Source organism: Somniosus microcephalus, chromosome 28, assembly GCF_052327205.1.
Source record: "Somniosus microcephalus isolate GS21.2 chromosome 28, FLI_Smic_1.0, whole genome shotgun sequence".
NCBI classification, from domain to species: domain Eukaryota; kingdom Metazoa; phylum Chordata; class Chondrichthyes; order Squaliformes; family Somniosidae; genus Somniosus; species Somniosus microcephalus.
The window spans coordinates 41,013,887-41,085,355 of NC_141014.1; the positions used below are offsets into that span (position 1 = coordinate 41,013,887).

A 71,469-nucleotide genomic window follows, 5' to 3' on the forward strand; every position below is an offset into this window, starting at 1 on the left:
TGAGCACAAAATCTATGCATATAATCACAGTTCAGTACTGAGGGAGCGCTGCACTGTCGGAGGGGCAGTACTGTGGGAGTGCTGCACTGTCGGAGGGGCAGTACTGTGGGAGTGCTGCACTGTTGGAGGGGCAGTACTGAGCGAGTGCCGCACTGTCAGAGGGTCAGTACTGAGGGAGTGCGGCACTGTTGGAGGGTCAGTACTGAGGGAGCGCCGCACTGTCGGAGGGGCAGTACTGAGCGAGCGCCACACTGTCGGAGGGGCAGTACTGAGGGAGCGCCGCACTGTCGGAGGGGCAGTACTGAGGGAGCGCCGCACTGTCCGAGGGGCAGTACTGAGGGAGTGCTGCACTGTCAGAGGGGCAGTACTGAGGGAGCACCGCACTGTCGGAGGGGCAGTACTGAGGGAGCGCCGCACTGTCGGAGGTGCCGTCTTTCAGATGAGATTTTAATCTGAGGCCCTGTCTGCCCTCGCAGGTGGAGGTAAAAGATCCCATGGCACTATTTTGAAGAAGAGCAGGGGAGTTCTCCCCAGTGTCCTGGGCCAATATTTATCCCTCAATCAATATAACAAAAGGTTATCTTGTCATTATCACATTGCTGTTCCTGGGAGCTTGCTGTGTGCAAATTGGCTGCCGCGTTTCCTACATTACAGCAGTGACGACACATCAAAAAGTACTTCATTGGCTGAAAAGCGCTTTGGGACGTCCTGAGGTCATGAAAGGTGCTGTAGAAATGTGAGTCTTTCTGTCTTTAGAAAGAGCAACACAACTGATCTTTACGGACTGATTCTAACTCTGGGCGGGAATTGGAGGTAGTGGGGGGGGCGGTGGGGCGGTAACTGAAGTGGGAACCCTGTGGCAACGGTTCTCGGAATTAACTGGATGCGATGCCCTTCTCCCTGATGGGATTGATGAAGGGGGCGAGCAGTTCCCCCATTTAAATCCTGTCGGCAGTGCCACAGTCACACGGCCGAGGCTGTGGTGTGTTTCTACCCTTCATTGACTGAACAGCTGGAGTCACACACACAACTGGCTAAATATAATCTGATTTATGGACACACTACGTGAGCAAAGCACACAGAGGGGCTGCATCGCAGTGATGGCTTGAAGAATGCAAAGTTTCCGTCTCTCGTTTCAATAATCAAAGGGCCACTTAGCTGCAGACATCATTAGTTTGCCCACACAGGCCTCAGACTAGCGACTCCGCCTGCCTCACTTGGGACATTGAACATCTGCTGCAGCAGAAACTGTCTCCATTTTTCCTCATAGGAGATAGTAATTCATACTGCTGCTTGAATTACAACAGAGCGACCATTAATAATGATTCCTCCAAGTTTTTTGGGCCGTACTTTGTGCCGCCTATTGCTGTGTATTTTTTTTAGGCCATTTCCATTTCGTATCTTTGTCCTTTCAAACGTCGATAAAATGTGAGTGATGCTCTTCTGACAGTGAACGGTTGGCTATCACAGGATGGCTGTAAGTGGGTCCATCCTTGCTGAAGGCGTGTTCTCTGATCAGTTCCCGGAGCCTGCATTCCACGCTCAGTGAAGCACACTATCCATTGCTGCCAAATCCAAAGCTTCCCAGCACCATGCGCCCCATTCACGTAATGCATCATCCCACAGACCCGCACAGCTCCAACAGCACTCGAGAAGCTCGACACCATCCAGGACAAAGCAGCCCGCTTGATTGGCACCCCATCCACTCCCTTAAACATTCACTCCCTCCACCACCAGCGCACCGTGGCTGCAGTGTGTACCATCTACAAGATGCACTGCAGCAACTCGCGAAGGCTTCTTCGGCAGCACCTCCCAAACCCACGACCTCTACCACCTAGAAGGACAAGGGCAGCAGGCGCATGGGAACACCACCACCTCCAAGTTCCCCTCCAAGTCACACACCATCCTGACTTGGAAATATATCGGCCGTTCCTTCATCGTCACTGGGTCAAAATCCTGGAACTCCCTCCCTAACAGCACTGTGGGCGTACCTTCACCACACGGACTGCAGTGGTTCAAGAAGGCAGCTCACCACCACCTTCTCAAGGGGCAACTAGGGATGGGCAATAAATGCTGGGCCTTGCCAGCGACACCCACATCCCATGAACGAATAAAAAAAAGCTCCCCCGCCAATGCTTTTCACATACATGGGTTGTCTGACCTACTATCTTGATGTAATATTCCCTTTTATGTCCCTCAGTCAGCACTTGCAAAGATAATTGCATTGATGAACTCAGCATTCTCCCATGACCTTTGCTGGTGAATCTCATACACTCATGCCAACTCATGCTGCCCTCTTTATTTAATGAGTATCTGCACAGCAGAACTGGGTGAAAGAAAGGGATTTGTTATGAAGAGCTGAGTGAGGTGAGAGGCTGGAAAGGTTTCTCTGGAATACAGCTCTGCCCATAAGGCAGTCGTTGGATTTTATTACACCGAGTGACATCGAGTGTACGGCACAGAAACAGGCCATTCGGCCCAACTGGTCCATGCCGGTGTTTCTGCTCCACACCAGCCTCCTCCCTCCTGACTCCATCTCACCCTATCAGCACATCCTCCTACTCCGTTCTCCCTCACGTGTTTATCATCGAATCATAGAATGACAGAGCACAGAAGGAGGCCATTCGGCCCATCGTGCCTGTGCCGGCTCTTTAGTAGAGCTCTCCAATTAATCTCGCTCTCCTCTGCTCTTTCCCCACAGCCCTGCAATTTTTTTCCCTTCAAGTATTTATCCAATTCCCTTTTGAAAGTTACTATTGAATCTGCTTCCACTGCCCTTTCAGGCAGCGCGTTCCAGATCACAACAACTCGCTACGTAAAAAACATTCTCCTCATCTCCCCTCTGGTTCTTTTGCCAAATCTGTGTCCTCTGATTACCGAGCTTCCCCTTATCAAACTTCCCTTTAAATGCATCATTTATGATATTTAATCGCTTTAAAATTGGGGGGAAATTATTCCAGGTGAGGTAGTATTATGTTAGGAAGAGTGGTTTTGAGAGGCTTTCAGTTTGAGTGCTGTGCTTCTATTGACCCAGCTCCCCGCAGTGCGTAACTTCACCCGTTTTCAGCGCGGCCACGTATGTGGACCAGGAGTGGGTACACCCGCCTGGGGAGGAGGCTGGGGGACAGACCACCCCCATAAGAGCACATATCTTGTCAGTCAATCATGGGTCAGCCTTGAAGACATCAGTGGGGAGGTCCAAAGCATGGACAGGGCCCACCTTCCAGCTGAATGGGGCGAATATGGTGTCAACCGTGTGGGACGGTACAGAGAAACAGCCAATGAAGAAAACCTTTCAGAATGACCTCAAATTGATGACTTCATGTAATTAGTAGGATGAAGTGTTTTGGGATGTCCTGAGAACATGAGAACATAAGAAATAGGAGCAGGAGTCAGCCATTCGGCCCCTCGAGCCTGCTCCGCCATTCAGTAAGATCATGGCTGATCTTCTACCTCATCTCCATATCCCTTGATTCCCTTAATATCCAAAAATCTATCGATCTCTGTCTTTAATATACTCATCGACTGAGCCTCCACTGCCCTCGGGGGTAGAGAATTCCAAAGATTCACCACCCTCTGAGTGAAGAAATTTCTCCTCATCTCAGTCCTAAATGGCCGACCCCTTATCCTGAGACTGTGACCCCTCGTTCTAGACTCTCCAGCCAGGGGAAACATCCTCTCAGCATCTACCCTGTCAAGCCCTGTGAGAATTTTTAATGATCATTTTAACCGAACCCGCACAGAGAGAAACTGACGGGACCGGCCGCCTGTTCTATGCTCCGCCTGATTTTCCTGTCCGTGGACCTCAATGGCTTTTCCGGTCATTTTCCTGCTGGGAGGGTTAATTACCGACTCCCCCGCCAGAATATTAGAGAGGAAATTTCTTCACTGAGAGGGTGGTGAATCTTTGGAATTCTCTACCCCAGAGGGCTGTGGAGGCTCAGTCGTTGAGTATATTCAAGGCTGAGATCGATAGATTTTTGGACTCTAGGGGAATCGAGGGATCTGGGGATCAGGCGGGAAAGTGGAGTTGAGGTCGAAGATCAGCCATGATCTTATTGAATGGCGGAGCAGGCTCGAAGGGCCGAATGGCCTACTCCTGGTTCTATTTCTTATGAATCCTTGGAGAGTATCATGGTCGAGCCAAATGCTGGCCAGGCCCCACCCGGTGTCCACATACACACTTTAGAGCAGGGATCGATCCCGGAATCTCTGGTCTGTACAGCTCAGAACCTCACCAGACAACACATCAATCATCATAGGTCTCTGATTGCCCAAAGCATGGAGTCCCCAATAGAACATTGGCCCCATGAAACTATTGCAACTCACAAGCTTCAACAGAGGTGGTCGACACACCAGCCTGACACCGGTCCACTCGCGCAGCAGGTTCAAGGAGGCCTGATCCTAAATTCCATTCTCATTTGATTGGATGATGAAAATAAAAGGGATGATTGTGGATTTCACGGTGTGCGCGGGGAGCTGGTGAGAATGCAGCATGAAGACTGCACGGGGCAGGCACACAGTAGATACTGGCCGCTGACAGCTCACAGCAGGAGATTACACTGAAACCACGAGATCCTCAGCCGCTTGCCCCACCACCGACCTTTACACAATCTGCTGTCGATGCACGCCAGCAATCAGTGACTGGAATATTGCACATCTCCCCCTGTCTCTGATGAATGATGCACTGAATCTCCAAATAATCCATCATTCCCTCTATTCCTCCATCCCACATTCCCTCCATTCGACCCTGGCTGGTTGTATCCCATGATGCCATGCGTGGGGTCAGCAGTGCAGGATTCCTGTGTCCCAGGGAGTATTTGGCAATAATTCCCAGTCTCACTCACAGGTCACTGGGCAGCTGGGGCATTCTTTACTGATGGCAGCTGAGACACATTGTTGGGACAGAGCTTTACTCTGTATCTAACCCGTGCTGTACCTGCCCTGGGAGTGTTTGATGGGACAGTGTAGAGGGAGCTTTACTCTGTATCTAACCCGTGCTGTACCTGCCCTGGGAGTGTTTGATGGGACAGTGTAGAGGGAGCTTTACTCTGTATCTAACCCGTGCTGTACCTGCCCTGGGAGTGTTTGATGGGACAGTGTAGAGGGAGCTTTACTCTGTATCTAACCCGTGCTGTACCTGCCCTGGGAGTGTTTGATGGGACAGTGTAGAGGGAGCTTTACTCTGTATCTAACCCGTGCTGTACCTGCCCTGGGAGTGTTTGATGGGACAGTGTAGAGGGAGCTTTACTCTGTATCTAACCCGTGCTGTACCTGCTCTGGGAGTGTTTGATGGGACACTGCGCACCAGATTCAGCATGTTCCATTCTCCAGCACTTACTTCCCTCACATATATGAGCACAAAAGAAAATTCACAGCGGAAGAGGAATGAAGAGCCCTTTAATTATGATGTTGCAGCAACGTCAAGCCTGTTATAGTGCAAATGGATTCCAGCTAAGTACATTCGTAATTGATATTCACTGTTGCTTGGTTCTCACCTCCAACTTGCATCACTATTGAGTCATCAGAGAGATGCAGCATGCTTTAAAGCTTGCAGATGTAGAACCGACTCTCTAGGTCATGAACTGAAGCCCCACTCCAGGATCTGAGTGCACCATTTAGACTGAGAGCAGAGTACAGTCCTGAGGGAGTCCAGCATTGCTGGAGGTGCAGTTCTTCCATTAACCCAGGCCCCACTTGTCTGTTTTGTTTGTTCAGGTAGACGCCGAAAGGTCCCGTGAACGTATTTGAAGAATAGCAGGGAGACTTGCAGACATCGGCTGGTGATGTTACTGGCCGAGTAATCCAGAGATCTGGAGTTCAAATCCCACCATGCCCAGTTTATAAAATCTGGAAATAAAAATAATGGTGCCAGTAAGAGTGAGCACGAAGCTGTCGGATTGTTGTAGAAACCCAACTGGTTCTTCAAGGAAGGAAACCCACCGCCCTTACCCGATCTGGCCTATATCTAACTCCAATCCCAGCCTAGCAAGCCACACAGTCAGGGGAACTCGGGATGAGCCGTATCTGTCGGCCTTGCCAGCGCCACCCACATCCTGAGAATGAATAAAGAGAAAATCCTGGCTAGCATTTGTCCCTCAACCAACACCCATCAAAAGCAGATTTACTGGTCATTCATCGCTCGTGGGATCTCGCTGTGCACAAAATGGCTGCTGTGTTTGCCTAAATAAAGTCAAAGAAGTTCAGTGTCTGTGAAGCACCGTCTCATGTGCAGTAGTTCATTCTTTCTCCTTCAGGATCAGGCCGACTGTAGCTCGAGCTCAGACTGGGGATTGAAGCTGGGACCAGCTTATAGCCACTGTTGGCCGTGAGCCGAAACATCAGTGAACAGACACGTTCCAGCAAGGTGCGGAATGCTAACTGAGGCATCGCTGCACTCTGCTCACACTCCGCCAACACATCTATTGGGGATGGGCGCCTTGTCACCTTGGTTGAGTTTGAGCAGAGACTTCCTGTACAAATGGGCCACAATATATTTGTGCAGCCTGTGTCAGACATTTCCCAAGAAACACCGAAAGCTAGCATGCAGGTACAGCAAGCAATAAAGAAGGCAAATGGCATGTTGGCCTTTATTGCAAGGGGGTTGGAGTATAAGAGTAAGGAAGTCTTGCTCCAATTGTACAGGGCCTTGGTGAGACCACACCTGGAGTACTGGGCACAGTTCTGGTCTCCTTATCTGAGGAAGGATATACTTGCCTTGGAGGCGGTGCAACGAAGGTTCACTAGATTGATTCGTGGGATGAGAGGGCTGCCCTATGATGAGAGATTGAGTAGATTGGGCCTAACTCTCTGGAGTTTAGAAGAATGAGAGGTGATCTCATTGAAACATACAAGATTCTGAGGGGGATTGACAGGGTAGATGCTGAGAGGTTGTTTCCCCTGGCTGGAGTGTCTAGAACTAGGGGGCATAGTCTCAGGATAAGGGGTCGGCCATTTAAAACTGAGATGAGGAGGAATTTCTTCACTCAGAGGGTGGTGAATCTTTGGAATTCTCTACCCCAGAGGGCTGTGGATGCTCAGTCGTCGAGTATATTCAAGGCTGAGATCGATAGATTTATGGACTCCAGGGGAATCGAGGGATATGGGGATCGGGCGGGAAAGTGGAGTTGAGGTCGATGATCAGCCATGATCTGATTGAATGGCGGAGCAGGCTCGAGGGGCCGAATGGCCCACTCTGCTCTTGTTTCTTATGTTCTTATGTAAATGAACAATTATTAACAAATTATTTGATGGGAATGAAGGCAGACGCATCAATCCAGAACTCGTCCGTCACCTCTCAGACACATCTCCACACAGACAAAGAATTACTTTGAAGCGCTGCGATTGTCATTATGTAACACAGCAGCCATTTTGCACACAGCAAGATCCCACAGACAGCAATGAGATGAATTTCCAGTTTATGTGTTTCTGGTGCTGCTGGTTGGGGAAGGAAGGCTGGCCAGGACACTGCTCTCTTTCTAATTGCGCCGTGACACCTTTAATGTGTAGTCCGAAGGGACCTCACTTCAACTCCACCTTTAAAGGCTGGCACCTCTAACAATGCAGCACTCCCCTGCACCAAGCCCCGTTCACCCTTCACCCCTGTGCTCGCTGACCTACATTGGCTCTAGTCCGGCAATGCATCGATTTTTAAATTCTCATTCTTGTTTTCAAATCCCTCCGTGGCTTCGCTGCTCCCTATCTCTGTAATCTCCTCCAGCCCTACAACCCTCTGAGATCTCTGCCTCCTCCAATTCTGACCTCTTGCGCATCCATAAAGAACATAAAAACATAAGAAATAGGAGCAGGAGTCGGCCATTCGGCCCCTCGAGCCTGCTCCGCCATTCAATAAAATCATGGCTTATCTTCTACCTCATCTCCACTTTCCTGCACTATCCCCATATCCCTTGATTTCCTTAATATTCAAAATTCTATCGATCTCTGTCTTGAATATACTCAAAGACTGAGCCTCCACAGCCCTCTGGGGTAGAGAATTCCAAAGATTCACCACCCTCTGAGTGAAGAAATCTCTCCTCATCTCAGTTCTAAATGGCCGACTCCTTATTCGGAGACTGTGCCCCCTGGTTCTAGACGCCCCAGCCAGGGGAAACAACCTCTCTGCATCTACCCTGTCAAGCCCTGTAAGAATTTTGTATGTTTCAATGAGATCACCTCTCATTCTTCTAAACTCTAGAGAATACAGGCCTAATCTACTCAATCTCTCCTCCTAGGACAATACCCCCATCCCAGGAACCAGCCTGGTGAAACCCCGATTTTCATCGCTCCACCATTGGCGGCCGTGCCTTCAGCTGCCTGGGCCCTAAGCTCTGGAATTCCCTCCCTAAACCTCTCCGTCTCGCTCCTCCTTTAAGACGCTCTTTAAAAACTAGGGACTAGCACAGGAATGGGCGGTATCATTTGAAAAGTTGGAGAATTAGCGCCAGGCACTAATGCTTTAGAATGCACGCAAAATTCATTCTCAATGCTCAAAGAAATGATTAGGGCGCTAATTCAAGTCTTAAAAGCCTAACTCAGTGGCGTTACACTCAGCGGGTGAACCAATACTGGGTGCAGTCTAATCGCAACTCTTCATTGCCACAGGCTTTTCCCAGTACTTAAAGGGGAGGTTCATTGATGCTGCAGCACCTCATTCTCAGCATTGCTGGCTGTGCAGCTGCCTCAGCAAGGAGAAACACAACAAGGAGAAGGAGCCGGAGGACTGAAGCAGGTGTGCTCACGGCAGATCCACCTCAGTCGGGTGGGCAGGGTGATTGAATGATTCAACAAATGCTACAGACCACCATCTGTACCACAAGCTTCACACACTGTCCAAAGCACCACACCCCCTGCACTCACCCACCAACAATCTCTACCTACCAACACTCACACCCACACCTTACACCTTGCACACAATGACAGCTATTCAACTATGGCAGGCACAAGGGTCATTAGTTATTAGAATGAATGTGATATATGCGATATGATTATGCATAAATTTATTAATGGAGTTTGCAATATTTTGTGCTCTCTCTCATTTCACCTTTGCGCCCAGGAGGGCGCGGTGATATGGCATGACACAGGGAATAGTATGATGCGGATGTGGTGAGCAAAAGGGATCTGGGGTTTAAGTCACCTGGTGTGAGAGTGGAGGTCTGTTTGGAGGAGGTGGCAGAGTTCTGTGACCATAACCTTGGTGATGCGGAGTCGTTTAATACACTGCTCCTCGCTTAATTGAAGTGTTGTCGGAATACCCTCGGAGGGGAAGGCCTCCTGGTGAGAGCCCTGAGGTCCCTCCTCATCCCCCTGTGCACTTCTTCCCATATTTCTGGCTGCCTAGGCTCCCTCCGCCATAGATCCTGGAGGGCGCGGTGCCAGTGCAGCCCCCATTAATGTTGCCAAGTGTAGCAGTTTGAACCTTTGAACAATAAGTGTAGCCACTTTGTTGTTGCCAGAAGGAAGCTTGAAATTACTCACAGGAACTGTTCAGTAGCTGAAACTGACGAGAAACTGCTGAAACTAACCCGCCCTGACAGCTGGGAGTGATTAATGCTGATGCATTTAAATAACATCGCTGGAGCCGGCTAAAGTGGGGAAAGAGTTAAAAGGACATCGCTGGCAGTTTCACTGAAGGTGTAAGAAAGACAGGGGCTAACATGAAAGGCCACATCCATAATGAGGCGGTCAAGATAGCTGACCTTTGAAGACTAAAAAGCAATTAAGTGGAGACAGGGGGGGGGGAGAAATTTGGTACCGCCCCGTTTGGGGCGCCATTATCGGCCGTGCGCAAAGTTTAGCGCCTGGCGCTAATTATCGCCTCCGACGGCAAACTTGGCTTTTATCGCCCCTGGAGGTGATTGGAGCGCTAAATCAGGCGCTTCACACCTCTCTTAAGGCGCAAAGGCCGAGGAGCGAGGCGCTACCTCAGAGCGCTGGCGAAGCGAGGAAGGGCAAATCAAAATGAACCTGCAAAGTGCTGCTCAGTACTCAAAACTCCTTCACACAGCGTTGAATCTCTCCAGAAGTCTCTCTCTCTCTCTCTCAGAATGCGTGGTGCAAAAATGTCACCAACAAAAAAAGGCAGGAAGCGGTCGCCTTTAAATAGCGCTCCCCCAGTCTCTTTCTGACAGCATAACGCTCCCCTCAACCTGTTGTTGCTAGCGGCAGGCAGTAAGGCAGGGGGCGCCACTCAATATCCGGTCCGGGCGCTACCGGGGCGTTGCGCACTCGACTGACGTCATGATCTGCCGGCGCAGGAGATCGTGGCGGTAGTGTTTAGCGCCGCTGCAAAAGGTCTAGTTAATTTCATGAGCGGCGCAAACATCGCCGCGCCCGGGCGCTAGTTGCTTTGCGTCCCATTAGCGGCGCAAACAACTGAATTTTCCCCCCAATGAATTTTCCAGATCGGGTGACCAGTGAGCATTGCACACTCACTGATGTCATGATAAGCCTGGCGTTGAAGTCCCCAGCGGTACCTTGTACCAGCGGCGCAACGGGGGGCTGGATTTGTTGTGCGGCGCTGGGTTCACCTCGCCCCGGCGCTACTGCATCAGCACCCCTTTACCGCTATCTGCTGCTGCTAACGGGAGGCGCTAAGATACCAAATTTTCCCCCCTACATCTTTGACCCAGCTTTTGGTCACCTGTTCTAATATCTCCTTACGTGGCTCGGTGTCAAATTTTGTTTGATAATGCTCCTGTGAAGCGCCTTGGGATGTTTTACTACATTAAAGGCGCTATATAAATACAGTTGTTGTTGTTGCACTCGACTGTCAGACAAGATTATGTGCTCAAGTCCCGAAGTGGGGCTCGAATAACTTTCTGACTCACAGCTGAGGTGAGAATTCTACTGACTGAGCCAAGTCGGATAATCCTGAAATGTCAACATTTCCAATCTGTCTGCCTCAACCAAATGTCCTGATTCAGTGGCATCTCATCAAAGACGCACGTATGAGGTTTCATTGGTGTATAAGGGGGTGGGGGCTTTATCCCAGTGTGTTAGTCCCACAAGCTTTGAGTAAGAAACAGCTTGAGGAATGTATTTCATGCAATGTAGATGTTGAAGTAATTATGACTTCACAAGACAGTCATTCAATCTTCACTTGCAACCAGCGAGATACAAGACATTGCTAAATGTTGATGGAATAACAGCTCCTTTCCCAATACCAGTCCCTTAATGTGTGACTCAATCTTACACGTGTACAGGTTGTGTAAACATGTATTGGCCTTGGGTTCCCTTTTAGCGGGTAGTTATGTATAAACATTACACCCCGACTGACGTGCTCTTCTCTCCTCCTCTCTTCAGTCCTAGTTCTGTGGTCTTGGCTCTTTATCTGGGTTCGTTCACTCAATAATTTAAAAAACAAATCACAATTACCCAGGGCTCTCCAGGTCTATTTTATCACTCCTACCGCAGTCGTTGCTCTCCTGAACTCTCCTCACTTGCTCTGACAAAGGTACAAATACCTCACCCAACCCTCTCTTCTCCTCCTCGCACCCTTCCTCTATTAGCACTTCTGTCATTTAACCAACTCACTTTTCTCCACCTACCTACAGCTCATTCTTTTCCATTTCTTGTGTATGTGGTCATTTCACCGCACCCCCCCCCCCCCCGCTCCGTTCCTTCTTAGAATCAGTGAATCTTACAGCACCGAAGGAGGCCATTTGGCCCATCGTGCCTGTGCCGGCTCTTTGAACGAGCTCTTCAATCAGTCCCACTCCCCCCTGCTCTTTCCCCACAGCCTTGCAAATTTTTTCCTTTTTAAGTATTTATTCAATTCCCTTTGGAATGTTACTATTGAATCTGCTTCCACCGCCCTTTCAGGCAGCGCGTTCCAGATCACAACAACTCGCTGCGTAAAAAACAATTTCTCCTCATCTCCCCCTCTGGTCCTTTTGCGAATTATCTTCAATCTGTGTCCTCTGGTTACCGACCCTCCTGCCACTGGAAACAGTTTCTCCTTATTTACTCTATCAAAACCCCTCATGATTCTGAACATAAAGCTGCTCATCTGTAATATCTTCCAGTTCTGGCGAAGGGTTATCGCTCTCTCCCCAGGTGCTGTCTGACCTGCTGAGGGCTTCCAATATTTTCTGTTGCTGTTTTCAGGTTTCCAACATCCGCAGTATTTTGTTCCTTTGCTTCAAGGCAGATCTTTTAATATTCCTGTTGCAGTCTGTTTTAGTTAAAGCTAGATTATTGATGATATAATCAGGGGAACTCACTAGGCTCAGTGCAGCTGGAGTGTGAGAAGAACTGAATGTACTCACAGCTGAAGTGGCACACTTGGTCAGTGACACAGCTCGGGCTGATGGTGCTGCTGAGTCACTCCTTCAAGCCAATTCTCCAAACTCATAGAATTACATCGAATTTACAGCACAGAAACTGGCCATTCGGCCCAACTGGTCCATGCTCCACATGAGCATCCTCCCACCCCTCTTCATCTAAAGGAATAGAAGGATATGCTGATGGGGTTACATCAATGTAATGTAACCCCATCACCATAGCCTTCTATTCTTTCTCTTTCATGTGTTTATCCAGCTTCCCCTTATTCGCCTCGACCACTCCCTGTGGTGGCGAGTTCCACATTCTAACCTCTCTCTGGGTAAAGAAGTTTCTCCTGAATTCCCGATTGGATTTATTAGTGACTATCTTATATTGATGGCCCCTAGTTTTGGACTGGCACAAGTGGAAACATTTTCTCTACGTCTACCCTATCGAACCTCATCATAATTTTAAAGACCTCTATCAGGTCACCCCTCGGCCTTCTCTTTTCTGGCGAAAGGAGCCCCGGCCTGTTCAATCTTTGGATTGGGTCAGTTCTGGTATGGTCCATGTAAATCTTCTTTGCACCCTCTCCAGTGGCTCTAGATCCTTGTTGTAATATGGAGACCAGAGCTGAGCGCAGTTATATTCTTACTCCTGGTTTAAAAATATTCACTTAAGCAATAGAAATAAAATAAAAGGAGATTACAATGAAATTATTCCTCACACCGTTAGTAAAACTCTAAACTGGCCCACAGTGCGAATTTGGTTTTAACTTGTGGTTGACTTGACATATTATCCAATTTCATCTGGGAGCTGGAGTTTACAGCTGAGGCCCTGTGCAATTAAACCCCTCTCTCTCTCTTACGTGCACATACTCACCATTTCATTATTCAGCCATAATGATCAATATCTTCCCTGTTCTTGATGGAGAGGCAATTCACAAGCAGTAAAAAAAAAATCAAACGCTTAATGCTTCCTTTGCCGCTGCGCAGAGTAATCTACGAATCGATTTAGAGGCAAAACTGAGATCAGAGGAATTGCTCATTCTGATAAACACAATCTTCCAATCAGTGCCAGAAACTCCCAAAGGAAATGGCCAGGTTCCTGATTGAAGTGGTGACTCGGAGAGGGGGGTCAAGGTAGGAAGGTTGCAATGGGAATGAAACCGCGGAGTGGGTTGCATGGGTCTTTGCCTGCTCCTGTCTCTTGCTGTCTGTTGATCATCTGTGGGACAAGTGGCTCTTCCACATCACACTGACATAAAACTGAGACGGAATTTTTTTTTTGTTGGGTAAGGGTATTAAAGGCTTACGGAACCAAGGCAGGTGGACGGGAGTTAAGATACAGATCAGCCATGACCTAATTGAATGGCGGAACAGTCTCGAGGGGCTGAATGGCCTCCTCCTGTTGCTACTGCAGAATTCTAGGAAAACGTGAAGGGTTAATACTGGAATTGTGGAAAAGCTCAGGCAAAGAAAGTGTTCATTCGGTGGAATCAGATCTCCCTAAGAATTGGTACCAATGGAGCGCAGAGTGGTCAAGTTTGCAAACATTCCAAACTAGGTTATGAGCCACATTGGTTGAGGAGATAAGAATGACACATAAAGAGGGTCTTTAAAATGCTCCTGATATCAGACTGAGGAATCCATTCTGTTTTGATTAATGTACTGGGAAAAGCAAGAGATTTTGGAAATCTGACCACTACAGTGTCTGCCTCATCGCATGACACTTGAGAATGGATCACGTGAGAGAATCAATCACCTTGATTGATCATCAGTAATGAAGTCACCTAAAAGGGACTTGTTGAATAAGAACATAAGAAATAGGAGCAGGAGTCGGCCATACGGCCCCTCGAGCCTGCTCCGCCATTCAATAAGATCACGGCTGATCATCGACCTCAACTCCACTTTCCTGCCCGATCTCCATATCCCTCGATTCCCCGAGAGTCCAAAAATCTATCGATCTCAGCCTTGAATATACTCAAAGACTCAGCATCCACAGCCCACTGGGGCAGAGAATTCCAAAGATTCACAAACCTCTGAGTGAAGAAATTCCTCCCCATCTCGGTCTTAAATGGCCCACCCCTTATCCTGAGACCATGACCCCTGGTTCTAGACACTCCAGCCAGGGGAAGCAACCTCTCAGCATCTACCCTGTCAATTCACTTCAGAATCTTGTATGTTTCAATGAGATCACCTCTCATTCTTCTAAACTCCAGAGAGTATCGGCCCATTCTACACAATCTCTCTTCATAGGACAGCCCTCTCATCCCAGGAATCAATCTAGTGAACCTTCGTTGCACCGCCTCCAAGGCAAGTATATCCTTCCTTAGATAAGGAGACCAAAACTGTGCCCAGTACTCCAGGGGTGGTCTCACCAAGGCCCTGTACAATTGTAGCAAGACTTCCTTACTCTTATATGGATGAACGATCACACTTTGTACAAGCAAATCAGGAGGTGGTGGAACATTCCAGCAGGTTGTAAGGTGCTTAGGAAATGGATCCTTATGAACAGAGAAAGTCTTAACAGTGAAGTTGGAAGGTTAAGTGCTTAATCTGATAGAGGTTAACACATAACATGGATCACAGCTGTTTAAAGCTGAAGTCTTTGGGCACAGTGATTGTGTCAAATAACAATAGAGAGAGATAATGTCCGTGTACGGTTGGTTCAGCTGGAATGAGGTGGTGACCAAAGAGCCGTGGACGGTGCCTGGTCACGGAGATCCCTAAAGCTGAATCTGATTGTTTCCGAGGGAGCAGGAAGAGCCAAACTCAATCACAACCAACCCACACGGATAGGGTTGTACAGCTGTGCTCATATTCCAGGAGACAGCAGAAATGGTAGAACGCTAAAACAACAATTTGCATTTGTATAGCACCTTTAACGTAGTAAAACGTCCCAAGGCGCTTCACAGGAGGGTGAACAAACACTGACACTGAGCTAAAGAAGGAGATATTAGGGCAGGTGACCAAAAGCTTGGTCAAAGAGGCAGGTTTTAAGGAGCGTCTTAAAGGAGAAAAGAGAGGTATAGAGGCGGAGAGGTTTAGTGAGGGAGTTCCAGAGCTTAGGGCCTAGGCAGTTGAAGGCACGGCCGCCAATGGTGGAGCGAAGGCAGTGGAGGAGGACGAGGGCACCAGGTGCATGGGAACACCACCACCTCCAAGTTCCCCTCCAAGTCACAAACCATCCTGACTTGGAAATATATCGACCGTTCCTTCATCGTCGCTGGGTCAAAATCCTGGAACTCCCTCCCTAACAGCACTGTGGGAGCACCTTCACCACACGGACTGCAGCGGTTTAAGAAGACGGCTCACCACCACCTTCTCAAGGGGCAATTAGGGATGGGCAATAAATGCCGGCCTTGCCAGTGACGCCCACATCCCGAGAATGAATAAAAAATAGGAGGCACAAGAGGCCAGAATTGGAGGAATGTAGAGATCTTGGAGGGTTGTCGGGCTGGAGGAGGAGACAGAGATAGGGAGGGGCGAGGCCATGGAGGGATTTGAGCACGAGGATGACAGTATTAATATCGAGGCGCTGAAGGACCAGGAGCCAGTGTAGGTCAGCGAGCATAGGGGTGATGGGTGAACAGGACTTGGTGCGAGTTAGGACACGGGCAGCAGAGTTTAGGATGAGATAAACTGCAAACTCAACCTTGCAAAGCTATATTGTAATCTTGGTCATTGACTGTCTCTGGTACACTGTTATAAAGCAAAACCTAATGCTGAGAAACTGCAATATATTTAACTACATTTGTGCCAATAGTGATTAGGCTCTGATTAGTAACATATGCCTAAGTGCTTCATGTGCCCACTGGTTAACCTCGTGATGGTGTTAGTTGTGTTATCATAGGTGCTGTTGAATAAAGTTGTGTTAGTTGATGCCTCTCCGTGTCCATTCACTTTTTGATGATTCTGGTAGGATTCAGTGTTCTGTCCTGTTGCGCATCCCCGATTTCCGTTGCCCCACATTGGTGGCCGTGCCTTCAGCTGCCTGGGCCCGAAGCTCTGGAATTCCCTCCCTAAACCTCTCCGCCTCTCTCCTCCTTTAAGACGCTGCTTAAAACCGACCTCTTTGACCAAGCTTTTGGTCACCTGTCCTAATATCTCCTTACGTGGCTCGGTGTCAAATTTGGTTTGATAATCGCTCCTGTGAAGCGCCTTGGGACGTTTTACTACATTAAAGGTGCTATATAGATGTAAGTTGTTGTTGCACTGTGTCCCAGTATGGATTGGTTTGGGATGTGTGACTGTCAATATGCTTTGGAATCGGTTATATAAAATGGTCACTTTGGTGAAGGTCCTGGAGAAATGGCATAAACGCTTCCGCCGGCGGTGGCTGCCCGCCGACACCTCGTCCGACTCTTCGCGTGTGTCGGTGGGCTATTTGACCGGGGAGGGCGCCACAGGGCGGGGCTGCTGCGGTCCTCGCCCAGAAGGGGTGAGTCATTTGAATGGTGATCAGGAACGGGAACCCTGGCTGACTTTCCCCTCCTTATCCCAGGGCCAACAGCAGCCGGGCTAGCCCGCACCAGCTCCGAAGGGCCATGTCAGTCCAGGACACAGGTAGAATCCGGAGTCTGCACAGTTCAGTGCCCCACCAGGTGGCCCGCTCAGACAATCAGCCGTCGGGGAAGGCTAGACACTGTTCCTTTGTAGGACAAAGAGAGAAATATGTGTGATTTAATTCAGCAACGCAAAGACATAATCAAGATTCATAGGGATGGGATGGCAGGAATGACGTATGAGGAGAGATTGGGTCGATTGGGCTTGTACCGCTGGAGTTTAGAAGAATGAGAGGGGATCTCACTGAAACTTATAAAATTCTGACAGGACTAGACAGACTAGATGCAGGAAGGATGTTCCCGATGGTCAGGGAGTCCAGAACCAGGGGTCACAGTCTAAGGATAAGGGGTAAGCCATTTAGGACAGAGATGAGGAGGAATTTCTTCACCCAGAGAGTGGTGAACCTGTGGAATTCTCTACCACAGAGGGCGGTGGAGGCCAATTCATTAAATATATTCAAGGAGGAGTTAGATATATTTCTTAAGGCTAAAGGGATCAAGGGATATGGGGAGAAAGCAGGGACAGGGTACTGAGTTTGGATGATCAGCCATGATCTCATTGAATGGCGGAGCAGGCTCGAGGGGCCGAATGGCCTACTCCTGCTCCTATCTTCTATGTTTCTATGTAAATTGATTTCCGTTGGAGCTAAGATTTCTCTATTCGTTCCACTAGCCGTGCCAGGGTGTTCCCTGTTGCAGCTCTGTAAGAGGGCCGTAAACAAAAGGCACCGCTCTCTGTCTGCATCTTTAATATGCCTTGTCGAATTAGATTTTCCTGCACATCATTAAACATTTATGTCTCCAGCCCTCCTCCTGCAGGCAAATCTGCAACAATGCAAAAAAAATTCATTGCCGAAAGTAAAATATTAATCTCGCCGCTAGGTTTTTAACCGTTTCCGTTCCGATCGTCTTTTCCTGGCCTGAGATTGGCTCGGAAATGCTGGGGTTGTTGCTCTGTACGACGAACCGCAGGGTCCCCTCTCAGTCAGGGACCCTCGTTACAGGAATCGGAGAACTGCAACATCTGCTCCCATTCCTGCTGCACTTGCACTTCAGAACGGTAGCCGTGGTCCAGCACTGTTGTACGAACGCTTAACCTGCTCCCAACAAATTGCTCGCTGTGCTGTTTTAACACAGGGGCTGATCCATTCGCACGGGGCTGTCTTATACATAAGCCACATGTGGCTAATTGGGAATCCTGATGTGGCTAATCTCATTTCTGATTGGTTAACTTAAAAAAATGAGTAACAGCCGCTGTTGTTGGTCGCCTTATCTGAGGAAGGATGTTCTTGCCATGGAGGGAGTTCAGCGAAGATTCACCAGACTGATACCTGGGATGGCAGGAATGACGTATGAGGAGAGATTGGGACGATTGGGCTTGTACTCGCTGGAGTTTAGAAGAATGAGAGGGGATCTCATTGAAACTTATAAAATTCTAACAGGACTAGACAAACTAGATGCAGGAAGGATGTTCCCGATAGCCGGGGAGTCCAGAACCAGGGGTCACAGTCTAAGGATAAGGGGTAAGCCATTTAGGGCAGAGATGAGGAGGAATTTCTTCACCCAGAGAGTGGTGAACCTGTGGAATTCTCTACCACCGAAGACAGTTGAGGCCAATTCATTAAATATATTCAAGAAGGAGTTAGATATATTTCTTAAGGCTAAAGGGATCAAGGGATATGGGGAGAAAGCAGGGACAGGGTACTGAATTTGGATGATCAGCCATGATCTCATTGAATGGCGGAGCAGGCTCGAGGGGCCGAATGGCCTACTCCTGCTCCTATCTTCTATGTTTCTATGTCGTGTGACCTCAATACTCAGATTCGCATGGCGTGTGCATGTGAACTTTAACCTCTCTGTGCGTTTGTTGGTGAAACGGTGAGATGAAAAGCAGAGTGTTGTTTTGATTGTTGTGACTGCTTCACTTGCTTGGTTTTTTCTTTAATTCATTCTCGGGATGTGGGCGTCGCTGGCAAGCCCAGCATTTATTGCCCATCCCTAGTTGCCCCTTGAGAAGGTGGTGGTGAGCCGCCTTCTTGAACCGCTGCAGTCCGTGTGGTGAAGGTGCTCCCACAGGTGCTGTTAGGGAGGGAGTTCCAGGATTTTGACCCAGCGACGATGAAGGAACGGCCGATATATTTCCAAGTCAGGATGGTGTGTGACTTGGAGGGGAACTTGGAGGTGGTGGTGTTCCCATGCGCATGCTGCCCTTGTCCTCCTCCACTGCCTTCGCTCCACCATTGGCGGCCGTGCCTTCAACTGACTAGGCCCTAGGCTCTGGAATTCCCTCCATAAACCTCTCTCTACCTGTCTTTCCTCCTTTAAGACGCTCCTTAAAACCTACCTCTTTGGCCAAACTGTCCTAATATCTCCTTGGAGGTAGTGGTGTTCCCGTGAGCCTGCTGCCCTTGTCCTTCTAGGTAGAGGTTGCGGGTTTGGGAGGTGCTGTCGCAGAAGCGTTACTGAATGGTGGTCGATGTTTGTGAAGTACATTTACCTGAATTGTGTGTACGGTGTTTTCTACTAATAGTGGAGCATGCGGCTAATACTGTGTCACTGTGAGCTCTCTCTCTCTCTCTCTCTTTCTCACTGTGCTGCAGTCCTATATCTGTGTAAATTTATCTAGGTACTAAAGAATCTTCCAGTTAGTACTCTATAAATCTGTCACCCTCTGTTTAATACTCTATCTGTCTCCCTATCTCTCCATCACTTGTTCTGTCTCTCAGTTGCATCTCTTCGCCACCATTTCCCCATCACTCCCTGGTGTGCCTGCACAGCGAGCGCACTACACAGCCACATCACAGCACAGCAACTGTGTATCGCAGAGCTTTCAGCTATAGTACCCGCTCACATATCGCAGGAGCGAGGCCGGGACCCAGGAGCGAGGTCAAGGCCCAGGAGTGGCGCAGTGTGGACCAGCAGCGGGGTCGGGGCCCAGGGAAGGTGCGGCACAGGCCAACAGTGAGGTCGGGAGGACCACAATGCATCCTACTAAACCCAGGCAGAGAGGACCTGCGGGAAGGAGGGAGGAGGACAGTAGGAGTATGTTTGTGTGTGTGTGTGCTAGGCCGATGTAGCAGAGCCTGGTCTCCAATCGTCTTGGATCCCCCTGCCATTGGACCAAGACCTTGCTCTGTCAAGCCCGTGTGGTAGCTGGTGTGCAACAATCACCCCACGTTAAAAGAATTCACACACGGGCATCTTCCACCCTTTAAAATGAAGTTCGGGACCTGGAGCGTCAGGACCCTCATGAACAACCCCACCTGTGACAGAGACTGTAGGTCCCGCATTGCACTCATCAGTCACCTGCGAACTCATTTTTAGTGAGGAAGCAAGTCATCCTCGGTTCCGAGGGACTGCCTAAGAAGAAGAGATCGAAGGCGTCATGTTCCACTAACTTTCAAATCAACCGCTAAGATCCACTGAAGCACAATATAAACAAACAGGCACTGGGGAACTTGGTAGTTTCAGTATCAATTGACCAAAGCTTGGAGCTGATGTAACTCATGAGCTCAGTGCAACTAATATTAGTTGGTTCTGATGAAGGGCTGTCAACAGATTTCCTTCCTTTACAGGTGCTGCATGACTTGCTGAGTATTTCTGGCATTTTCTGTTTCCGTTTCAGAGTTCCAGCATCCGCTATATTTTGTTTAATTGGAGCTGGGGTTTTTTGGATGGTGCTGAGCTCTCTGGTGTTTACGCTCTCTGCCTGTCCGCCATACGACTGACCCATCCTTGGATGAGGCGCTAAAACTTGCTCAAGCAGACTTTGAAAGCAGGGGGTAGTATTTTGGAATAAGGAGATCGGACGGGCGGAAGGGTCTTCTTGATCCGATCTTATTTCAAAGAAGAGCACGGGGAGTTCTCCCCGATGTCCTGCGGCCAACATTTGTCCCTCAAACAACACCTAAAAAAAGATTATCCGATCATTATCACATTGCAGTTTGTGGGAGCTTGCTGTGCGCACATTGGCTGCATTACAACAGTTATCTCATTGAAACGTGTAAAATTCTGACAGGGCTAGACAGACTGGATGCAGGGAGGATGTTTCCCCTGGCTGGGGTGTCTAGAACGAGGGGTCACAGTCTCAGGATACGGGGTAGGACATTTAGGACAGAGATGAGGAGAAATTTCTTCACTCAGAGGGTGGTGAACCTGTGGAATTCTCTACCACAGAAGGCTGTGGCGGCCAAGTCACTGAATATATTTAAGGAGATAGATTTCTAGACACAAAAGGCATCAAGGGGTATGGGGAGAGAGCGGGAATATGGTATTGAGATAGAGGATCAGCCATGATCATATTGAATGGCGGAGCAGGCTCGAATGGCTACTCCTGCTCCTATGTTTCTATGACCGATCTGTGACTTAACTCCATTTATCCACCTTGGGTCCATAATGCTTAATACCAGATTTCCACTGCCCTTTGTGTGAAGAAGTGCTTCCTGACTAGATGTAATATCTCCAAGTTTGCAGATGACACAAAGCTGGGTGGGCGTGTGTGCTGTGAGGAGGATGCCGAGAAACTCCAGGATGATTTGGACAGGTTGGGTGATTGGGCAGAAGCATGGCAGATGCAATATAACGTGGATAAATGCGAGCTTATCCACTTTGGTGTCAAAAACAAGAAGGCAGATTATTATCTGAATGGCAATAGATTGGGAGAAGGGGAAGTGCAACGAGACCTGGGCGTCCTTGTGCACCAGTCGCTGAAGGTAAGCATGCAGGTGCAGCAGGTGGTTAAGAAGGCAAATGGTATGTTGGCCTTCTTAGCGAGAGGGTTTGAGTACAGGAACAATGATGTCTTGCTGCAGTTGTACAGGGCCTTGGTGAGACCACATCTTGAGTATTGTGTGCAGTTTTGGTCGCCTTATCTGAGGAAGGATGTTCTTGCCATGGAGGGAGTTCAGCGAAGATTCACCAGGCTGATACCTGGGATGGCAGGAATGACGTATGAGGAGAGATTGGGTCGATTGGGCTTGTACTCGCTAGAGTTTAGAAGAATGAGAGGGGATCTCATTGAAACTTATAAAATTCTAACAGGACTAGACAGACTAGATGTAGGAAGGATGTTCCCGATGGGCAGGGAGTCCAGAACCAGGGGTCACAGTCTAAGGATAAGGGGTAAGCCATTTAGGACAGAGATGAGGAGGAATTTCTTCACCCAGAGAGTGGTGAACCTGTGGAATTCTCTACCACAGAAGGCAGTAGAGGCCAATTCATTAAATATATTCAAGAAGGAGTTAGATATGTTTCTTAAGGCTAAAGGGATCAAGGGATATGGGGAGAAAGCAGGGACAGGGTACTGAATTTGGATGATAAGCCATGATCGCATTGAATGGCGGAGCAGGCTCGAGGGGCCGAATGGCCTACTCCTGCTCCTATCTTCTATGTTTCTGACATCACCCCTGAACGGCCTGGCTCTAATTTTAAGGTTATGCTCTCGCTCGCTCTGGACTCCCCCCCACCAGAGGGAATAGTTTCTCTTGATCAACTCCTTTTAATCATCTTAAACACCTCATTCTGCTAAGAAATGTTTGTACACAGCCTGAGATGACTCATCTCCAATTATTCCTCCTTCCCTGTGGTGAGGGGATGAGATGCCCAGCATCCATACTTTGCCTCCCACTGAGGTCGATGGCTAACGCTGAGAACATTATTTTCAGCGTTAATGAGTCCTCCTGGTATAGAGCTTTTTCTCCCCCTAGCCCTTGTATTGAGGCCATTGCTCTCAGCTGCAGGGAACACACACATTATTGATGAGCCAGTGCTGACGGCACTTCATCTTTAGCCTAGTACTGGATGTGACTGCACTTTACACTTCATACAGGGCGCTGGTGAGGCCACACCTGGAGTACTGCGTACAGTTTTGGTCCACTTAGTAAGGAGGGATATACTTGCATTGGAGGCAGTTCAGAGAAGGTTCACGAGGTTGATTCCTGGGATGTAAAGCTTGTCTTATGAGGAAAGGTTGAGCAGGTTGGGCCTATACTCCAATTGGAGTTTAGAAGAATGAGAGGGGATCTTACTGAAACGTATAAGAGAGGGGGGCTTGACAGGGTAGATGCAGAGAGGATGTTTCCCCTCGTGGGGGAATCTAGAACTAGGGGGCAGAGTTTCAGGATAAGGGGTCTCTCAGAGGGTCGTGAATCTGTGGAATTCTCTACCCCAGAGAGCTGTGGAGGCCGGGTCAGTGAATATATTCAAGGCGGAGATAGATTTTTGAGCTACAGGGGAGTCGAGGGTTATGAGGAGCGGGCAGGAAAGTGGAGCTGAGGCCAAAATCGGATCAGCCATGATCTCATTGAATGGCGGAGCAGGCTCGAGGGGCCGAATGGCCGACTCCTGCTCCTATTTCTTATGTTCTTATGAGGTCCCTCAATACCTCCTCTCTGGTGAAGAAGGCCCAGCAGCGCCTATATTTCCTAAGGAGGCTGAAGGGATGTAATCTGTCACCCCTGATCCTCTCTAACTTTTACCGCTGCACAATAGAGAGCATCCTGACGAACTGTATCACAGTATGGTATGGCAGCTGTAGCTACTATGACCGGAAAGCCCTGCAGCGGGTAGTCAAAACTGCCCAACGCATTACTGGCACCCGGCTACCGACCATAGAGCACATATACCAGAAACGCTGTCTACGGAGGTCACGGTCCATCATCAAAGACCCTACCCACCCCAGCCACAGTCTGTTCGCCCTCCTGCCATCTGGGAGACGCTACAGATGCATTCGCACCCGTACGACCAGATTTAGGAACAGCTTCTTTCCCAGGACTGTCATCCTACTGAAATCCACAAATAAACTCTAAAGCCTGCACATCTGCCAATGCACTTTATTATGGTTATGTTTATGTTAATGTATTACAAGCCAAATGTATGTGGAATGTTTAAATGTCTTAATCTAAATGTACACTCTTGGGAGCCGCAAGCCTACATTTCGTTGTACTGCACTTGTGCACTAACAATGACAATAAAAGTTGATTTGATTTTTAAAAAATATTCTTGGCAGTTTCGCCCCCTTTCCTCTCCTGAAGGCACTGACCTTTGGCTTGCTTCTATAGAGCCAGTTGCTCTGCAGGCTGCGGCGAAGGTGGTTTGTAAATCATTTGTTGTGAACTTTGACAGTCGGCAGGCTATTTGACCACAGGGGCATCGCGGCAGACCTCAACATCTGCCTTCACCTCGTGACCACACATGCAAACTTCTGGCGGGGATTGTCTGTGCTGCGGTCAACATGAGTCGGTACAGATTGGAGGTGAAATCTCGGTCTTCCTGGTCTTGGCTCAGCCAGTTATTGGGTGAACGCACTGAAATATCAGGGGACTGAGGATCTCCTTGTTCGGAGAACAATAAGAAAATTCAGGGCTGATTATAGAGTATCCACACCCCTAATACATGGGTGCCCAAACTACAGCCCCGACAGTGTGGCTCTCGAAGCCCAGTAACTCACTCTGTTTGCCATTACATCTCCCACGCACTGATTTGTTGTTTGAATTTCATGGGGGTTGGAAATGGCTGTTCTTAGTGCTGCTGTCCCATTGGTAGATAAATCTTCTCCCTCACCTTGAGCACAGAATCCAGACTGACATTCCCCCAGTACTGAGGGAGCGCCGCACTGTCGGAGGGGCAGTACTGAGGGAGCGCCGCACTGTCGGAGGGGCAGTACTGAGGGAGCGCCGCACTGTCGGAGGGGCAGTACTGAGGGAGCGCCGCACTGTGGGAGGGGCAGTACTGAGGGAGCGCCGCACTGTGGGAGGGGCAGTACTGAGGGAGCGCCGCACTGTGGGAGGGGCAGTACTGAGGGAGCGCCGCACTGTGGGAGGGGCAGTACTGAGGGAGCGCCGCACTGTGGGAGGGGCAGTACTGAGGGAGCGCCGCACTGTGGGAGGGGCAGTACTGAGGGAGCGCCGCACTGTGGGAGGGGCAGTACTGAGGGAGCGCCGCACTGTGGGAGGGGCAGTACTGAGGGAGCGCCGCACTGTGGGAGGGGCAGTACTGAGGGAGCGCCGCTCTGTGGGAGGGGCAGTACTGAGGGAGCGCCGCACTGTGGGAGGGGCAGTACTGAGGGAGCGCCGCACTGTCGGAGGGGCAGTACTGAGGGAGCGCCGCACTGTCGGAGGGGCAGTACTGAGGGAGCGCCGCACTGTGGGAGGGGCAGTACTAAGGGAGCGCCGCACTGTGGGAGGGGCAGTACTGAGGGAGCGCCGCACTGTGGGAGGGGCAGTACTGAGGGAGCGCCGCACTGTGGGAGGGGCAGTACTGAGGGAGCGCCGCACTGTGGGAGGGGCAGTACTGAGGGAGCGCCGCACTGTCGGAGGGGCAGTACTGAGGGAGCGCCGCACTGTGGGAGGGGCAGTACTGAGGGAGCGCCGCACTGTCGGAGGGGCAGTACTGAGGGAGCGCCGCACTGTCGGAGGGGCAGTACTGAGGGAGCGCCGCACTGTCGGAGGGGCAGTACTGAGGGAGTGCTGCACTGTCGGAGGGGCAGTACCGAGGGAGCGCAGTTTCTATAAATAATAATAAAAACCCTCGGGAGGTAAAATCCAAACCTGCGGGCCTCGCTTCAGGATGATGAAATCCACGGCGGGGACGCTGGGCCTATCGCCGGTGACTGACATTTCAACCAGCCTATGAAATACTCCACTTCAAACTGACAGCCAATCATCCTTAGAGGGAGGCGGGACGTTCGGCACTGCTCCCGCCCCCCCGAAGGCGGTTTGAGTGGCAGCCACCTTAACCAATCAAAGGCCGGGCTGAGGTAGTCCAGCCAATTGCATACACAGGGGGCGGGACGTTGAACTCCGCCCCGCAATGGCAATATAGAGATGAATGGCAGGCACTCCAACCAATCAAAGCCTGGAGTGGAGGTGGTGCAGCCAATCATTTTTGGAGGAAGGCGGGACAACTCCAAAAATGACTTTGGGCCCCGCCGAGCAACGGCTGGTTTGACACGCAGGCACTCTGACCAATCAGAGGCCGGACGGAGGTGGTGCAGCCAATCGCATGTAGAGGAGGCGGGACGTTAGGCTCCGCCCCCAATGGCGTTTTGAGTGGCAGGTGGTCAAACCAATCAGAGGCCGGAGTGGAGATGGTGCAGCCAATCCATTTTGGAGGAAGGCGGGACTTTTTGCTCCGCCTCGCAACGGCGTGTTTGACAGGCATGCGCTCTAACCAATCAGAGGCCGGAGTGGAGATGGTGCAGCCAATCATCTCTGGGGGATGGGGCGGGACCTCCGGCGGCTGCGGTTACTAGGCCCCGGATTCTGTCCCTAACAACGGCCGCAGAGGCAGCGCGGCCCCGGAGTAGGTGAGTGTTGCTCGGGGGCCTCAATGCAGTAGATGGCAGAGGCTGGGCTTGGTCTCCTCAGGGCAGCGAGGGCCAATTGGAGGTTTAACAGGAGGAGGCCATTCAGCCCCTCGAGCATGTTCCCCCTACTCAATGAGGTCATGGCCCATCTAGCCCCCCTAACTCCAATCCACCCACCCCCATATCCCTTAAAGTAAGAAAAGACTTGTGTTTCTACAGGGCCTTTCCCCACAGCAGGACCTGCCAAAGCACTTTACAACAACTTGCATTTATATAGCGCCTCTAATGTAGTAAAACATTTCGCGGCGTTTCACAGGAGCGTTATAAGACAGGAAATTTGACACCGAGCCACATAAGGGGATATTCGGGCAGGTGAGCAGAAGCTCGGTTAAAGAGGTCAGTCTTAAGCAGCGTCGTAAAGGAGGAAGGAGAGGCGGAGAGGGTTAGGGAGGGAATTCCAGAGCTCGGGGCCCAGGCAGCTGACCTCCATTGGCTCCTGGTTGAGCAACGCCTCGATTTTAAAATTCTCACCTTTGTTTTCAAATCCCTCCACGGCCTCACCCCTCCCTATCTCTGTAACCTTCTCCAGCCCTACAACCCCCCGAGATATCAGCGCTTCTCTAATTCTGACCTCTTGAGTGTCCCCCGATTTCCATCGCTCCACCATTGGCGGCCGTGCCTTCAGCTGCCTGGACCTTAAACTCTGGAATTCCCTCCCTAAACCTCTCCGCCTCTCTCTCCTCCTTTAAGACGCTCCTTAAAACCTCCCTCTTTGACCAAGCTTTTGGTCACCTGTCCTAATATCTCCTTATGTGGCTCAGTGTCAAACCATGTCTGATTACGCTCCTGTGAAGCGCCTTGGGATGTTTTACTACGGTAAAGGCGCTATAGAAATACAAGTTGTTGTCATTAACGACGACATAGATGAGGAAGTCTCCGGTTTCGTCCCTCGCTCTGTGCTGTTAGCTGATTTCAGCTGGGGCAGTGGGGGGTTTAGAGCTGGTTTAGTGGCCCCTGGGTTGGGGGCAGGGGAAAGATCAATCCGGATTTTCTGGGCAGTGATGTGTATGTGACATCTGGTGGGAACAGCGTTGGACTTGGGCGCGACACCCTCTGCTGTTGAACATTCTGCTAACAGTGTTTAGATTCCCACCGAGCGAATGTGAAGAGGGTACCCTAGCACGAGGCAGTGTATGGAGGATAGAATGGAACACATTTGTTGGAAACCTGTCCGGTCTGTACTGTTTACGTTGGGCGAGGTAGTTCAGTAATGTCTGTTGGATTCTTGGTTTCTTTCAGTGGGACTTGGAGGGGATTGCTTTTGTTTTAAGAAGAGGAGCTGATCACTTTTTAACATGAAATAAAGTTCCTTTGTTTCAGTTAAATCTAGACCGGGGAGACCGGTGAAATGTAGAACCCGCCTCCTTCCAGAGCTCAGTGGGTGAATGAATTGCCTGGTGTGGTACTGAGACCAGGACGGTCCCAGGTTGGATCCCTGGTCTGTGGAAACAAATCCTACTTCATTCTGATGCTCCATCTGGTAAATGTACGGTCCTGTGTGATACTGAGCGCTACCAAATGATTTCAGTTTAATTAAAAGTTTGTTGCAGATTATTGAGCATTAAATTATGGGTGTGGGGAATTGCAAATGCTCCCTCTGTACACCGTGATCCTTGTAATGCCTTCAGGTTTTGACATCCCTTTAATCTGTGGCGTCGAACTTTTAAGTTCTGATCAAACACCGTGCAGTACATAGAACAGGAAGCAAAGTGTGTTCAGATCTAAGGGTTTAGGAATGAGGGTTTTTGGTTTAGTTATGTTGCTAAGCTTGCTTTCCACATGGCAGCATATTCCTCACCTACAGGTCTTATTGAGGCTCATGGGCCATGTCATACAGTGGATAGGCTCACGAGTTTAGGAGAATATCTTCCCCTCTGTTGCTGGACTGTGGTTCCATAGATGCTCGACACCTTTCTGAAGCTCACCCAAGTGGCCGTTGTGAATCCATTGTGATTTTTGGCAGCTGTTTGACTGTGGCAGACAGTCCATCCTGTTTGTACCCTGACTGGTTTCATTAGAAGCAATATGCTCTATTCCATTGCCTCAAAGTTCCTAATAATAAGCTCTATACAAAAGGGCTGTGTGTTGCTCCCTCCATGTCTCGGTGAGTAGACGCTCTGTCTGGTGGGACGCTGAGCCCCACAGCAGAAAGGGCCGGGTTCCATCCATGGTGCGCGTTGAGTTGGTTGATCTCCACTTGACTGTGGGAGGGAACGCTGCAGTTATCCTCCGCTTTGTCCAGCCAGCGATCCAATCCCGGTGCTGCGCCACTCGGCCTAGGTACCGCGTTTTATACACTTTGCCTCAAAGGGCTGCCTCCGATGGCAGGAGCAGCTTTTGGAGACACTGTAATGAGATGCACCAGTTCTACCGGAGACACCTACACCCTCGATCAAAGGGATTTTGTCCCTGATGGCAAATTGTCCATTGTGGGGGGAAAGTAGAATACGTCAACGATGTCTGACCGCTCACTGGCTGTGCTGGTTGTTGGACTGACCGCTCGCTGGCCGTGTCGGTGGGTGGACTGACCGCTTGCTGGTCGTGTCGGTGGACGGACTGACCGCTCGCTGGCCGTGTCGGTGGGCGGACTGACCGCTCGCTGGCCGTGTCGGTGGATGGACTGACCGCTCGCTCTCCATGTCGGTGGGCGGACTGACCGCTCGCTGGCCGTGTCGGTGAACGGACTGACCGCTCGCTGGCCGTGTCGGTGAACGGACTGACCGCTTGCTGGCCGTGTCGGTGAACGGACTGACCGCTCGCTGGCTGTGCCGGTGGGTGCACTGACCGCTCGCTGGCCGTGTCGGTGGGCGGACTGACCGCTCGCTCTCCGTGCCGGTGGGCGGACTGACCGCTTGCTGGCCATGTCGGTTGGCGGACTGACCTGTCACTGGCCGTGTCGGTGGGTGGACTGACTGCTCGCTGGCCGTGCCGGTGGGTGGACTGATCCCTTGCTGGCCGTGTCGGTGGGCGGACTGACTGCTCGCTGGCCGTGCCGGTGGGCGGACTGATCCCTTGCTGGCCGTGTCGGTGGGCGGACTGACTGCTCGCTGGCTGTGCCGGTGGGCGGACTGACCGCTTGCTGGCAGTGTCGGTGGGCGGACTGACCGCTCGGGCCAGTGTCGGTGGGTGGACTGACCCCTCGCTGGCCGTGTCGGTGGGCGGACTGACCGCTCGCTCTCCGTGCCGGTGGGCGGACTGACCGCTTGCTGGCAGTGTCGGTGGGCGGACTGACCGCTCGCTGGCAGTGTCGGTGGGCGGACTGACCCCTCGCTGGCCGTGTCGGTGGGCGGACTGACCGCTCGGGCCAGTGTCGGTGGGTGGACTGACCCCTCGCTGGCCGTGTCGGTGGGCGGACTGACCCCTCGCTGGCCGTGCCGGTCGGCGGACTGACCGCTCGCTGGCAGTGTCGGTGGGCGGACTGACCGCTCGGGCCAGTGTCGGTGGGTGGACTGACCGCTCGCTGGCAGTGTCGGTGGGTGGACTGACCCCTCGCTGGCCGTGCCGGTGGGCGGACTGACCGCTCGCTGGCAGTGTCGGTGGGCGGACTGACCGCTCGCTCTCCGTGCCGGTGGGCGGACTGACCGCTCGCTGGCAGTGTTGGTGGGTGGACTGACCCCTCGCTGGCCGTGTCGGTGGGTGGACTGACCGCTCGCTGGCCGTGTCGGTGGGTGGACTGACCGCTCGCTGGCCGTGTCGGTGGGTGGACTGACCGCTCGCTGGCCGTGTCGGTGGGTGGACTGACCTCTCGCTGGCCGTGTCGGTGGGTGGACTGACCTCTCGCTAGCTGTGTCGGTGGGCGGACTGACCGCTCGCTGGCCGTGTCGGTGGGTGGACTGACCTCTCGCTAGCTGTGTCGGTGGGCGGACTGACCGCTCGGGCCAGTGATGTGTTTTTGTCGCTGGTCTCTATGGGTCTTCTCCTCCCAAGACTTGCACCTGTTTGGTTGTTCCGGAATGGGACGGACTCGGCACCAAGGGAATGAATTCATTGAAGCAGTTTCCTTGGAGACTGTTCTTTCATACAACAATGAGCCTTTGTACCTTTGATCCCCTGATTAGAGGCAGCCAACATACTGTGGTCTCTCCTCCGGGATTGGTATTAACTATCGAGTGTCAAACATTCCCGTCCTGTCCTCCTACTTAAAGGCGAAGGATATTTGATCATAGGAGCAGTGTGGTTAGAAGGACTGAGAAAGAATCCAGAATCGGTAGAGTTTTAATGTGATCGTCCTTTTGAAATGGGAATACTGTATTAACAACTTTTTTTTTCCTAAAAGGGGTAGAGTTTATGTGTAATGGCAGAGCCCGAGGGAAAGAAGGAAGATGCAGATTCCAGGCGCATTCAAACCTTCCCCATCGTCCGGGTGAGTTTCCGATCAAACTGCTTGCAACCCCCCTCCCCGGTTGGGGGTGAGAGAATCCATTCAGTTCAACCCAGCTCGGGGGGGAGGGGGCAGTCTAAGCGTCACGTGTTGCCTCCGCTTGTGGAGCTGCCTCCCAGCAGTGTTGGTGCTTGAGTGGAGCTGTCCACACCCAGACCAGAGCTTGACCTTGCTGAAGCAGGGCTCCTTGCACTAGACAGGGTCCCCAATTACACCCTCCAGGTCAGTTTACCGCTCCTCAATCTTACCAAGGTCTGGCCTCCGCACCTGTTTAACAGACAGTAGCTGGAAAGTTCATTATTTAATCAACTCATACTTTCATGCCATAAAATACAAATTTGAGTTTAATTTTAAACTTGGAATAATGACTTGACAGATTTAGATGGTGTCATAAGCTGGTTCGGCCTCAACTGGAGTACTGTGTCCAATTCTGGGCACCACACTAGGAAGGATGTGAAGGTCTTGGAGAGGGTGCAGAAAAGATTTGCAAGAATGATTCCAGGGATGAGGGACTTCAGTTATGTGGAGAGACTGGAGAAGCTGGGGTTGCTCTCCTTGGAGCAGAGAAGGTTAAGGGGAGATTTGATAGAGGTATTCAAAATCATGAGGGGTCTAGACAGAGTAGATAGAGAGAAACTGTTCCCATTGGCGGAAGGGTCGAGAACCAGAGGACACAGATTTAAGGTGATTGGCAAAAGAACCAAAGGCGACGTGAGGGGAAACTTTTTACACAGCGAATGGTTAGGATCTGGAATGCACTGCCTGAAAGGGTGGTGGAGGCAGATTCAATCAAGGCTTTCAAAAGGGAATTGGATAAGTACCTGAAGGAGAAGAATTTGCAGGGCTATGGGGAAAGGACGGGGGAGTAGGACTAGCTGAAGTGCTCTTGCAGAGAGCCGGCACGGGCTCGACGGGCCGAAGGGCCTCCTTCTGTGCTGTAACCATTCTATGATTCTATGATTTAAGCCAGAGAGCTGCAATGGTTTGAATAAGATGATTCGTTCACACCTACTGCCACGGGGCAGATCTGAGGACCATCAGTAAATGGCCTTGATGAGCCTTTGCCCCACCCACAGATCTGTTTATCTGCTGAGTGGTCAGTCATTGTTGTCAATCATTGGTCACGGGTGGAATTGAGCCATGTTTGGCCGATTGTCCTCGCCGAGCTCTGTGGCCAGGTTACAAGCTGACTGACTGGTCCGTTCTCGTGCAAACCCACGCACCATCCTCCCCCGCCCCCCCAAAGTCTCGTCCGGTCCAGGGGAAACGGTTCCAAGGTAGTTGAGATCAGATGCTGGGAAAATTTAGGAACGAGTCCAGTGAATCCTTTTTATCCAAAGGCTGATGGTTGTGGCGGGAAGGGTCCAAGAGATTGATGGATGTGATTCCGGCGAGAGAGTGAATTGAGGTTAGAAATTCTGATTGGAGATGTTTGCAATCCGACGCTTAATACACTGGGACTATATTCCTCTCTGCAACTTTTAAATTTATTTTAAACAGGTTAACGCCTGTGTAAAAATAGCAGACGGGAATATAGTACCAGTGCATTAAGGCCACTTGACTGATTGGAGCTTTCTACCCTATGGTGACTGAATAGGTGGTCTGTGGAAAAAGGGTCCTAATCGATCTTTTCCTGTTCAGTCTGAGCTACTGTCCTTGTTGCCGTGCCTGTGGCCGCACCATTAAATCGCCTCATTTTCAAACCACAAAGCCCCTTTGGCTACGTACCTGTGGAAAGGCAGGTGCGTTAGAATCTGTCCCAATAAGTGTTGCAGACGAGGTATAATGTTGTTGTGGACAGGCTGACCGGGGCTGTCGGGGGAACCTTCACCTTCACTTACACACACGAGCTAGTGGTTAATGCCATTGATGCTGTTTCTATTACTAGCCTCCTGCACTGATAATGTCAGACCCTCTCTCTGTGATTTACACCGTTTTAACGCTGTAGATTTCAGGTTATTGAACTTGTGCGATTCTGATCTAACCCGTCATTTCTTGAATTTAAAAAGGCTCACAAACATCTAACCCGTTAAAGCCAACAGTCACACAAGGGTTTTACTTTCGGCCCCACAAGATCTTTAGCAAGCTCCTGGGGTGCTTTGTGTTAAATAGCCCAAATTCTGTCACCATGTCCTCTCGTCCTGTGAAAAATTATGAATCCAAATTATGAAGGATATTTATGCACTTAATAACCTGGTGTGCTAGCTGTGGGAACATAAGAACGTAAAAATAGGAGCAGGAGTCGGCCATTCGACCCTTCGAGCCTGCTCCGCCATTCAATGAGATCATGGCTGATCTTCTGCCTCAACTCCATTCACCGGCCCTATCGCCATATCCCTTGATGCCCTTACTAGTCAGAAATCTTATCGACTTCTGTCTTGAATATACTCAATGACTGAGCCTCCACAGCCCTCTGGGGTAGAGAATTCCAAAGATTCACCACCCTCTGTGTGAAGAAATTTCTTCTCATCTCAGTCCTGAATGGCCGACCCTTTATCCTGAGCCTGTGGCCCCTGGTTCTAGACTCCCCAGCTAAGGGAAACATTCTCCCAGCATCCATCCTATCAAGCCCTGTAATAACTTTGTATGCTTCAACGAGATCCCCTCTCATTCTTCTGAATTCAAGAGAATACAGGCCTAGTTTACTCAATCTCTTCTCATACGACAGTCCTGCCATCCCAGGAATCAATCTCGTGAACCTTCGTTGCACTCCCTCTATGGCAAGTATATCCTTCCTTAGGTAAGGAGACCAAAATTGTACACAGTACTCCAGGTGTGGTCTCACCAAGGCCCTATATAATTGGAGTAAGACTTCTTTACTCCTGTACTCAAATCCTCTTGTAATGAAGGCCAGCATACCATTTGCCTTCCTATTGGCTTGCTACATCTGCACATTCACTTTCAGTGACTCATGTACAAGGACACCCAGGTCCCTTTGAGCATCTGCATTCCCCAATCTTTCACCATTTAGGAAATACTCTACCTTTCTGTTTTTTCTACCAAACTTCACATTTATCCACATTATAATCCATCTGCCATGTTCTCGCCCACTCACTGAGCCTGTCGAGATCCCCTTGAAGCCTCTTCACATCCTCTTCACAACTGACACTGCCACCTAGCTTTGTATCATCAGCAAATTTGGAAATGTTACATTTAGTCCCCTCATCCAAATCATTGATATAGATTGTGAATAGCTGGGGCCCAAGCACCGATCCTTGCAGTACCCCACTAGTCACAGCCTGCCATCCTGAAAGAGACCCGTTTATCCCTACTCTTTGTTTTCTGTCTGTTAACCAATTCTCAATCCATGCTAGTATATTACCCCCAATTCCATGTGTCCTAATTTTGTTCACCAACCTCTTGCGTGGGATCTTATCGAAGGCCTTCTGAAAATCCAAATACACCACATCTACTGGTTCCCCTTTGTCTACTCCACTAGTTACATCCTCAAAGAACTCCAATAGGTTTGTCAAACAGGATTTCCCTTTCATAAATCCATGTTGACTCTGCCCAATCTTACTATTAGTTTCTAAGTGCCCAGTTATTGCATCCTTTATAATAGATTCCAGCATTTTCCCAACTACTGATGTGAGGCTAACAGGTCTGTTGTTCCCCGTTTTCTCTCTTCCCTCCTTTCTTAAATAGCAGGGTTACATTTGCTATCCTCTAATCTGCAGGAACCGTTCCAGAATCTATAGAATTTTGGAAGATGACAACCAATGCGTCCACTATCCCAATGGCCACCTCTTTCAAAACCCTAGGATGTAGGTCATCCAGTCCTTGAGATTTAGCGACTTTCAGTCCCATTAATTTTGCTAGTCCTGTGTGGAATGAGTTTGGGAAGTCTCGGATCCAGTTCAAAATGGGTATATACCCATAGTGCAAATTGCCCCTAATTTCACTCAAATAGGCAATCTCCTTCAGAGAGGCGTGTGAAATGGGGGGAGGATATTGCAGCAATGCACTCGAGAGATTGGGCTGAAGAACATTGTTGGGGCAAAGTAGCGGGAGCTTGACTGCTTGCGGTGTTGAACGCAGAGTGTCAAATGTTAGAAAGTTATTTCGTAAACCAGGACTAACCTCCATCCTAATAAATTCACAAAAGCTAAAAGTTTCTGTGTAAATTGCTCCTGTATTTTTAAAGGACGGGAAACGTACGCCAGTTAATTGTGAGCTCCACACCACATTGGAGTGTATGTTAAACACAGAGTTCTTCCTTCAGGGTCGTATTCCCTGGAATTTAGAAGGTTAAGGGGTGATCTGATCGAAGTTTTCAGGATATTAAGGGGAACAGATAGGGTGGATAGAGAGAAACTATTTCCACTGGTTGGGGATTCTAGGACTGGGGACAGAGTCTAAAAATTACAGCCAGACCTTTCAGGAGTGAAATTAGGAAACACTTCTACACACAAAGGGTGGTAGAAGTTTGGAACTCTCTTCCGCAAACTGCAACTGATGCTAGATCAATTGTTAATTTTAAATCTGAGATTAATAGGTTATGTTAACCAAAGGTATTAAGAGATATGGGCCAAAGGCGGGTGGATGGAGTTAGGTGGCAGATCAGCCACGATCTCATTGAATGGCGGAGCAGGCTCGAGGGGCTGAATGGCCTCCTCCTGTTCCTATGTTCAGTGGAAGCTGCTTCCTAGCCTCTGTCTTCTGTTTTCAGCATTGTGATATGCCGGAGGAAATGAAAGTCGAGACAATGGAATTGTGCGTCACAGCTTGTGAGAAATTTTCGGCTAACAATGAGGTGAGTGTGTCTTGCTCTCAATACATGTGTAGCGGGATTGTGGGGGGTGAGGTGGAGATGCCTTGTTCTGTCGGTGCGTGTTGATGCTCCCTCGATAGTTCAGTTGCTAAAGGTGTTGCTACACGTGATACTAAGCCACACAGATCAGGAAAGTATGCTGGGTTTGATATAAAAACATAAGAAATAGGAGCAGGAGTCGGCCGTTCGGCCCCTGGAGCCTGCTCCGCCATTCAACTAGATCATGGCTAATCTGATCTTGGCCTCAACTCCATTCCCGCTCTCTCCCCATAACCCTCGACTCCCCTGTAGTTCAAAACTCTGTCTATCTCCGCCTTGAATATATTCAATGACTCCGCCTCCACAGCTCTCTGGGGTAGAGAATTCCACAGGTTCACGACCCTCTGAGAGAAGAAATTCCTCCTCATCTCCGTTTTAAATGGGCGACCCCTTATTCTGAAACTATGCCCCCCCCCCCTAGTTCTAGATTCCCCCACGAGGGGAAACATCCTCTCAGCTTCTACCCTGTCAAGCCCCTTCAGAATCTTAAATGTTTCAATAAGATCCCCTCTCATTCTTCTAAACTCCAATGAGTATAGGCCCAACCTGCTCAAACTTCATAAGACAACCCTTTCATCTCGGGAATCAACCTTGTGAACCTTCTCTGAACTGCCTCCAATGCAAGTATATCCCTCCTTAAATAAGGAGACCAACACTGTACGTAGTACTCCAGGTGTGGTCTCACCAGCACCCTGTACAGTTGTAGCAAGACTTCCCTACTTTTATACTCCATCCCTCTTGCAATAAAGGCCAACATTCCATTTGCCTTCCTAATGACTTGCTGTACCTGCATGCTAACGCTTTGTGTTTCATGTACGAGGACCCCCAGATCCCTCTGTACCGCAGCATTCTGTAGTCTCTCTCCATTTAAATAATTTGCTTTTTTATTCTTCCTACCAAAGTGGATAACCTCACATTTTCCCACATTATACCCCATCTGCCAAATTCACGTAACCTATCTATATCGCTTTGCAGACTCTGTGTCCTCCTCACAACTTGCTTTCCCACCTATCTTTGTATCGTCAGCAAATTTGGCTACACTACACTCGGTCCCTTCGTCCAAGTCATGAATATAGATTGTAAATAGTTGAGGCCCCAGCACTGATCCCTGTGGCACCCCACTAGTTACAGTTTGCCAACCAGAAAATGACCCATTTATCCCGACTCTCTGTTTTCTGTTAGTTAGCCAATCCTCTATCCATGCTAATATATTACCCCCAGCACCATGAGCTCTTATCTTGTGCAGTAACCTTTTATGTGGCACCTTATCAAATACCTTCTGGAAATCCAAATACACATCTACTGGTTCCCCTTTATCCATCCTGCTCGTTACATCCTCAAAGAACTCTAGTAAATTTGTCAAACATGATTTCCCTTTCATATAATCAAGCAGAGTCAACATAGTTTTATGATGATTTTCTAAATGTCCTGCTATAACTTCCTTAATAATGGATTCCAGCATTTTCCCAATGACAGATGTTAGGCTAACTGCTCTATAGTTTCCTGCTTTCCGTCTCCCTCCTTTCTTGAATAGGGGCGTTACATTTGCGGTTTTCCAATCAGCTGGGACCTCTCCAGAATCCAGGGAATTTTGGCAGATTACAACCAATGCATCCACTATCTCTGCAGCCAATTCTTTTAAGACCCTAGGATGCAGGCCATCGGGTCCAAGGGACTTGTCAGCCTTTAGTTTGCCTAGTACTTTCTCTCTAGTGATAGCGATTGTTTTAAGTACCTCCCTCCCTATAGCCCCTTGATTATCTATTATTATTGGGATGCTTTTAGTGTCTTCTACTGTGAAGACTGATGCAGAATATTTGTTCAAAGTCTCTGCCATTTCCCTGTTTTCCATTATTAATTCCCCAGTCTCATCCTCTAAGGTACCAACATTTACTTTAGCTACTCTCTTCCTTTTTATATACCTGTAGAAGCTCTTACTGTCTGTTTTTATATTATTTGCTAGTTTACTCTCATACTCTATCTTCTCCCTCTTTATAATTTTTTTAGTCATCCTTTGCTGGTTTCTAAAGATTTCCCAATCCTCTGGCCTACCACTAATCTTCGCAAAATTGTATGCCTTTTCTTTCAATTTGATTCCATCCTTAACTTCCTTAGTTAGCCACGGATGGTTCATCCTTCTTGTAGAGCCTTTCTTTCTCACTGGAATAAATCTTTGCTGAGATTTATGAAATATCTCCTTAAATGTCTGCCACTGCTTATCTACTGTCTTACCCTTTAATCTATTTTCCCAGTCCACTTTAGCCAACTCTGTCTTCATACCTTTGTAATTGCCTTTATTTAAGTTTAGGACACTAGTTTCAGACCCAAATTTATCACCCTCAAACTGAATTGGAAATTCTATCATGCTATGATCACTCTTCCCTCGAGGATCCTTTACTATGAGATCATTAATTAATCCTGTCTCATTGCACATTACCAGATTTAAAATAGCCTGTTCCCTGGTTGTTCTAAGGAACCATCCTGAATACACTCTATGAACTCGTCCTCAAGGCTACCCTTGTCAATTTGATTTGCCCAATTTATATGAAGATTAAAATCGCCCATGATTATTACAGTACCTTTCTTACAAGCCTACATTATTTCTTGATTTATACTCTGTCCTACAGTATAGTTACTGTTAGGGGACCTATAGACTACTCCCACCAGTGACTTCTTTCCCTTACTATTTCTTATCGTCGCCCAAACTGATTCTACATCTTGATCTTCTGAGCCAAGATCATTCCTCACCACTGCACTGGTCTCATCCTTTATTAACAGAGCTACCCCACCTTCTTTTCCTTTCTGCCTATCCTTCCGAAATGTCAAAAACCCCTGAATATTCAGTCCCCAGCCTCGGGTCAGTCGGGGGGGGGGGGTGGTGTGTGTGTGTGTCTGTGTGTCTGTCTGTGTGTCTGTGTGTCTGTCTGTGTGTCTGTGTGTGTCTGTGTCTGCTCTGAGGCTCTGCAGGATGATGTGGCCTGCCGCTGCTCACTGTGTCTAGGCTCACCCAGCAAGAACAGCCATGTGTGTGAGGTCATGGAACTGTGCCCAAACAAAAGTCAGCCCCTTTTTTGAAGAGGAGAGAGGAAATAAATAGTGTGTTTTGCATATAGTGGAAGGGGTATGAGTTGGTCCTTTGTGTTCATGTGTCTGTGCTGTAAGGTTCCACCTGCCGACTCGTGCACGACCGGTTATTCTCTGGGTCCTATGAAAAGAGAACACTGCCTCCCTCCTTTTTAAAATGGCACTGGTTTGCACTTCCCAAACCACTTCCTCTCTTGTGCTTTATTTGTATCGGTTCCTCTTTCTGTCTAAACCTGGGGGTGAACAATGTTCGCTGTATGTGGGTACTGCTGTCAAGGTGGCATCAATTGGCCCATCCCTGATGCCGGAGAAGCGAGTGGTGGACCTTCTCCTTGAAGGCTTACAGTTCTTGTGGCGATGGTGCTCCCACGATGGGGTGAGGTCGTTGTGAGTTTTAGGGTGTTGATGAAGGAACGGCAGCCTTTTCCAGAATGATTGGGGTGGGAGGTGGGTGGAGTCACTGTGCCTTGTACTTTACATTCTCCCATACGTGTGGCCTGTATGGCAATATCCTAGCCACTCGAGTGATTTTTTTTTTATTCGTTCATGGGATGTGTGTGTCGCTGGCATGGCCAGCATTTATTGCCCATCCCTAATTGCCCCTGAGAAGGTGGTGGTGAGCCGTCTTCTTGAACCGCTGCAGTCCGTGTGGTGAAGGTGCTCCCACAGTGCTGTTAGGGAGGGAGTTCCAGGATTTTGACCCAGCGACGATGAAGGAATGGCCGATATATTTCCAAGTCAAGATGGTGTGTGACTTGGAAGAGGATATGTGCTCCACTCGTACAGTTCCACTAGAATAAATGGCCTGGGAAGTAATGCACGGAGGAAAGGCATCACTCACTCTGTCACAAACTGCTGAACATCTGCCCAGTCGGTGAGTCTCTGCAATGCCTGTCTGTGGTGAGGGATCTGGAGTATCCAGTATTGTGGCCGGCAACCCAAGTGATGTCAACTCAATGAGCCAAGTTTCTGGATTCTGGAGAGTAATCTTGGCGTGTCTTTCTCTCTATCAGGAGCCGGGCCCTGTAGTACTGCTGGGCTCTGCTGTTAATACAGAGACCGAGACCGAATGTGTGAGGCCAGCTCCCTATATTTACTTGAAACTGGCGGAAGTGTATTAGCAGACCCGGTTTCTTGGGTCCAGGGTGCTGTCGGGTCACTGTAGACCAGCTGGGTTACACAATGGAGTGCAAGTTCCAAGTTCCCCTCCAAGTCACACGCCATCCTGACTTAGAAGTATATCGGCCGTTCCTTCATCGTCGCTGGGTCAAAATCCTGGAACTCCCTCCCTAACAGCACTGTGGGAGCACCTTCACCACACGGACTGCAGCGGTTCAAGAAGGCGGCTCACCGCCACCTTCTCGAGGGCAATTAGGGATGGGCAATAAATGCCGGCCTTGCCAGCGACGCCCACATCCCACGAATAAATTAATAGAAATGGGAACGGTAACATAGTGATTGTCACTGGACTAGTAATCCAGAGGCCTGGACTAATGATCTAGTAGAGCTGAGTTCAGATCCCACCACGTCAGCTGAGGAATTTAAATTCAGTTAATTAATTAAATCTGGAATAAAAATCTAGTATCAGTAATGGTGACCATTAAACTGCCGGATTGTCGTAAAAACCCATCTGGTTCATTAGTGGCCTTACCCGGTCTGGCCTATATGTGACTCCAGACCCACAGCAATGTGGTTGACTCTTAACTGCTCTTTGAAATGGCCCAGCGAGCCACTTTGTTGTCAGGAAGGTGGCTCACTACCACCTGCTCGAGGGCAGTTAGCGTTGGGCAATAAATGCTGGCTTTGTCAGCGACGCCCACATCCCGTGAATGAATTTTTAACAAAGCCAGTGAAGGGGACACCAGGCTCTGCCTTCTGCTGCACGCTAAACATCGGGATTGCTCGACAAAAAATAGACGCAGGTCCATCTAGTTCGCCTTCTCCCATCCTGGGAGTCGCACGATCCAACGATAATGGAGTTGTTGACCAATCACAGCGCTCGATCTCTATCAATGAGTCTACAACAGACCCAGACACGAGGTGAGGAGCTTTGGGAGCCAGAGGTCCAAAGCCATCCATTCCTCCCGAGCACACTACACGTCACGTCCCAAATTACTGGGTTTCATAAATAAAGGTATTGAGTACAAAAGTAGAGAAGTTATGCTGAACCTTTATAAAGCGCTGGTTAGGCCACAACTGGAGTATTGCGTCCAGTTCTGGTCACCACACTTTAGGAAGGATGTGAAGGCCCTCGAGAGGGTGCAGAGGAGATTTACCAGAATGGTTCCAGGGATGGAGGGGATCATAGTTACAAGGACAGGTTGGAGAAGCTGGATTTGTTTTCATTAGAGCAAAGGAGGTTGAGGGGTGATTTGATAGAGGTGTACAGGATTATGACGGGTTTGGATAGGCTAGACGGGGAAAGGCTGTTCCCACTAGTTGATGGTACAAGGACTAGGGGACACAGATTTAAGGTTTTGGGCAAGAGATACGGGGGGGATGTGAGGGAAAAACATTTTTACGCAGCGAGTGGTGAGGACCTGGAACTCGCTGCCGACGGAAGTGGTGGAAGCGGAGACATTCAATGTTTTCAAGGGGAGACTGGATAGGCACTTGAGGGAAATAAACTTGCAGGACTACGGGGATAGAGCGGGGGAATGGGACTGACTGGATTGCTCTACAGAGAGCCGGCACGGACTCGATGGGCCGAATGGCCTCCTTCTGTGCCGTTATGACTCTATGACACATATTGTGTTGTTAAAAACATCTTGATTTTGGTGACGAGCGAGACTGGCTTCCTCTGTGTTGGGCAACCCCACTTCTCACCTTTTTTTTAAAAAACAAACTTATTCTCTCTCTCCCGCAGACCGCAGCCAAAATGATCAAAGAGACGATGGACAAGAAGTTTGGGGCCTCCTGGCATGTGGTGGTCGGTGAAGGGTTTGGCTTTGAAGTCACTCACGAGATGAAGAACATTCTGTACATGTATTTCGGGGGCAACATGGCTGTGTGTGTGTGGAAGTGCACATAACCCGACAGTAACTGCAGGTGAAACAGCAACGCTGATTCTCCTCCTCCTCCCCCCATCCCCCCCACTCCGATCCGGACTTGTCTCTTGAACCCAACCGCACAAAGGACACCGATTCAATCCAATCGCTGCGGAGGGACATGCTGCAAACAGAACGTCTGCTCTTTGAAGAGATTCAAAGCATTTCTTGGGGGTTTCAGCTGGTGCCCGGAACAAGGACTAAAAGTATTTTTATCCCCCCTGTTTTTAAACAAAGTACAAAAACAAAATGGTCAGAAGTGAACGATATCGCTGAAACAGGGCTTCCTGCCCTATGTTAATGTGGCTGGAAAATGAACAAGGTGAATAATCCACAGCAAGGGTCTACCTCTCTAAAACCTTCTTAAGTCACTTTTTAAAAACCCTATTTCTAATAAACGGCAGCCAAACATGCATGAATTTCCGAAGGGATTTTCCTGCCACGGCATCTGAAGCTGAGCCTTGGCTTCACCGATGTGTTGGCTTTGAATCCGCAGCCACCATTTTAGATTAAAGTGGACCTGGGCCGAGAATCCCGACAGTATCGGGGGGGCGGTGGTAGGGGAGGCAGAGGGGTGAAGGCGGAATACAATGGGAGGTTCGGCAGTGAATTCTTCCCTTACACACCCTGACCAGCAAAAGGAAGCCTCCAGCCCTGGTTATCGAGTCCTCCTGGTTTCAGCACTTAACTGAGGTTCTGTCACGCTTCTATTTTGATGCAACTTACAGAGACCCAGACGAAGGAGGAACTGGGTCGGGGAGACGAGAGGGGGGTCGGGGAGACGAGAGGGGGGTCGGGGAGACGAGAGGGGGGTCGGGGAGACGAGAGCGGGTCGGGGAGACGAGAGGGGGGTCGGGGAGACGACAGCGGGTCGGGGAGACGACAGCGGGTCCAGCCTCTTTCAGCATTAGAACACTAGTCAGTTCAGATTCACCCTTTATCGGGTCCGTTGATGGGGATGGGAACGCCGCAAGCCTTTCAGGCAAAACCCTTGGTTGACTTGTTTTGAAATGTTTGCATTTAAAAAAAAAAAAAAAATCTTTTCAAAATGTTGTAACAGAAATGTTCTCACTTGTATCTTGACGGTTTTTAATTAAAAAAATACACTCTGAAGTGCATTCTGCAGTTAGTTTAAACATTGATTTGGTGGGGGAGGAAATGTCCTGGTCTCGGAGGCTTGTGTTCCGAGTAGCTCGGTTTGAAATGTAATTTACAGTTGTATATTTTCTGAACAAGAAGCTGTTCAAATACCTGTGTGTTGGATGGATGGGTGTGTGTGTGGGACGTGTGTGTCAGGTCGATGGGGTGTGTGGGACGTGTGTGTCAGGTGGATGGGGGGGGTGTGGGACGTGTGTGTCAGGTCGATGGGGGGGTGTGTGGGACGTGTGTGTCAGGTCGATGGGGTGTGTGGGACGTGTGTGTCAGGTGGATGGGGGGGTGTGTGGGACGTGTGTGTCAGGTCGATGGGGGGTGTGTGGGACGTGTGTGTCAGGTCGATGGGGGGGTGTGGGACGTGTGTGTCAGGTCGATGGGGGGGGTGTGGGACATGTGTGTCAGGTCGATGGGGGGTGTGTGGGACGTGTGTGTCAGGTCGATGGGTGTGTGGGACGTGTGTGTCAGGTCGATGGGGGGGTGTGGGACGTGTGTGTCAGGTCGATGGGGGGGGTGTGGGACATGTGTGTCAGGTCGATGGGGTGTGGGACGTGTGTGTCAGGTCGATGGGGTGTGTGGGACGTGTGTGTCAGGTCGATTGGGGAGGGGGGTGGGACGTGTGTGTCAGGTGGATGGGGGGGTGTGTGTCAGGTCGATGGGGGTGTGTGTGGGACGTGTGTGTCACGTCGATGGGGGTGTGTGTCAGGTCGATGGGGTGTGTGGGACGTGTGTGTCAGTTCGATTGGGGGGGGTGTGTGGGACGTGTGTGTCAGGTCGATTGGGGGGGTGTGGGACGTGTGTGTCAGGTCGATGGGGGTGTGTGTGGGATGTGTGTGTCAGGTCGATGGGGTGTGTGGGACGTGTGTGTCAGGTCGATGGGGGTGTGTGTGTCAGGTCGATGGGGGGGTGTGTGGGACGTGTGTGTCAGGTCGATTGGGGGGGGTGTGTGGGACGTGTGTGTCAGGTCGATTGGGGGGGGTGTGTGGGACGTGTGTGTCAGGTCGATGGTGTGTGTGGGATGTGTGTGTCAGGTCGATGGGTGTGTGGGACGTGTGTGTCAGGTCGATGGGGTGTGTGGGACGTGTGTGTCAGGTCGATGGGGGTGTGTGGGACGTGTGTGTCAGGTGGATGGGGGGTGTGTGGGACGTGTGTGTCAGGTCGATTGGGGGGGGTGTGTGGGATGTGTGTGTCAGGTCGATGGGGGGGTGTGGGACGTGTGTGTCAGGTCGATGGGGTGTGTGGGACGTGTGTGTCAGGTCGATGGGGTGTGTGGGACGTGTGTGTCAGTTCGATGGGGTGTGTGGGACGTGTGTGTCAGGTCGATGGGGTGTGTGGGACGTGTGTGTCAGGTCGATGGGGGTGTGTGGGACGTGTGTGTCAGGTCGATGGGGTGTGTGGGACGTGTGTGTCAGGTTGATTGGGGGGGTGTGTCAGGTCGATTGGGGGGGGGGTGTGTCAGGTCAATTGGGGGGGGTGTGGGACGTGTGTGTCAGGTCGATGGGGGTGTGGGACGTGTGTGTCAGGTCGATGGGGTGTGTGGGACGTGTGTGTCAGGTCGATGGGGTGTGTGGGACGTGTGTGTCAGGTCGATGGGGTGTGTGGGACGTGTGTGTCAGGTCGATGGGGTGTGTGGGACGTGTGTGTCAGGTCGATGGGGTGTGTGGGACGTGTGTGTCAGGTCGATGGGGGGGGGTGTGTCAGGTCGATTGGGGGGGGGTGTGGGACGTGTGTGTCAGGTCGATGGGGGGGTGTGTGGGAGGTGTGTGTCAGGTCGATGGGTGTGTGTGTGGGACGTGTGTCTTAGGTGGATGGGGGGGTGTGTGGGACGTGTGTGTCAGGTCGATTGGGGGGGTTGTGTATCTCGTCTGTACTGTTTTTTTTGCTTCCCCTCACTTCCAGCTGTACAAGTGCAGAATCAAATCCTCCTCCGGTAGGTTTTCAGCAGTGTCTTCGAGGAGGGGGAGAGCGAGGCGGAGAGGTTCAGGGAGGGGATTCCAGAGCTTGGGGCCTCGGCAGCTTGAAGGCACGGCCACCAATGCTGGAGCAATGGAAATCAGGGATGTTCAAGAGGCCAGAATTGGAGGAGCGCAGAGATCTCGGAGGTTTCTGGGCTGGAGGAGGTTACAGACATGGGGAGTGTCAAGACCATGGAGGGATTTAAACATAAGGATGATGATTTGGAGCAAATGAAGTACTGCTGTAATGTAGGAAACGTGGCAGCTAATTTGCGCACAGCAAGGTCCCACAAACACCAATGACATAATGATCGGATCATCTGTTTTTAGCGATGTTGGTTGAAGAATAAATATAGGCCAGGACACTGAGGAGAACTCCCCTGCTCTTCCAATAATACTGTGGGATCTTTTACATCCACAGGGCAGGTGGGGCCCTCGGTTTAACATCTCATCTGAAAGACGGCGCTGCTGACAGTGCAGCACTCCCTCAGTACAGCACTGGGAGTTGGCCTGGATTATGGCTTTAAAGTCTCTGGAGTGGGACTTGGGCTTGAACCCAGGACTTTGGGGTCGGGCGAGAGAGTGACCCACGGCTGACGCCTGGGAAAGGGTAAGGAGCATCATAGCTGAACTCAGGATCGCCGGATAGGGATCAGGAGTGGGAATCCCAGCTGATTCTGTTTCTCCCGGTTTGAACATTTCTAATATCGATCTTGGTGCAGGTGAATGAGCTGTGTAATCCCCACTGGAGAACGGATGTGAGTGAAGGAACCAGGATTGGGGAATACAACCCTGGGGAACCTCTGCTGCCCTGATCACAGCGCAGGCCTGTCTGATCACCAGCTGTCAAACCATGGCCGCTGTAAACTGACCCATCATCCCTGGTGAGAAAATGCATTGACCCACTAGATGGGGCAGTTTATCCACAAATCGTAGAGGTGTTTCCCTGAAATCTTTGATAAATTAGTGTTTAAACTCTTGCTGTCGTCCTCCAGAAATATTCATTAATGGCAAGCCCCACCCACCCTCCTTGTCTCAGTCAGAAGGTTGTGGGTTGAAGCCCCCAGTCCAGGCCAAGTAATCCAGGCAGACACGGAGGCGCTGGGAGAGGCTGGATTGTGGGAAGAGCAGGTAATTGTCCTCGTTAACATTCCTCCCTAGTTACTCATTTGCCTCGTTACTGTTGTTGGTTCCCTGCCGTGTGCAGAATGTTTGCAATTTTACCCACATAACGAGAGTCAATTAACTTTAAAATAACAAAATGGCTTTCTGTGAGCTGGGCGAGGTGACTCGCTGTCTTTTTTCCATTCCTTCCTCATGGGAATGGTGATAATTTCACTTTCTAATTTGTTCCCTTTTTCTGTTGTTTTGGCCGGGACACGGGGTGGACTCGTGTTCTTTGAATATTGTTGTGGGATCTTTAACATCCGTTGGAACCGGCGGAACAGTCAGAGAAGGTGTTCCTCCAATGTCTCGTTCATTGGAAGTGAAACACTCCCAGGACAGGTAAAGCACGGGTTAGATACAGAGTAAAGCTCCCTCTACACTGTCCCATCAATCACTCCCAGGGCAGGTACAGCACGGGTTAGATACAGAGTAAAGCTCCCTCTACACTGTCCCATCAAACACTCCCAGGGCAGGTACAGCACGGGTTAGATACAGAGTAAAGCTCCCTCTACACTGTCCCATCAAACACTCCCAGGGCAGGTACAGCACGGGTTAGATACAGAGTAAAGCTCCCTCTACACTGTCCCATCAAACACTCCCAGGGCAGGTACAGCACGGGTTAGATACAGAGTAAGGCTCCCGCTACACTGTCCCATCAAACACTCCCAGGGCAGGTGCAGCACGGGTTAGATACAGAGTAAAGCTCCCGGTGCCACGTGCTAGTAAGTATAGAAATAGGAGGATAGAGCAGATGAATGCGTGGCTAATGAGTTGGTGCAGGAGGGAGGGCTTTAGTTTCCTGAATCACTGGGCCTGCTTCTGGGGAAGGTGGGACTTGTACAAGTCGGACGGGTTGCACCTGAACCAGAGCGGGACAAATATCCTTGCGGGGAGGTTTGCTAGCACTGTTCGGGGGGGTTTAAACTAAAATGGCAGGGGGTTGGGAACCTGAGCAGGGAGACAGAGGAAAGGAAAACAGGGATAAAAGCAAAAGATAGGAAGGAGAAAAACAAAAGTGGCAGTCAGAGAAATCAACGGTTTAAATCAAACGTGGCCACAGTAAATAATAATTCTAATAGGTCTAAGAGTGTTAAAAAAACAAGCCTGAAGGCTTTGTGTCTTAATGCGAGGAGCATTTGTAATAAGGTGGATGAATTGGCTGCGCAAATAGAGGTAAACGAACATGATTTGGTTGGGATTACGGAAACATGGCTCAAGGATGGCCAAGACTGGGAACTCAACATCCAGGGGTATTCGATATTCAGGAAAGATAGGCAAAAAGGAAAGGGAGGTGGGGTAGCATTACTGGTTAAAGAAGGGATTAATACAATTGTAATGAAGGATATTAGCTCTGATGATGTGGAATCTGTATGGGTAGAATTGAGAAATACTAAGGGGAAAAAAATATTAGTGGGAGTGGTATATAGACCTCCAAACAGTAAGGCGGAGGTTGGGGATGGCATTAAAAGGGAAATTAAAGAAGCGTGCAATAAGGGCACAGCAGTCATCATGGGTGACTTTAATCTACATATAGATTGGGCTAACCAAATTAGTAACAATACTGTGGAGGAGGAATTGCTGGAGTGTTTACGGGATGGTTTCCTGGACCAATATGTCGAGGAACCAACCAGAGGTCAGGCCATCTTAGACTGGGTATTATGTAACGAGAAAGGATTAATTAGCAATCTTGTTGTACGAGGCCCCTTGGGTCGGAGCGATCATAATGGCCCAGAACTTGGTGTCGGGGGCTTGCCGCGCATGCAAGCCCCCGATGTGCACTTACCCGGCGCTCCGACATCTGAAACCTGGCCCACAGTGGATTTCCTGTCAGTGGCCAGGTTCTGATGTCGGCGCGCTGTGCTAACCTGACCCAGCGGCGTAGTTAGTGCGATGTGCCGGCTGGGATCAGGTGAGCACTGTTCAGCCAATCAGGGGAGGGGAAACTTCATTCATAAGTTTGAGTAAGAACTGTCAAACTCATGAGAAGTACTGCACCCCAAAACACTACTTAAACTTTAAATAACATTTAAAAAAACATCCCAATCATTAAATTAAGTATAAATAAGTTAAAAAAAATAATTTAAACAATTTTTTTTTTTGAAAAAAATAAATTTTTAATAAAAAGGGTCTAAAACTAAACTTACCTTATTGTAGATTCTTTAAAATAATAAACCTGCGGAAAAAGTTTTTCTAAATTGCACTAAAACACCACTTACCTGTAAAAAATAAATACTTACGTGTGCTTTTTACAAGCGTAAAGACCGGAGGCCTTTACACATGCGCAAATCCCCCAAAACAGAGGAAATCCAAGACGCACGCGCTGCCCCCTACAGTGCACGCGCTTAGCTTCTTCAACTCTTGGGTTAGAGGAGAGGAAATGCTGGTTTTCAGCGCATGCGCTGTGCATGCTGAAAACCGGCATTTCCTCCGGCCAGACGCGTGAGTACCCCTTCCGTACTCGCGCGTTTGGGGAGGAATTACTGCCCCAATATGATCGAATTCTTCATTAAGATGGAGAATGAAGTAGTGGACTCAGAGACAAGGGTCCTCAATTTAAATAAAGGAAACTACGATGGTCTGAGGAGCGAGTTGGGTAGGATTGATTGGGGAATGGCACTCAAAGGGTTGATGGTGGATAGGCAATGGCAAACATTCAAAGACCGAATGGATGAGCTACAGAATTTGTTCATCCCAGTTTGGCATAAAAATAAAACAAAAAAGGTGACTCAACCGTGGCTAACAGGGGAAATTAGGGATAGCATAAGATCCAAGGAGAGGACATATAAATTGGCTAGAAAAAGCAATAATCCCGAGGATTGGGAGCAGTTTAGGAGTCAACAAAGGAGGACAAAGGGATTAATTAAGAAAGGGAAAATAGAATATGAGAGTAACCTGCAGGGAACATAAAAACTGACTGTAAAAGCTTTTATAGATATGTGAAGAGAAAAAGATTGGTGAAGTCAAGCGTAGGTCCCTTACAGTCAGAATCAGGGGAATTTATAATGGGAAACAAGGAAATGGCTGACCAACTAAATACATACTTTGGTTCTGTCTTCACAAAGGAGGACACAAATAACCTCCCAGAGATGCCGGGGAACATAGGGTCTAATGAGAGGGAGGAACTGAAAGAAATCAGTATTTGTAGGGAAATGGTGTTAGGAAAATTGATGGGACTGAAGGCCGATAAATCCCCAGGGCCTGATGGTCTACATCCCAGGGTACTTAAGGAAGTGGCCCTAGAGATAGTAGATGCATTGCTGGTCATCTTCCAGAACTCGATAGACTCTGGAAAAGTACCCATGGATTGGAGGGTAGCTAATGTTACCCCACTATTCAAAAAAGGTGGTAGAGAAAAAGCGGGGAATTATAGACCGGTAAGCCTGACATCGGTAGTGGGGAAAATGCTAGAGTCTATTATAAAAGATGTAATAGCAGAGCACTTGGAAAGCAGTGACAGGATCGGACAAAGTCAACATGGATTTACAAAAGGTAAATCATGCTTGACTAATCTACTGGAATTTTTTGAGGATGTAACTGGTAAAATAGATAAGGGAGAACCAGTGGATTTGGTGTATTTGGACTTTCAGAAGGCTTTCGATAAGGTCCCACATAAGAGATTAGCGTGCAAAATTAAGGCACATGGGATTGGGGGCAAGGTATTGACTTGGATAGAGAACTGGTTGGCGGACAGAAAGCAAAGAGTTGGAATAAATGGGTCGTTTTCCGAGTGGCAGGCAGTGACTAGTGGGGTACCGCAAGGATCGGTCCTAGGACCCCAGCTGTTCACAATATATATTAATGACCTGGACGAGGGAATTGGATGTAATATCTCCAAATTTGCAGACGACACAAAGCTGGGTGGGAGGGTAAGCTGTGAGGAGGATGCCGTGAAACTCCAGTACGATTTGGACAGGTTGGGTGATTGGGCAGAAACATGGCAAATGCACTATTATGTGGATAAATGTGAGGTTACCCACTTTAGTGGTAAAAACAGGAAGGCAGATTATTATTTGAATGACAATAGATTGGGAGAAGGGGAAGTGCAAAGAGACCTGGGTGTTATTGTGCACCAGTCGCTGAAGGTAAGCATGCAGGTGCAGCAGGCCGTTAAGAAGGCAAATGGTATGTTGGCCTTCGTAGCAAGAGGGTTCGAATACAAGAACAAGGATGTCTTGCTGCAGTTGTACAGGGCCTTGGTGAGACCGCACTGTTAGATCCGTGGTTTAGTGGATAAATAATTACACGGATGCTGTACATAACAAATAACAGGTCTTTACTGGAGGAGGGCAATCTCTAGACTGGAGTACAGAGGCATGCGCACAGCTTATATACCGGTGTGGTTACTGCTGGTACTACAGTATACAGGAGCTGTAAAAAGTAGTTCTGGCTTAAAGCACATACACTACAATTCCTCCCTTTTTAGATTAATAATACCCCCTTAATATTCAAATAACAATTACATTTTTACATGTACATTCAATAACAAAAGTCCATTTATAGATTCAGTCTTTGGGGTGGCTTCCTGACCCTTTCGGGATAGCGCCTTTCCGGAGGTTCTTGTTCTTGGTGCAGAGGCGATTCTGACCCCCTTTCATCGGGTAGTTCATCGGGTTCCACTGCTACTGGGTCTGAAGTAGATACTACCGGTATGTCGGGTTCATCCCCAGATACTCGAGACATGGGGTTGACGCATTCCTGTGATGCTAAGATCTGATCGACATGGCGTCTCACAATGTTCTCCCCGACATCCACTGTGTACATTAGTGGCCCCTGCCTTGTACATATTGTTCCGGGTTGCCACTTCCCTGTCCGATAGTCCCGGGCCAAGACTGGTTGCCCTACATTGAAGCTCCTTGTCGGCTTCTCGTTGATGTGCTGGAATTGTTTGTCCTCAACATTTCTTCGCACATTTGGTCTGAGCAAGTCCAGATGAGATCTCAACCTTCGGTTAAAGAACATCATGGCCGGGGTCTGGTTGGAACTGCATTTGTCGCGTTTCGGTAGGCTAATAAGAAATTGTCCATCTTATGCTGTAGTGGAATTTCCTCGTCGCACATGGCCTTTATCGCCTTCTTAAAGGTTTGTACGAACCTCTCAGCCAATCCATTGGTGGCTGGATGATACGGGGCGGATGTGTAATGCCTTACCCCATTCCTTTTCATGAATTTTTGGAACTCATCGGACAAAAACTGTGGTCCATTATCAGAGCAGATCTGCTCTGGCAACCCGTTTCTGGCAAATATGGTCCGTAGGACTGCAATCGTTTTCTCTGTAGTGGTTGAAGACATCTTTATCACCTCAGGCCACTTTGAATGAGCATCCACTGCTATTAAGAACATTGAGTCCATGAATGGACCAGCGAAATCAATGTGCACCCATTGCCATGGAGAGGAGGGCCACGCCCATGGGTGTAGAGGGGCATGTGGTGGTGCATTTTGGACCTTCTGGCATCCTAAGCAGCTCTTAGTTAGGTCTTCGATTTGTTGATCGATTCCCGGCCACCACACATAAGCCCTAGCTAGGCTTTTCATTTTCACTCCCCCCAGATGACCTTCATGTAGCTCATTTAGCACTCTCTCCCTTAACTTGGGTGGAATCACCACTCTGGATCCACACATCACTGTCCCCTGGCACACTGACAGCTGTTCTCTTCTGGATGAGAATGCTGGCAACAGTGAGTCGCCATGTGTTGGCCATCCCCTCACCGTCAAAATCAAATCAAAACAAATCAAATCAAAATCAAATCAAATCAAATCAACTTTTATTGTCATTGTTAGTGCACAAGTGCAGTACAACGAAAGGTAGGCTTGCGGCTCCCGAGAGTGTACATTTGGATTAAGACATTTAAACATTCAACATACATTTGGCTTGTAGTATATTAACATAAACATAACCATAATAAAGTGCATTGGCAGATGTGCAGGCTTTAGAGTTTATTTGTGGAGTTAGGGGGATTAAATACGTGGGGTTACAGGGATAGGGTGGGATATGTGTTGGTGTAGGGGTTACGGGGATCGGGTGGGATATGTATCGGTGCAGGCTCGATGGGCCGAAATGGCCTGTATCTGCACTGTGGGGTTTCTGTGATTTCTGTGATTTCAGAAGGATGACAGCCCTGGGAAAGAAGCTGTTCCTAAATCTGGTTGTACGGGTGCGAATGCATCTGTAGCGTCTCCCAGATGGCAGGAGGGCGAACAGACTGTGGCTGGGGTGGGTAGGGTCTTTGATGATGGACCGTGACCTCCGTAGACAGCGTTTCTGGTATATGTGATCTATGGTCGGTAGCCGGGTGCCGGTAATGCGTTGGGCAGTTTTGACTACCCGCTGCAGGGCTTTCCGGTCATAGTAGCTACAGCTGCCATACCATACTGTGATACAGTTTGTCAGGATGCTCTCTATAGTGCAGCGGTAAAAGTTAGAGTGGATCAGGGGTGACAGGTTACATCCCTTCAGCCTCCTTAGGAAATATAGGCGCTGCTGGGCCTTCTTCACCAGAGAGGAGGTGTTGAGGGACCAGGAGGGGTCTTCCGTGATGTGGACTCCGAGGAACTTAAAGCTGTCCACCCTTTCCACCTCCGCCCCATTGATGTGGATGGGGTTCTGACTTCCGCCTTTGGACTTCCTGAAGTCCACAATGATTTCTTTGGTTTTCTTGATGTTAAGGGCCAGGTTGTTATCGGCGCACCACTTCACGAGATGCTGGACCTCCTCCCTGTAGGCTGACTCATCGTTGTTGGTGATCTGGCCTACTACCGTGGTGTCATCCGCAAACTTGATGATGGTGTTGGAACCATTAACAGCCACACAGTCGTGGGTGAAGAGGGAGTAGAGGAGGGGGCTCAGCACACATCCTTGTGGGGCCCCCGTGTTCAGGGTCGGGGGGGGGGGAGGTGTGGTTACCTAATTTGACAGACTGGGGTCTGTTTGTTAGGAAGTCCAGGGTCCAGTTGCAGAGGGAAGTGTTCAGGCCAAGAGTTTGGAGTTTGGTGGCCAGCTTGTTGGGGACGATAGTGTTGAATGCTGAGCTGTAGTCTATAAACAGCATTCTGATGTAGGTCTCCTTACTATCTAGGTGATTCAGTGCCGAGTGTAGAGCAGTTGTGATTGCATCCTCCGTTGATCTGTTTGCACGATAGGCAAACTGGTGTTGGTCAAGAGAGGCGGGAACACTGGCTTTGATGTGGGCTAAGACCAGTCTCTCGAAACACTTCATTATGATGGGTGTGAGTGCGACAGGTCGATAGTCGTTCAGGCACGTCACAGCCGTTTGTTTTGGCACAGGAATAATGGTAGCAGTCTTGAAGCATGTAGGGACTACTGCCTGGGCCAATGACAGATTGAAGATGGCGGTGAAGACATCAGCCAGCTGATCAGCACATTCCTTGAGTACCCGTCCAGGGATGCTATCCGGTCCAGCAGCCTTTCGTGTGTTCACTCCGCGTAGAACACGATCAATTCATATACCCGTGACAGCGTCGGATCATTGCGGGTCTCCTTCTCTATATCCGCGTTTGTTACTGGCAATCATTCAATTATCGACGAATAAAATATCTCGATAGGGTCCACTGCTGGTGCTTCCTCCACAGTAGGCAGTGGCAGGCGCGATAGCCCATCAGCGTTCCCATGCTGTCTCGTGCCTTTATATTCTATTTCATATTGATTCGCCCCTAGAAACAGGGACCATCTTTGTAACCGCTGTGCAGTCATTACTGGCACGCCCTTCTTAGGATTAAAGATGGAGACAAGTGGTTGGTGGTCAGTCAGCAAGGTGAACTTCTGTCCATGCAGATAGTGGTTGAATTTTTTTACTCCCCATACTAGGCTGAGGGCCTCCCTGTCAATCTGGGCGTAGTTGCGCTCAGCTGAGGTTAGTGACCGAGACACAAAGGCTACTGGCCTCTCCAAACCGTCCGGGAATTTGTGCGACAGCACCGCTCCAATGCCGTAGGGTGATGCATCACATGCCAAACGAATTGGTAGTGCTGGGTTGAAATGGGCCAGCACCTCTTTTGATGTGATCAATTCTTTACACTTCTGGAAAGCTCGTCTACGTTTGTCATCCCACTTCCATGGTACCCTGTTTGCAGTAGGGTGTTCAGCGGGTGTAATACCGTAGACAAATTTGGTAAGAACTTGTGGTAATAGTTTACCAGCCCGAGGAACGACCTCAGTTGTGACACATTTTCCGGTGCTGGAGCCTTGACTACTGCCTCTATCTTGTCAGGGGACTTATGTAACCCCTCTTCATCAATGACGTGGCCGCAATACGAGATCTGTTTCTGGAAAAACTCGCACTTGTGGCGATTAGCTCGTAGCCCATATTCCTTTAATCTGGCGAGCACCTTCTCCAACTTAGCGAGGTGATCACCGTCATTTTCGCCCGTGACCAAGATGTCGTCCAAATAACACTGGGTCCCTGGAATCCCTTGCAGGACCTGATCCATCGCCCTTTGCCAGATAGCCGGAGCCGAGGCTACTCCAAACACCAGCCGGTTGTATTGATAGAGACCTTTATGGGTGTTGATCGTAAGGTAATGTTTCGAAGCTTCTTCTACCTCCATTTGCAAGTACGCCTGGGCTAGATCAATTTTTGTGAAGCGTTTACCACCAGATAGCGAGGCGAAAATATCCTCAATTTGTGGAAGCGGATATTGCACCGTGTGAAGGATTGGGTTCACTGTCACCTTAAAATCCCCACAGATGCGGACCTTCTTTGGTTCCCCAGGCATATTACTCAACGACCTCTTCATTACAGGAACGATGGGTGTAGCCCACTCGCTCCAGTCCACTTTGGACAGTACTCCTGAACGTTCCAACCCTTCCAGCTCTGCTTCAACCGCTGGTCTGATCGCATAAGGCACTGGTCTGGCCTTCAGAAACTTTGGGCTTGCATTATCCTCTATTTTAATTGTTGCTGTTATTCCTTTTAGTGTTCCTAGTCCCTCCTGGAACACTTCTTTTGCATCAGTTAGCATTTTTGACAGTCGTCCAGGTGTGACGTCGTCATCCTTTTTGGCCTCCACCTTCAGTGCCTGTATGGAATGCCAATCTAAATGTATCTTCCGGATCCATTCACATCCTAGCAGTGGTGGTCCTCCATTTGGCAATACATATATATCCATTTTAGGTATTTCCTGACCTTTATATGTCACTTTCACCCTTATTTTTCCTTTGGGGTAGACTTTTTGCCCCGTATACGCCTTCAAGACAATCTCTGTAGCTTTCAAGGGTATGTGTGAAAATAGCCGCTTGTAGTCTCTTTGATTTATGACTGTTAGAGCTGACCCTGCGTCCAATTCCATTTCCACTTGGACTCCGTCTATCTTGAGTCTAACCCAGATAGTCTGGTGATCCTCCATTTCGGTTACATTATGTAGTTTCAGACAACCCAGCTCCTTGCTTCCGGAGTCTGTGTCACTTTTCTGTTTGTCTGAACCACTGTCCATCACCTGGTGTACCTTTTTGTACTTCTCCTGTGGAGATTTCTTACTGTTGGTTTTCTTCCCAGACCTGCAGACTCTTGCTATGTGTCCTGCTTTTCCACACTGTCTGCACACTTGGTCCTTGAACCAACAATCTTTCTGGTCATGTGTTGTTCTGCCACAGCGATAGCACTTCCCTGTTCCATAGGTCATTTTGTTGGTGCCATATTCTTGCGGTCTCCGTTGTATCTCTGCAGTGCCCCTTGCGGCTGCTTCGTATGATACTGCCATACTGAAAGCTTTGTCCAGCGTAAGGTCCTTTTCTGATAGAAGCCGTTTCTGGGTTCCTTCACTTTGTAGCCCACACACAAACTTGTCCCTTAACGTGTCTGCTAGTCCCGCTCCAACCTGGCAGTATTTCGATAGCTTGCGCAGTTCCGTTAGGTACTCAGCATTGCTTTCGTCTTTGTGTTGGTTCCTTTTATGGAAGTTAAATCGTTCTGCTATCAGCAGCGGTGTAGGTTTTAAGTGGTCCTGTAGGATTTCTACTATGCTTTCAAAATTCTTGTTTACCGGCTTCTCTGGGGTTATTAGATTTCGCAGTAACCCATAAGTTTTTGCACCCATGGAATTTAACAGAACCAGTGCTTTATTAGCATCTGGCACTTCATTCGCCCTGCAGTACACCTCAATAGGTTCCACATATGTCGCCCAATCTTCGACTTCATTGTTGAACGTAGAGATACTGCCACTCTTCGGCATCCTTGGTTGTGCATTAACTATCACCAATGGCGCCTCCCGCGCTTCCCCTTCTTCTCCGCTGGCACAAAATGGCCTCTCCCGCGCTTTCCTTCCTTCCCGCGCTCGCCCGTCTTCTCCGCTGCGGCTTCGCAAAATGGCGTCTCCCGCGCTCTTCCTCCTTCTCCGCGACTCAATGGTGCCTCCCGCGCTCTCCCTGCTTCTCCGCGGCTCAATGGCGTCTCCCGCGCTCTCCCTGCTTCTCCGCGGCTCAATGGCGTCTCCCGCGCTCTCCCTGCTTCTCCGCGGCTCAATGGCGTCTCCCCTTGCTTCGCCCCGCGGACCCTGATCAGCCCGTGATCCCTGGCTGTGCTCTGCGCGTTCTTCTCTTGATATTTGTCGACGCCGCTCAGTCTAGAACCCGGCTGTTTCTTACCCTCTCTCTCTCCGGTTTTGCAGTATTTTCCTTGACGCCGCTCGGTGATCAACCCCCGGCTGCGCCCTGCTCTCTTCACCCTTTTTCTTACCCCGTCGACGCTGCCCGGCTCTCTCTCTCTGCCGTCGGTCGGCTCCAGCCGCCGCTGCTCGGGAAGGGTCTGCTCTGGACCTGTCGTCGGTCTCTTACTGCTCGTTGTGGCTGGGGAACCAAGCCCGGCTCTCCACAGCCTCCCCAGTGAAGTTGGATCTCTGCCTGACTGCTGGGCGGTTGCTCGCGGTCGATGCCCGTGTTCCTGGACTCGACTATTTTTTTTTGTTCAATGTTGCCGGTAGATTCGCATCAACACTCGTCGCCACTGTTAGATCCGTGGTTTAGTGGATAAATAATTACACGGATGCTGTACATAACAAATAACAGGTCTTTACTGGAGGAGGGCAATCTCTAGACTGGAGTACAGAGGCATGCGCACAGCTTATATACCGGTGTGGTTACTGCCGGTACTACAGTATACAGGAGCTGTAAAAAGTAGTTCTGACTTAAAGCACATACACTACACGCAGCTTGAGTATTGTGTGCAGTTTTGGTCACCTTACCTGAGGAAGGACGTTCTTGCCATGGAGGGAGTGCAGCGGAGATTCACCAGGCTGATACCTGGGATGGCAGGAATGACGTACGAGGAGAGATTGTGTCGATTGGGCTTATACTCACTGGAGATTAGAAGATTGAGAGGGGATCTCATCGAAACCTATAAAATTCTGTCAGGTCTGGACAGACTAGATGCAGAAGGGATGTTTCTGATGGCCGGGGAGTCCAGAACCAGGGGTCATAGTCTAAGGATAAGGGGTAAGCCATTTAGGACTGAAATGAGGAGGAATTTCTTCACCCAGAGAGTGGTGAACCTGTGGAATTCTCTACCACAGAGGGCGGTGGAGGCCAGTTCATTAAATATATTCATGAAAGAGTTGGCTATATTTCTTGAGGCTAAAGGGATCAAGGGATATGGGGAGAAGGCAGGGACAGGGTACTGAATTTGGATGATCAGCCATGATCTCATTGAATGGCGGAGCAGGCTCAAAGGGCCGAATGGCCTACTCCTGCTCCTATCTTATATGTTTCTATGTTTCTGTGCACTCTAGTACTGCCGACCATTCTTACCGTCTGTCCCTCGATCCCAGCACTGCAGTACTGCCGACCATTCTTACCGTCTGTCCCTCGATCCCCACACTCCAGTACTGCAGACCCTTCTTACCGTCTGTCCCTTGATCCCAGCATTCCAGTACTGCAGACCCTTCTTACCATCTGTCCCTCGATCCCCTCACTCCAGTACTGCAGACCCTTCTTACCGTCTGTCCCTCAATCCCCACACTCCAGTACTGTAGATCATTCTTACCGTCTGTCCCTTGATCCCAGCATTCCAGTAGTGCAGACCATTCTTACCATCTGTCCCTCGATCCCCACACTCCAGTACTGCAGACCATTCTTACCATCTGTCCCTCGATCCCAGCACTCCAATACTGCAGACCATTCTTACCGTCTGTCCCTCGATCCCAATTATAGACCGGTAAGCCTGACATCGGTAGTGGGGAAAATGCTAGAGTCCATTCTAAAAGATGTAATAGCAGAGCACTTGGAAAACAGCGACAAGATCAGACGAAGTCAACATGGATTTACAAAAGGTAAATCGTGCTTGACTAATTTACTGGAATTTTTTGAGGATGTAACTGCTGGAATAGATAAGGGAGAACCAGTGGATGTGGTGTATTTGGACTTTCAGAAGGCTTTCGATAAGGTCCCGCATAAGAGATTAGCGTGCAAAGTTAAAGCACATGGCATTGGGGCAAGGTACTGCCTTGGATAGAGAACTGGTTGGCAGACAGGAAGCAAAGAGTTGGAATAAACGGCTCTTTTTCTGAGTGGCAGGCAGTGACTAGTGGGGTACTGCAGGGATCGGTCCTAGGACACCAGCTATTCACAATATATATAAATGATCTAGATGAGGGAACTAGATGTAACATCTCCAAGTTTGCAGACGACACAAAGCTGGGTGGACGTGTGTGCTGTGAGGAGGATGCCGAGAAACTCCAGGATGATTTGGACAGGTTGGGTGATTGGGCAGAAGCATGGCAGAAGCAGTATAATGCGGATAAATGCTAGGTTATCCACTTTGGTGGCAAAAACAGGAAGGCAGATTATCATCTGAACGGCAATAGATTGGGAGAAGGGGAAGTGCAATGAGACCTGGGTGTCCTTGTGCACCAGTCGCTGAAGGTAAGCATGCAGGTGCAGCAGGCGGTTAAGAAGGCAAATGGTATGTTGGCCTTCATAACGAGAGGGTTCGAGTACAGGAACAAGGATGTCTTGCTCCAGTTGTACAGGGCCTTGGTGAGACCACACCTTGAGTATTGTGTGCAGTTTTGGTCGCCTTATCTGAGGAAGGATGTTCTTGCCATGGAGGGAGTGCAGTGAAGATTCACCAGACTGATACCTGGAATGGCAGGAATGACGTATGAGGAGAGATTGGTTCGATTGGGCTTATACTCACTGGAGTTTAGTAGAATGCGAGGGGATCTCATTGAAACTTATAAAATTCTAACAAGACTAGACAGACTAGATGCAGGAAGGATGTTCCCGATGGTAGGGGAGTCCAGAACCAGGGGTCACAGTCTAAGGATAAGGGGTAAGCCATTTAGGACAGAGATGAGGAGGAATTTCTTCACCCAGAGAGTGGTGAACCTGTGGAATTCTCTACCAAAGAAGGCAGTAGAGGCCAATTCATTAAATATATTCAAGAAGGAGTTAGATATATTTCTTAAGGCTAAAGGGATCAAGGGATATGGGGAGAAAGCAGGGACAGGGTACTGAATTTGGATGATCAGCCATGATCTCATTGAATGGCGGAGCAGGCTCGAGGGGCCGAATGGCCTACTCCTGCTCCTATCTTCTATGTTTCTATGCACTCCAGTACTGCCGACCATTCTTACCGTCTGTCCCTCGATCCCCTCACTCCAGTACTGCAGACCATTCTTACCGTCTGTCCCTCGATCCCAGCACTCCAGTACTGCAGACCATTCTTACCGTCTGTCCCTCGATCCCCACACTCCAGTACTGCAGACCATTCTTACCGTCTGTCCCTCGATCCCAGCATTCCAGTACTGCAGACCATTCTTACCATCTGTCCCTCGACCCCAGCACTCCAGTACTGCCGACCATTCTTACCGTCTGTCCCTCGATCCCTGCACACCAGTGCTGCAGACCATTCTTACTGTCTGTCCCTTGATCCCAGCATTCCAGTACTGCAGACCATTCTTACTGTCTGTCCCTCGATCCCAGCACTCCAGTACTGCAGACCATTCTTACCGTCTGTCCCTTGATCCCCACACTCCAGTACTGCAGACCATTCTTACCGTCTGTTCCTTGATCCCCACACTCCAGTACTGCCGACCATTCTTACCGTCTGTTCCTTGATCCCCACACTCCAGTACTGCAGACCATTCTTACCGTCTGTCCCTCGATCCCCACACTCCAGTACTGCAGACCATTCTTACCGTCTGTCCCTCGATCCCCACACTCCAGTACTGCAGACCATTCTTCCAGTCACTAAAACTGCTCTATGAAAGTCTCTGCTTAAACCACTTCAACTTGCCAATTCTTTACCTTCCAAATACGTCTCTTAAAATGCTCTGTCTTTGTCCATTCTGTTCTTCCCCATCTTTTCGACCATGCATTCATTTCCTCCCCCCTCTTGTCAGAAATGCATTCAGTCCTGCCCCTGTAATATTTCTCCTCTCCTGCTACGCATCGTCCTAGTCACCTTTGTAAAGTCCCTGATACATTCCCCTAGGTGAGGGAGATTTTCAAAATGTTCCAATCTTCGGTCGACTATTTTGAATTGTTCACTAATCCACCTTTTACACATAGATCATTTATTGTCTGATTTTTTAGGAGTTTTTTTATGTTAAGAAGGCTCTTATCCCAAAACAATTTAGTTCTTCCTGCATGAAGCCAGCAATCCCAGTTCCTAATTAAAGCTTCTGTCACACAACAATTATAAAATTAACCCCGAGGCCAATCTGGATCACACCAGATGATTCCACGTGTACCCAGACCTCGCGTCAATCTCCATCACAGCGCATTGTTCTTCCTGATATTTTACGAAGAGCAGACTAATTAGATGTTGCACTTCACAGGAATTAGGAATTTTATTTAAAAAAGCATGAAATATAACAAGGAGATGTTTCATTATCTGAAGCCAGGTGCATGACCCTTGGTTCCTCTCCTCCAACAAGAGAGAGAGAGAGAGAAAGAAAGAAAGAAGAAAGATAAATAGATCAGTACCACCCCTCCGACAGTGTAGCGCTCCCTCAGCACTGCCCCTCCGACAGTGCGGCGCTCCCTCAGTACTGCCCCTCTGACAGTGTAGCGCTCCCTCAGTACTGCCCCTCCGACAGTGCGGCGCTCCCTCAGTACTGCCCCTCTGACAGTGCGGCGCTCCCTCAGTACTGCCCCTCCGACAGTGTAGCGCTCCCTCAGTACTGCCCCTCCGACAGTGCGGCACTCCCTCAGTACTGCCCCTCCGACAGTGCGGCACTCCCTCAGTACTGCCCCTCCGACAGTGCAGTGCTCCCTCAGTACTGCCCCTCTGACAGTGTAGCACTCCCTCAGCACTGCCCCTCCGACAGTGTAGCGCACCCTCAGTACTGCCCCTCCGACAGTGCGGCACTCCCTCAGTACTGCTCCTCCGACAGTGCGGCGCTCCCTCAGTACTGCCCCTCCGACAGTGCAGCGCTCCCTCAGTACTGCTCCTCCGACAGTGCAGCGTTCACTCAGTACTGCCCCTCTGACAGTGCGGTGCTCCCTCAGTACTGCCCCTCCGACAGTGCAGTGCTCCCTCAGTACTGCCCCTCTGACAGTGCAGCACTCCCTCAGCACTGCCCCTCCGACAGTGCAGCACTCCCTCAGTACTGCCCCTCCGACAGTGCGGCGCTCCCTCAGTACTGCTCCTCCGACAGTGCGGCGCTCCCTCAGTACTGCCCCTCTGACAGTGCGGCGCTCCCTCAGTACTGCCCCTCCGACAGTGCGGCACTCCCTCAGTACTGCCCCTCCGACAGTGTAACACTCCCTCAGTACTGTCCCTCCGACAGTGTAGCGCTCCCTCCGTACTGCCCCTCCGACAGTGCGGCGCTCCCTCAGTACTGTCCCTCCGACAGTGTAACGCTCTCCAGTACTGCACTGGAGAGTCAGCCTGGATTTTGTGCTCAAGTCTCTGGAGTTGGACTTGAACCCACGACCGGTTGATTCACAGGAGAGAGTGCTACCCACTGGAAGCTGACCCTGAGCAGCTGTGCAGGCACAAACACTGGCATTGTTCGTCCTTCCTGTGCTCTGAAATGTGAAAGAAGTGGGCTTCAGGTCAGCAGGAGCCGCTGCTTCTGCAGAAGTAGCCACGCGCTATAAACCGCCCGGAATTGTTGCCTTAATTTTCAGAGGCTGCGGCCCAGTTTAAAGGATAATCCTGCCTGTGCTGTTGTATCACAAAACTTTTTTTCGTGTGTTTTTTTTGGAACTGGTCCAGGAAAATGATACAACAGGCTAGCTGTTAGCCAATCAGTTGCTTTTGTGTACCTCTAGTAAATAAGGACAATGATTTACATAACAGTGTGAAACACATTTGTTGTTATTATTCGCTTATGGGATCTGGGCGTCGCTGATAAGGCCAGCATTTATTGCCCATCCCTAAAATGATAAACATTAAAACATGAACCCTGGCCTAGATCTGCTGCAGATGTTTTAACAGCAATGATCCATCTCTGAAGCTTGCAATTTGTCATCGGGACAGAACGGAGCAATTTCTTTCTCTCTGTCCTGTGGGAAAACACTTTGCACAAATGTTGTTTTCTGTCAGTTTTATTTTACATGTAAACCACCATTTGGCAGGGAAGACACCAATCATAAATTTGTCAAAAGAATAACCTGTGAATTATTGAAACTCCAGAAGACAGAGGGAGAAATTTCTCCGTGTGGAACATTCTGGATGAAGTTAATTCTGAAGAAACAAGAAGCAGGGGAATCATAATGATTAGAAACATTCGGCACGGTCGAGGTTATAGTTTCTTGACACTTACAGTTTTGAGTGATCCCAGAGGAGGTGTGAGGGCAAGGGTTAGAGGAAAGAAAGAATAATAAATATCTAACAATAAACAGCAAAGCCACTATCGGGCAATACCCTGCGTGCCTATGGTAGATGCGATTGATACGCTCTTTTATATGAGCCATTATAGAGCATGAGGAAGAGAATATAAAACAGGCACACTGACTAACCCTGTATCCTACTGCAGGAGAGAAATTGAAAGATGCCTTTTTTTGTAAATCCGTTTCATTTTATCCCGCGACACTAAATCACACAGCATAACTTAGCCTGTCATATCCTCCTACCCTGAGTCTGAATGTCTGGGTAATTGGACCAGAGGCAATTATACCACAACATTGATAGGAGTTATCAACTCGAACGGCTAAACTCAAATTTCAAATGAGCTAAATATATGTAGCATGCTATAGAAAACAGATAGTTTAGAGTGCGTTATCGATCGTGTATGGGGTCTGATGATTATTGAAGTAGCCAAATTACTATTATACCTTAGTTTGTATGTTAGAATATGTATAATTTAGTTTTTATGTTAGAATAAGTATAATGCAGCACCAATGTACAAGATGGAGATAATGGGTTAATCCCTACCCTGAGTTAAACGATATAGAGGTCTGTATATTGCATTTACCCAGCTAAGTTTTAAAACATGATTAAGTGACTTCAACTGCTGAGAGATTAAACTGCAGAACAACTCATGGGAAGATTGGGGAGGAGGTCTGTTCGGCCAGGCGAGGCAACACATATGCGAGATAATGCACCTAAGAATTCGTTTGTTGTAAATCACAACAGGGTTCCATTCTTCAAAGTACGGTGGGACTAATCAGAATGTGCTTGCTTTGCAGAAGTAACCCGAGACGAGGCCAAAAGTCTGTGCTTTGCACGCCTTAACGAGGACTGTTATCTTAAGAAAACACGTAACAAGCAAAACCACCTGGCTACAGGCAACTGGATGGTTGTAAAGCAATTAAAATGAGGCCCACAGTCACAGGAGGTGACGGGACCAACTGATAACTGAAATTTGGGATTTGTGGGCGGCAAGAAGATGAAATGTCACGGTTTATATTTGCCATTTAGCTATAACTCTGTATATGCTGATAAGCTTTCCCCCCGCCCCTAGGGCAGGGGTTTGATTTTTGTATAACTGTGGTTGTTGCTAGGGAATCGGTGGAGTCGGATCTGAGAGGGGTCTCAGAAGGTTCTCCCCAGGCCTGTGAATAAAGACCATTTTGAACCATCCTTCACTCGAAGTCTGTCATCTGTACCAAAGCTAAGCATCGACTTTGTATATCACTTAGTCCGCTCTGAGGGGGAAAGGGTTAAGTGTCGACCTGGCACAACACCAGGTCCACTTTTCTGGATACAACAATTATAGAAACCATTTGATATTCCTTCTTTTATATTATTTCCTGTAATCCATTGCTTACTGACATTTATCCTTTATATGTACTATGCATGTGAATGGAGACTTGAGACAGGCGATTAAGCAGTGCTGTGTGTTTGTTATGTTAAAGGGGCGCTGTATGTGGGTCCAGTAGCTTATTGGTTACTTCACTGGACTAGTAATCCCGAGAGCACGAGTTCAACTTCCACCAGGGCAGTGTGAGAATTTGAACTCAATTTTTTAAAATCTGGAATTAAAAAGCTGGCATCAGTAAAAGTGACCGTGAAGCTGTCGGATTGACGTTAAAAACCGAACTGATTCACGAATGTTCTTCAGGGACGGAAACCTGCCGTCCTTACCCAGTCTGGGCCTATATGTGACTCCAGTCCTACACCTAATATGTGGTTGATTCTTAACTGCTCTTTGAAGTGGCCCAGCGAGACTCTCCGCTTTAGCAAAGCACAACAAAGAATACCACACGGCCTGCAATGGTTCAAGAAGGCTGCCCACCACCTACTCAAGGAATCTAGGGATGGGCAATATGATTGAATATTAAAAAAGAAAGGTTCATTAAAAGTAAGTTTGGTAAACCCTTTCTTCTTTAGGGAGAGGGAACAGTCACATTTACGCCATTTCTTCAGGTTTTATGTCACCGTTCCGGCCGGCGATCAGGAGAACCCCTGTGGAAGTTCAACCTCATGATATTTTACAGATGCCAGTCTTCAGCCCATTCAATTCACTCCACGTGATGTCAAGAAACGGCTGAAGACACTGGATACTGCAAAGGCTATGGGCCCTGACAACATTCCGGCAATAGTACTGAAGACTTGTGCTCCAGAACTAGCTGCGCCCCTAGCCAAGCTGTTCCAGTACAGCTACAACACTGGCATCTACCCGGCAATGTGGAAAATTGCCCAAGTATGTCCTGTCTACAAAATGCAGGACAAATCCGACCCGGCCAATTACCGTCCCATCAGTCTACTCTCAATCATCAGCAAAGTGATGGAAGGTGTCATCGACAGTGCTATCAAGCGGCACTTACTCAGCAATAACCTGCTAACTGACGCCCAGTTTGGGTTCCGCCAGGGCCATTCAGCTCCTGACCTCATTACAGCCTTGGTCCAAACATGGACAAAAGAGCTGAACTCAAGAGGTGAGGTGAGAGTGACTGCCCTTGACATCAAGGCAGCATTTGATTGAGTGTGGCATCAAGGAGCCCTAGCAAAACTGAAGTCAATGGGAATCAAGGGGAAAACTCTCCATTGATTGGAATCATACCTAGCACAAAGGAAGTTGGCTGTGGTTGTTGGAGGTCATTCATCTCAATCACATGACATCACTGCAGGAGTTCCTCGGGGCATTGTCCTAGGCCCAACCATCTTCAGCTGCTTCATCAATGACCTTCCCTCCATCATAAGGTCAGAAGTGGGGATGTTCGCTGATGATTGCACACTGTTCAGCACCATTTGAGACTCGTCAGATACTGACTCAGTCCGTGTCCATATGCAGCAAGACCTGGACAACATTCAGACTTGGGCTGATTAGTGGCAAGTAACATTCGCACCACACAAGTGCCAGGCAATGACCATCTCCAACAAGCGAGACTCTAACCATCTCCCTTTGACATTGAATGGCATTACCATCGCTGAATCCCCCACGATCAACATCCTGGGGGATACCATTGATCAGAAACTGAACTGGACCAGCCGTATAAATACTGTGGCTACAAGAGCAGGCCAGAGGCTGGGAACTCTGCGGCGAGTGTCTCACCTTCTGACTCCCCAAAGCCTTTCCACCATCTGCAAGGCACAAGTCAGGAGTGTGATGGAATACTCTCCACTTGCCTGGATGAGTGCAGCTCCAACAACACTCAAGAAGCTCGACACCATTCAGGATAAAGCAGCCCGCTTGATTGGCACTCCATCCACCACCTTAAACATTCACTCCCTCCACCACCGGCGCACTGTGGCTGCAGTGTGTACCATCTACAAGATGCACTGCAGCAACTCGCCAAAGCTCCTTCAACAGCACCTTCCAAACCCGCGACCTCTACCACTTAGGACAAGGGCAGCAGACGCATGGGAACATCACCACCTACAAGTTCCCCTCCAAGCCACACACCATCCTGACTTGGACCTGTATCGCCGTTCCTTCACTGTCGCTGGGCCAAAATCCTGGAACTCCCTTCCTAACAGCATTGTGGGTGTACCTACATCATATGGACTGCAGCGGTTCAAGAAGGCGGCTCACCACCATCTTCTCAAGGGCAATTAGGGATGGGCACTAAATGCAGGCCTAGCCAGCGACGCCCACATCCCATCAATGAATAATTAAAAAAAAAAAACATGGAAAAAGCCCAAATTCAGGCAGAAGTAAAAACTGGGAGTTGGTAAAAAAAAAGAAACCAAAACACCTCAATCTGCTTGATGATCATGTGACTGGACTGAGTGTCTAGGTGTCAGATGTGGCTCATTGGAACCCATCTCCTGATCCCTCGACACTATTCCCACTAAACTGCTGACCACCCAACTTTCCCTCCTGACCCCCGTGTTAGCTAATATTGTTAAAGGTTCCCGCTACTCAGGTACTGTCCCTCTCCCCTTCAAATCTGCCATCATCACCCCCTCCTAAAAAAACCCCACCCTTGACCCCTTTGTCATTGCAAACTACCGCCCAATCTCCAACCTCCCCTTCCTCTCCAAAGTCCTTGAACGTGTTGTCACCTCACAAATCCGTGCCCATCTTAAATCACTTTTAGCAGCAGAATCAGAGACACAGCAGATGTCTTACGGTGTAATCCAAGTGTAGTCCAGTGTAGAAGCGTAGTCTTGTAGTCCAGAGAAGTCCAGGAATTCGGAAACCAAATTTGAGAAGAGAATTCATCAGCTCAGTGAGAGGAGCAGCGAGTAGGGGTGTGGCGTGGGTAATGGCGGATTAAACTGGCAGCTAACTTGTAGTTGAGGCTAAAATGCACCAACTAATGGAGCCCAGTGAACTTGAACAGTGGAAGCGAGGAGATTTGGGAGAGAAAGGGCAAAGGATGTCGGAGATTCCCATGGATAGAGGTGAAGCAATGAAGAGCTCCTTATGGAACTGCCAGCCCAGGGGCAGCCACCTTGTCCATAAACAACCCTTGAGGTCTGGTTATTTTATTTAGCTCCTAGCTCCTGGTACTCTCTGAACAGGACCTCACACCTACTCTGTCCCATGTTGTTGGTCCCAACATGGACCACAACAACTGGATCCTCGCCCTCCCTCTCCAATATCCTTTCAAGCCGCTTCAAGATGTCCCTCACCCTGGCACCAGGTGGGCAACATAGCATGTGGAACTCGCTATCCTGTTTACAAAGGATGCTCTCTGTCCCCCTAATTATAGAATCCCCAACAACTACCACATTACGCTTCCCCTCCTCCTCCCTTTGGACAGCCTCCTGCTCCAAGCTGCCTTGGTCAGCATTCTGGCTGACCTTCCGACATGTCTTCATCCTTATCCTCACAGGCAGCAAGTACATTGCACCTGTTGGAGAGGATCAGTTTCTGCGGATCCCCATTCTCTCTATCACCTGGGTTCCCCTTACGCTGTACACCCACCCTCCTTGTCTCCGGTGACAGTCTCTAAGTCAGAAGGTTTGGGTCAAGCCCCCACTCGGGGAATTCACCGAGTAATCCTGGCCGACACTGAGGGAGCGCAGTATTGTCAGTCCAGCTTCCCATTGGCTGTGATGCTGAGGTCCCCAGTTCACGGGGATGTTGAAGATTTCATGGCTCTGTTTAAAGAAGAGCTGGTCATTGTTCCAGACAACATTCCTCTCCAGTTACTCACCTGTCTTGTTATTGTTGTTGTTCCCAGCCGTGTGCCGAAAGCTTGAAATTATTGCCCACGTAACGAGAGTCAATTAACTTTAAAATAACAAAACACATTCTGTGAGCTGGGCGAGGTAACTCACTCTCTTATTTTCCATTCCTTCCTCATACGAATTGTGTAACTTTCACATTCTAACTTGTTACCTTTTTCTGTTGTGTTGGGCTGGATACCTGTTCTTTGAACACTATCATGGGATCCGTAACATCCATTGGAACCGGCGGAACACTCAGAGAAAGTGTTCCTGCAATGTCTTGTTCATAGGAAGGCAAACATTCCCAGGGCAGGTACAGCACGGGTTGGATACAGAGTAAAGCTCCCTCGACACTGTCCCATCAAACACTCCCAGGGCAGGTACAGCACGGGTTAGATACAGAGTAAAGCTCCCTCTACACTGTCCCATCAAACACTCCCAGGGCTGGTACAGCACGGGTTGGATACAGAGTAAAGCTCCCTCTACACTGTCTCATCAAACACTCCCAGGGCAGGTACAGCACAGGTTAGATACAGAGTAAAGCTCCCTCCACACTGTCCCATCAAACACTCCCAGGGCAGGTACAGCACGGGTTAGATACAGAGTAAAGCTCCCTCTACACTATCCCCATCAAACACTCCCAGGGCAGGTACAGCACGGGTTAGACACAGAGTAAAGCTCCCTCTACACTGTCCCATCAAACACTCCCAGGGCAGGTACAGCACGGGTTAGGTACAGAGTAAAGCTCCCTCTACACTGTCCCATCAAACACTCCCAGGGCAGGTACAGCACAGGTTAGATACAGAGTAAAGCTCCCTCTACACTGTCCCCATCAAACACTCCCAGGGCAGGTACAGCACGGGTTAGATACAGAGTAAAGCTCCCTCTACACTGTCCCATCAAACACTCCCAGGGCAGGTACAGCACGGGTTAGATACAGAGTAAAGCTCCCTCTACACTGTCCCATCAAACACTCCCAGGGCAGGTACAGCACAGGTTAGATACGGAGTAAAGTTCCTTCTACACTGTCCCATCAAACACTCCCAGGGAAGGTACAGCACGGGTTAGATACAGAGTAAATCTCCCTCTACACTGTCCCATCAAACACTTCCAGGGCAGGTACAGCACGGGTTAGATACAGAGTAAAGCTCCCTCTACACTGTCCCATCAAACACTCCCAGGGAAGGTACAGCACGGGTTAGATACAGAGTAAAGCTCCCTCTACACTCAGATGCTGTAGCAGTTTGAAATTTTGGCTGTTTACCACCGGCCGTTCACAGAAATGCAAAACTACACAACAACTTACAATCATATAGCGCCTTTATCGTAGTAAAACTTCCTAAGGTGCTTCACAGAAATTTGACACCGAGCTAGAAAAGGAGATATTCGGGCAGATGACCAAAAGCTGTTTAAAGGATCATCTTAAAGGAGCAAAGAGAGTTTGATAGGTGGAGAGATTTAGGGAGGGAATTCCAGAGTTTAGGGCCCAGGCAGCTGAAGGCACGGCCACCAATGGTGGAGCAATGGAAATCGGGGATGCTCAAGAGACCAGAATAGGTGGAGCGAAGAGATCTCAGGGGGTTGTGGGGCTGGAGGAGGTGACAGAGGAGCAAGGTCCTGGAGGGATTTGGAAACAAGGATGAGAATTTTGAAATCGAGGCGTTGCTTAACCGGGATCTAATGTAGGTCAGTGAGCACAGGGGCTGATGGGTGAACGGGACTTGGTGCGAGTTAGCACACGGGCAGTGAGCACAGGGGTGATGGGTGAATGGGACTTGGTGCGAGTTAGGACACGGGCAGTGAGCACAGGGGGTGATGGGTGAACGGGACTGGGTGCGAGTTAGGACACGGGCAGTGAGCACAGGGGTGATGGGTGAATGGGACTTGGTGCGAGTTAGGACACGGGCAGTGAACACAGGGGGTGATGGGTGAACGGGACTGGGTGCGAGTTAGGACACGGGGCAGTGAGCACAGGGGTGATGGGTGAACGGGACTCGGTGTGAGTTAGGACACGGGGCAGTGAGCATAGGGGTGATGGGTGAACGGGACTTGGTGCGAGTTAGGACACGGGCAGTGAGCACAGGGGTGATGGGTGAATGGGACTTGGTGCGAGTTAGGACACGGGCAGTGAGCACAGGGGGTGATGGGTGAACGGGACTGGGTGCGAGTTAGGACACGGGGCAGTGAGCACAGGGGGTGATGGGTGAACGGGACTGGGTGTGAGTTAGGACACGGGGCAGTGAGCACAGGGGGTGATGGGTGAACGGGACTGGGTGTGAGTTAGGACACGGGGCAGTGAGCACAGGGGGTGATGGGTGAACGGGACTGGGTGTGAGTTAGGACACGGGGCAGTGAGCTCAGGGGTGATGGGTGAACGGGACTCGGTGCGAATTAGGACACGGACGGGAGAATTCTGGATGAGCTTAAGTTTATGGAGGGTGGAACATGGGAGGCAGCCAGGAGTGTGTTGGGATAGTCGCGTCTAGAGGTAACAAAGGATTGGATGAGGGTTTCAGCAGCAGATGAGCTGAGGCAGGGGTGGAGACGGGTGATGTTACAGAGGTGGAAGTTGGCGGTCTTAGTTATGGCACAGAGATGTGGTTGGAAGCTCATTTCAGGATCAAATATGACACCAAGGTTGCGAACAGTGTGGTTCAGCCTCAGACAGATGTTAGGGAGAGGGATGGAGTCGGTGGCTCGGGAACGGAGTTTGTGGCGGGGACCGAAAACAATGGCTTCGGTCTTCCCATTATTTAGTTGGAGGAAATTTCTGCTCATCCAGAACTGGATGTCGGACAAGCAGCCTGACAATTTAGAGACCGTGGAGGGTCAAGAGAAGAGGTGGTGAGGTAGAGCTGGGTGTCGTCAGCGTACATGTGGAAACTGATGCTGTGTTTTCGGATGATGTCATCGAGGGGCAGCATGTAGATGAGGAATAGGAGGGGGCCAAGGATAGATCCTTGGAGGACACCAGAGGTAACGATGTGGGAGCGGGAAGAGAAGCCGTTGCAGGTGATTCTCTGGCTGCGATTAGATAGATAAGAATGGAACCAGGCGAGTGCAGTCCCACCCAGCTGTATGACGGTTGAGAGGCGTTGGAGGAGGATGGAGTGGTCAAAGTGTCAAAGGCTGCAGACGGTCGAGAAGGACCCTCAAGTTGAACATGCGCCATATATCTGTGCATGGATTGGTAAGTATTCGGGCTATTGAACCATGAGGGGGGGCAGTTTTAGACACATCCCAGGGACTAACTCTCCCAATCGTCTTTGCCCGTGCAGAACGTTATCTAACCAACCCATGGAATTCCGCACTCACCCTTCCCCATCGGAAGGTTGGAGTGCGAACACCAATCATCACAAACTGTTGATGGCCGAGAGCAATGAAAGAAGAAAGAAGGAACTTGCATTTCTGCATCCCAAAGCACTTTAGGGACAATTAATTAGTTTTGAAGTCACTGTTGTAATGTAGGAAATGCGGCAGCCAATCTGCGCACAGCGAGCTCCCACAGACAGGGTACTGGAGCCCCTCGCACACCCCGGTGTTTATTCCGATGATAAAGGTGTTTTGCTCTCGGGAGTGGGTGTGTGTTGTTGCGGGGCTGATGATGTTCTAATTACAGTATGATAATTGAATAAATTATGATGCAATATTTCTCAAACCGGTTTAACAGTATCAGAGACACTATATATAGGAAAGAACCAGACTGAACTGTGGAGACGT

General features: G+C 49.4%; 1 protein-coding gene and 1 long non-coding RNA gene across 5 annotated transcripts; one reads left to right on the top strand and one right to left on the bottom strand.

The window, feature by feature from the left end:
* Positions 1 to 5,383: 5,383 nt before the first annotated feature.
* LOC147099654 (uncharacterized) lies at positions 5,384 to 25,506 on the bottom strand. The gene is made up of 2 exons (XR_015073917.1): positions 25,375 to 25,506; positions 5,384 to 5,850 (listed from the first exon to the last, which is right to left on the bottom strand). It is a non-coding gene; the product is annotated as an uncharacterized LOC147099654 (long non-coding RNA).
* Positions 25,507 to 26,025: 519 nt separating this feature from the next.
* On the top strand, positions 26,026 to 42,632 carry LOC147099655 (dynein axonemal light chain 4). Of its 4 annotated transcripts, none has more exons than XM_085969008.1 (5): positions 26,026 to 26,132; positions 27,513 to 27,678; positions 30,469 to 30,555; positions 35,243 to 35,326; positions 41,334 to 42,632. In XM_085969008.1, the coding sequence occupies exons 3-5, from the start codon at positions 30,487 to 30,489 to the stop codon at positions 41,496 to 41,498; spliced, it is 318 nt and encodes a 105-aa protein (XP_085825134.1). In that variant the 5' UTR covers positions 26,026 to 26,132; positions 27,513 to 27,678; positions 30,469 to 30,486; the 3' UTR covers positions 41,499 to 42,632. The 4 variants fall into 4 exon arrangements, with proteins under 4 accessions (XP_085825134.1, XP_085825136.1, XP_085825137.1 ...); XM_085969010.1 differs by having other exon boundaries at positions 27,513 to 27,672; XM_085969009.1 differs by having other exon boundaries at positions 26,052 to 26,132; positions 27,499 to 27,678.
* The last annotated feature ends 28,837 nt before the right edge of the window (positions 42,633 to 71,469 follow it).

What these genes read in the sequence shown, in the direction of transcription:
- LOC147099655 (XM_085969008.1), top strand. Translation starts at nt 30,487, where the DNA reads ATGGCAGAGCCCGAGGGAAAGAAGGAAGATGCAGATTCCAGGCGCATT. An exon ending in AAACCTTCCCCATCGTCCGG is followed by an intron (nt 30,556 to 35,242) that starts GTGAGTTTCCGA and finishes TTCTGTTTTCAG; the next exon opens with CATTGTGATATGCCGGAGGA. An exon ending in AATTTTCGGCTAACAATGAG is followed by an intron (nt 35,327 to 41,333) that starts GTGAGTGTGTCT and finishes TCTCTCCCGCAG; the next exon opens with ACCGCAGCCAAAATGATCAA.